Raw genomic sequence first — 72,089 nt, 5'->3', positions numbered from 1 at the left:
CCTCAAGAAAAATCAGATTAGCTGCATTTTATAAGCTTTTTTCTCTGCATCCTCTAGCCCTTCCTCTTTCCCATCTGTTGCTCTTTATTCATGCCTAAACCCAAAATTCCTTGCAAACCCCAGCCTTCAGCAGGGGCTCCAGAGTTATAAAAACAGCTTGTGGCATGAAACACATAGAAATAAAAGTTACCTCCATGCACATGTGAATCTTCCCTTAAAAATTGTTTACATTCTGGATAAACATATATTGCTGGACCAAAAAAAAAAAAAAAAAAAAAAAAGAAAGAAGACTTTCTTTTAGCCACAATTTATAAATATTTCAAGTACGAAGGCTGATTTATTAGTGGGATGAGCACTCACTCTATGAAGTCGTTATCTGTTGCAATAGAGGTTCTTGTACAAAGAGCAAACCCTGTCACTGTGTGAGAAGTGATCCAAGGGGGACTCTGGGCATTCCTCACACCTGATGAGAAGTTGCCAAGTTGCCACCTGGCCAGTGTCAGAGGAGGGAGGGGCAGAGTCTGGAGCCCAGCCAAGAGCTCCCACTCTGCCATGGGGGGATTGTTGGGGTGCTCCTGTGCAGGGCCAGGACCTGGACTTGATTGTCCTCGTGGGTCCCTTCCAACTCAAGATGTGCTATGATTCCATGCTTCTGTGCTTTTCCATGCTCCATTTTAGTCCAAAGGGTACCTGGTTCCAGGAACAGTGAGGTCAGTCACTGTTCCTGTAGGTATGGCATCATCAATGAGGTCACTGCATGAGGTCAGCTTGCTTTTCTAAGAGGGTTTACTGGTGTAGAGATGGCCTGTGCCATCCTGCTTTCCTTCGGGAGCAGAGGATGGGCCTTGACCTTGTACAACTGCAAAATGATGAATTGCCAAGCCTGCTTTTGCTGGATTAGCCTTCATTTTAGATACACAAATAAAGTCATTTAACTTGCAAGATGTTATATGAAAAATACGGCGATAGATCAACTGTCTTTACCTTCAAAGTTATGAAACCCATTATTACAAAGATCAGTCACATACCTCCTTGCTGACATAATGATAAATGTTTTCTCCGAGTGTTATTCTATCTTCTAATTTCAGAAAAATTAATATACCTTTCTTTTGCTTTTTTTTTCTTTTTTTTTTTTTTGCTAACTCAGGCCTTGCTACCGAGCCATTTTAATTTGCAATCATTCTTCCAGTGCACCTGCAATGATGGAACTGATAAACATTTTCTCATATGATAATTTTTAATGACTACCACAGTTGCAGCCTAATTTTAACATTAGAAAAAATACCAGAGGTGGCAGAAAACAGAGAGATGAAACTCAGTCTCCATCACACAAGCAGAAGAAATAGCATGGGAAAGATGAATTTCATACATATATTGTGTTGAGCAACCTGGTCTAGTGGGAGGTGTCCCTGCCCATGGCAGGGGTTGGAATGAGATGGTTTTTAAGGTCCCTTCCAACCCAAACCACTCTGTGGTTCTGTGATTCTGTGATTATTTACTCTTAATGCATCTTTTTCTGACAAGTTTCCGGTCATACAGTTAAAACGCTGTCATATTAGAAACCGTGAGGAATCCCTCAATTCCCCTTGTCCTCTCCCAGTGCCTGGAAGCTGAAACATAAGAGCAGAGCTTCTGCACACTGCTAATATCTTGCTGAATCAGGCAGTTTGGTGCAAAGCCAATTCCTGTGACTCCTGTGGTCTCGCATGAGAAATTACCTCTGTTGAAGAAGCGTTGACCATTTAATATACAGTGCTCATGACTCACCATATATTCAGAGAGCACTTTGAGGTATTTCGATACTGTCTCTGTATTTTTACAACCTGAACATATTCCCTGGAGATTTATTCAGCTTTACATTCTTTTTTTTTTTTTTTTTTTTCCCCTCAGACACATTTCCAGGAGTTTTATGGGGGAGCAAAGAGGGAGCCTAACCAGTGCAGGCAGCTCGCTTAATTTAGCACAGTCCTGTCCTTTCCAGTTCACCCACCTGCAAAATGGGAATAATAATAAGCACTTAAGGGAGAATATTCACATGTCTGGCTTGAGATCTCTAATGTTCGTCTCTCCAGAGGCTCAGCAGAGGGAAATAGCTTCTAATTCACATGCTTTGAATGGGCTTCTAATGGAGCTTGCTTCTCTTCTGGCAGTAAGGTAGACCAAGTTCTCAGCTCTAGCACCCCTACATCAGGCACTCCAGTGACAAGCCAAAATCCAGACACTCTGAGCATCCTCTTTCATGCCTCATTCTGCAAGCACTTCCATGCTCAGCTTCCAGCTGTGGAGCCATATCTGACTAACTCAGTGATTTTCTACATCTGCAAAGTGGAGGGGGTTGCAGGATGAAGGCCACGCATCGCCCCACTGATCAGCAAGGGTGAACAAATGAGTATTTCAACAGCTCTTTATGTGTATTAAGCTCAGTAAAAGCACTATTAATTATCAATATGGCCAGTCATTATTATTTATTAGTGGTTAGAGCAAACTACCGAGACTCACATCTCATGTTTCAGTCCCAAGGCTGCAACTGTGTGATATTGAGCAAGTCCCTTCGCTTCTCTTGTCCTCATTTTTCCTGTCATTAGGACACTTGCATCATCCTTAAGTGTGATGTGAACCTCAATTAGGCTTGAAAAGAGCTTTGAGAACTTTCTGGTGAAAAGTGAAATATTAATGTCAAGCATGGCTGTACAGCAGAGGAGACAGAGGGAGAGTCTCATGCCTATTCAAAGAGCTCGGAGTGGTGCCATGGAGCACTCCAATGGCTTGTGGATTCTACCCAGCAACAGCGAGCAGGGCAGGGAAGCACACCGAGCCAGTTCTCCTCAAAGTGAGAGCCAAGAAGCACCACCAGGGAGTTCAGAGTTGGAAAACCCATCCCTCTATTGCTTTTCCTCTGGATGCACAGGCAAACTGCCTGATGGTAGGCACAAATAGATATTTAGGCATCCAAACACCCGCTTCTGGGCCCAAAAATGCAATTTGGGAGTGTGCTTCTCATAGCAGGACTGGCACAGAAATCAATCTTTATTTCTGAAAATCTCCTCTTCAGTGTTTAGCCTTTGTGTTGATTATATGAATCAGATCCCTGTTACGAATGAGCCTCATGTCCCAGGAACTAATGTGCTTTTGCTCAAGAACCAAGACTTTCTGCATTTCACCATCATTCTGTTCGTTACCAATTCTGCTTTCCTGGCAATGACAAGAAATGTCCATTTCTCTGGAATATTTCTGGATGGTAAAATTATGGTGTCAGTTGTGGGCAGTTGGTGCTGCACTAGCTCACCAAGGCTGTATTGCCACATTTAATCACACTGTTAGGAAGCCTGGACACCTCCCTTCACACCTCCGGTTTCCACCAAATCCTTTGGCCATTGTTAATTTTTTCAATTCACTTTTATGCTTAAGACAGTGGCTGCCAGTTTCTGGCTGCTTGGAAATAAGAGAGCAAGACAAAATGAAAAAGTGATAGTGACATAAACACTACTGAGAGGCCTTAGTGTGCATTTTAAGGACTGCTGTAAATCAGAGTGAGGAACAGAGACAGATTAGCAATGCCAAAGCAGAGAGGTGAATGTGCATGCTGGGATCTACATATTCCTGTAAAATACATCTACATTTAATTTATACCCAATGCTAGGGACACTGTAATGTTGAGGGGGGAAAAGGATGTGTTGACAGCAAGGTCAAGCTCTTGCACAGTTCCTCAAGCTCTACAGGAGTCATTGATGGAGTTAGTGCAGGTTCCTACAGTGATTCAGTCATATTTTCTTATTTACATCTCCCACTCTCTTTACACCTCCCTGGTAGAAGCAGAGCAATAAGTTATTCTAGGTGATCATATGCAATAAATTCTTCACTTCAAATGTCTTCTAACTTCTGTCACCAGGTGTTTGCTGATACTCTCCATCCCATTGTAAAATCCAGCTGTCTCCCCCAAATTGAAAAGCCAAACCCAAATACCTGAAATGAGATGAGTTACATATCCACACATACATGTGGGGTTTGAGGTAATGTAGCAGCCCCAGCTAAAGCAAATTCTCTCTGAATTTGACCCCCCCACCAAAAAATTACATTCGTGAAAGTTACATTAGTGCCATGTCAGGTTGGACATCTGCCACCTCCTAAAACAGGGAACCCCAAAGTTAAATGTACCTTTGGAAGCAATGCTTGGCTGCTCTGAGTTACCATCTGTAGTTTTTTACATTACTGTTTATTCTGTTAAATTTATGCCTTAGTGTGCAAAAATGTCCACAAACTATGAAAGCAAATGAGCAATGTGACAGCTCTCAGCGCTGTAAAGACAAGAATTTTGACATTATCAGATTTTTCAGACCTGGAAATCTCAAGGCTTAACCTTATGTAAACTCTTGGGCTTTAAGTTTAAAATCTCTCCTTAGTACTGGAAATCTTGTAATACTTTTTCCCTCTGACTGCACTTCCAGAATACTGGAATTACCTCTCATGTTAGATTAAAACAATACCTATGTTTGAGAGCTCTTTGTTCAGAATAGATGATTCTCTCTCTTGTAGAACATATAACTACCAGTATCAAAGGCTTCTGTAGGAGTTTTTAGGCCTATAGCTACTACAGGCTGCAAAAAATCATGCAAAAACCTTTGGTGCTCAGTTCCATGTGCTCCAAATCTCAAATGCAGCCTATAAATGAACAAAGAAAAATGATTGGGAAATATACAGGGATGCAAAGGAAACCATAGTTGATGATTTACTTGCAGGTGATTATTTTTTATGCAAAGTGATGCAACGTAGAAGGGTGCAAACTTCAGTGTGGTTAACTGATTTATTGAATGAGTTCTACAAAGCTCCTCAAACTTCTCTGGTGGGCTGCAATTTCAGGATTTTCTTCACTTGTCCAGGATTAAAGGCCAGGTTGGATGGGGCGTGGAGCAACCTGGTCTAGTGGAAGCTGTCCCTGTCCATGGCAGGGGGTTGGAAAAAGATGACCTTTAATTTCCCTTCCAACCCAAACCAGACTATGACTCAGTGATTTGCAGTGGTTCATACCAAGCAGTGAGACCACTGGAAATGTCTGATGTGTTTCCCACAGCGATGGAGATCAAACACAGAGATGGTTCACAGCCAGTGTTCCTGACCCATGCCAGGCCAACTGCTCTCATCTTGCACAGATGGGCTGGAGACTTGCAGGTCTGATGTGTGGACAGGACATCTGTGCCTTCCTGGAAGCTCCCAGCTCCCTGGACATCAGGCAGTCCTGGGATATAACCTCTGGCTTGGCTTCATTTTGCCACGCAGGAATAAAATCCTGTGCTAGCACAGTCATCCCTGTCATAGAATCATCAGTGAAGCTGGTGTGGCAGATCCTGGCTGCAGCTAAGGCTGCTCTAAACTCAGCTGGTGTATGGTTTTCATAGGGAAAAATGATGTAAAAGGAAAGCTTTTTGGAAGAGAAGATGCAGAAGTGCCTAGAAAAGCTGCTGGAGCACCATTGCTTTTTTTACTTCTGGTTCAAAAAAGCAATGTCAGTCTGACCCATATGCTGGAATCTGTGCAGAACCCCAAAAGACTTACACACTCTCTGGAAGGCAAGTGCCCATATGGTGTCTTCATTCATTCATTGCAGTGCTGGTAGGCAGCAGAAATACCTCAGGGAGAAGTTGGGGATGAAAAGATATTTTTAATAAACCAGACTGCAGTGATCTATAATAGGAAATAATCATTGAGCCTTTTCCACAAATATCTAAATTTCTGTCTCATACTTTCCCTTCCAGTGCTGGCAGAGAAAAAACAGAAATAAGGGTTTCTTATACTGTAAAGCACTTCAAAAATTTCCCAGTTAGGAGCTTTCTACTGTATCAAGGTTACTGTTAATATTATTAATAATGATTTTCATTTAAACTACTGCAAAGCCATTAATGTGATGAGTATTATTATCTTTATAGCAAAAAGTATTTATTAAAAGCATGTACAGTGAAAATTGGTAATAAGATGAAGCAATGCAAAGTAGAATGCAATGAATCCCTTGGGAGGAATAATAAAGATTTCTAGCTCTTTTTATTTCTCCCAACAACTTCACAGTATGAAAAAAAGCAAGATAACAAAGCAGGCTCGAAGTCACTTATCAGCATTTGCAAGTTCTCTGAGTGTTTATCCTCAGTGAGAGCTGGAGGGATCCATTTCTAGAAAATTATTATTGTCTGCCCTTTGAGCAAGAAACTGTCTTGCTGTTTTTGTTTAATTAAACTACTGCTGTCAATTACTGTCTGCAAATAACTTAAAAGTATTGCCCAGTGAACCTGGGGAGCACTGGGAGTCACCAGGGCCTTGTGAGCTCCCTCAGCACTCTCTGCACATCTATTGAAGGTGGGAGGCGAGAAAATTCCACATTTCTGTCCATTTCCCACTTCCTTCAAGGAAATAAAAATAACCCCTCAGTTGTTGTGGCCCCATTGATTGAAACATCAGCATTTCCATCCCAAGTTGAAGCATTTGCTTTAACCCCAAAGGCTTCATGTTTGCTGAGCTTTTCCTCTTGTCCTGGCGAGAGCTCCCTGCCGGGGGGCTGCCTGCTCCGCTCCCCTGGCTCCGCTCCTCCTGCCAAACTGGGCACTCCTCTTCATCTCCCTCCTGGCACATCCCTGTATTTCCAATTTCACAATCAGATTTTATCCCTGCTCCTTTTCTCTTCTTATTTTTCGGGAGAAAGAGCAGTTGGCTTTATGCTGAGCTATTGACCCAGGCTGTCGGGCCGGCGGCTCCGTGAAGGTGGAGCGGTCCCAAAGCTCAGGAAAAACAAAGAGCCATCCTTTGCCCGTACTCTGTGTTCCCTGCAGCTCTGCTGGAGACTTCCTCAGGCAACAAGAATTCTCACCACCAGGCTGCAGCTGAGTCTGGCAAGTGTTGCTGTGTGAAAAAATGACAATCTATTTTTTTTTCTTTTCTGCTGGTCACCAGCTGAGCAAAGGCTCCTGGTGTTTTCTGCTGCTGGAGAGCTGAAAAGGCAACCTCTGATAAACTTTCTGGGCCAACAACCTCTTATTCTCACTGCCACGGTGCACTGTAGCTGAGGACCACATCTTGGCTATTAGTTATTAGGTTATTAAGTCCTCCTCCTTATTCAAAGTCTCCCTTTTTTCATCCCAGTGTTAGCCCAAACAAGTGTGAGGACAACTGTTTATGACATATATTGTCTTAATTGAATTAGGTGAAATTCTGACCAAAGTAAGGGGATTCTCAGGAAGATGCAACCAGAGAAGTTCCACCACTAAGTCTGGGGTCTAATTTTTCTTTAGGGAACTCTTATCAGTGGAGTTGAAGGCATTGTGCTCTTTCCAATGGCCACCCACAAAAAAAGGTTGTTCCCCATCAGTTTTGGGACAATTGACTGTGGGGTAAGATTTTCCATAATGTATGTGGGCTGTACATTCAGTATGGAGTGTACCTGGACTCCAAATTTTACTTTCAGGGTGTACAGTTACAGTAGAGTGTAATGTTAACTAGGTTTGGTTTTCTCCTGTCTGGTTGGCCCAGCACAGTTCACTGGTTTTGTTTGTGGATAGATTGGACCACTGTTCAAGTATTTACAATCCCTGCCATGGGCAGGGACACCTTCCACTAGCCCAGGTTACTCCAAGCACCATCCAACCTGGCCTTGAACACTTCCAGGGATGGGGCAGCCACAGCTTCTCCGGGCAAATACCCACTCTAACCTTGCCCTTCCTCACTCCATGGGAATATTTTCAGCCTTTTTAATTGACCTTACTCCCGTTGCCTACACATTACAGAGAGACAGCAGTGCACTCTGGCTTGCAAAGGATGATTCCTATCTTGAATACCTCTGTTCGTGCCTCTCCTGCACCAAACTCCTGCACCAAACTCCTTATTCTTGGTCGAATAAGGTCCCACTTATTCGACCAAGACTTTCCTACCGGGAGGGTGGAGGACTCTCAGTAGGTTCTTCTCTGAACTCCAGTTTTTCTGTGGTGAAGAAAACTTACTTACTCCTGGCATAAAGTCCTTGTATCCCACCCCCAGCTGCTCAGACTGCTTCTCATACCAGCAAGAACTTGGCTCATCACAGCAATCATGAGGCAGATTGGTCTGAAGGGAATGGTGATGCCTGTCTCACAGTGCTGGGAATTTTTCTTCCTTTTTCCACTGTAAAGCATTCTTCCTTCCCCAGCCTGCCCTAAAGAATCTAATTAGTGGCCTAATTACCACCCCCATACTATGCCCTAGCTGACCTTTTCTGGCTGGTGTTCTCAGTCTGCCTTCCCTTGTCAATATAATTTTGGGTTTTAGGTCTTCAAGGTCTGTGCTACTTCCTCTGTTCATCACAACATCACTGCACTCTACTCAATGGTTATTTTTTTGTTCCTACTCCAGCAAAATTGAACTGTGAAAGCACTGTAAATTTTGAACCTCAGGAGACTCTTCATTAAGCAACAAATAACTCTCTGCACCTACTTGATATTACCCTCCTGTTAGCTGTTTGTCACGACATGCCTTCCTCCCTGCTCAGCCCGCTGTGTCAGTTCCACTCAGCTGACAGAGCTGCTGCTTGCCAAATAACTGCACATTATGGTCTGCTTTCTGGTCCTCTGACTTTAATATAAAGGCAACAGCATCCTTTTTATCCTCAGTGAATTTGGTTCAGAGGCCTGTGCTGTCTCACCGCTGTTATCAGATGTCAGCCAGCAGCATTTCACAGGAGCACATCCCGATGCCATCCTGCAGGAACCTCTTATGGCTTCAACACCACTGCTGTTGCTGATGGCATTTCCACACAAAGAGGTGCTGTCCAAAATAATGAGCTACATTTAGTGCCTCAGTGTTCTTCTCCTGACACTACCTCACCGGGACATCTGCCAACTGAGGTCCCTCCACAGCCCAGGTCCTGGGAACACTTTGAGCTCCCACTCCTTTGCAAATCCAACCTTGCCCTTGGGTTAAGTGGTATCACAGCTCTCTGATAGGTGCACTGTTAATTTTCAAGCCACAGTGCATCTAAAAACCAGCCACCACCCTGGGAAGGGTGTCATAAAACAAATACTCCTTTCCTGTTGAAATGCATTATTAAAGCCTCTACCCCATAAATCCCAAGTAGATAACACTCTCCATGGCACCTTGTAAAATAAGCAATTTTCTGCTACCGAGGAAGCAAATTCTTTTTCTCAATCCTATCTAAACTCCACCAGCACAGTGACAGACACAACACTGCATCTGAGTTTGCTTTTGACAGCCTCATACATTTCTAACTCTGTCAGCAAGAATAAAGGTTTGAAGCTTTTCACTTTAAAGACCTCTGGAGCAAAATGGAGTTTCTGGGACTGATTTCACCCTTTGTGTCTACCAGACTTTGTGTCATAATGTTTCCCACCATTTCCACCACTGCTTTATTGCAAGGTAGAATTTAAGTGCCGAGATCAAATCTGGACCAAGTTACCTTTTGAACAAAGGGAGTGGAGCCAGGAATAGAAAGATAGACATCATAGTTTGCCAAAAATGTGTTTTTCCACCCCCAGAACATGTCAGGATGAAGCTTACCATGTATCATACCCTGTGGGTGCTGCTGGGGCAGGAACAGGGAACACTTGCCTGCTGTATCCAACAGTCCTTGCTAGGACAGACGTGGAGCAGCACTTGGACCAGTCCAGTTTTGCAACAGCAGTGTTTGAGGTGATATATCAATTTTGTCTACATTTTCTAGTTTCCTAATGAATCTGTCAATGTTTCATTTCAATAAGATGCAATCTTCATTTTTTTCTTTGGGTTTGTTTGGGGTTTTTTTAACTATAGCACTACGTTACTGTTACTTGATGATTATTACATCAGCAAATGTTAACATTTTATTCCAGTCTGGAATGAGAAAAAATTAAGAAATTCCAGCATTCACCTACAAAATGAAACTGCAATTTTCTAAATAGCTCTAATCAGCTACAAGAACAATGTGCTATTTTCATCCCTGATGAGCCCATGCAGGTATACAAATTCATTTCTCAGAATCAGAGGTCCATGGGATCATTCATTGCAGAAAACTATGGAATGTCTCTCTCTTGTGCTCATTTCTAGAGCAATCAGGAGAGTTAACTTAGTAGTTCATTGTTATTTTTCTGTTCTTTGGTGCACAGAGTGTATCTCCTGTGTACTGAGAAGCTGCCAGCAAAGTGTTCAGTATCAACAGACCTTACCAAGGTCCATATGTGACCACAGATTTTAAATACACATATTTCCTTTTCCTTTTAAAGCTGAAGTGAAATTCAAGAAATCTTTATCTACATTGTCATATATTCAGAGACCAGCCTGAAGCCAAAAGAAATTTGTTTCATGTTATGGGTGAAAAAATGGCTTGTTCTCCAGCTCAGCAAAGACAGACTACTCAGCATAAATCCCTCGTGCTAAGGCCCCTGCTCCTCATTATCAATAGAGAATTCCCAATAAGAAGAAAAAGTATTTTCCTTTTCCTCCTCATCCTCACAGTTCATCTCAGGATTGACCACTCTCCAGTGTTGCTTTTCCTCTGATAAAACTTATACCAAGCTGCTTTCATCATGTCTGAGGAAGAAACCCAGGACCCATGTCCATGAGAAAGGACCCACAGTGTCACTCAATCCTGCCATGAAAACTAATTAAAATTCCTTTATAGGGAAACCAACTTTGGGTTTATTTTTATTTTTTTTCCAGTCTGCTATTATAAATAATAGCAAGGAAAAACAAAGTTTTAAATTTGTGCAAATGCCTTGACAAAGTTGTGCTTCATCCTTGTGTAAATATTGCTCCTGAAATGCTGCCAAGGAATGGCCTGGAGTGTCTGCAGCCAAAAAAACCCAGACCTGCTCCTATCTGAGCCCATGAGACCTACATATAGCTCATGTTTGTGGCTGGTATTCCAGCTCTTCAAAATTTGCCTCTGAGCCTCTCCTGACTGGGAATCCAAACTGCTGTCCCCTGACTTTGTGTGGCATTTCAGGAGTAGTCACGGTAAGTTTTGCAAGGAAAAATGCTTTTATTAGACAAAGTGGAAAAGCTGGAGAGAAAGGCCAAGCTTTCAAACAAGCAGTTCCTTTCCAAACATCCAGACTTGCATGCCTGGATGCTTATCTGTTCTTTTAGAGTAATCCAATGAAGATAAACTTTCTCCCCATGAAAGCCATTACTTCTCTTAAACCCTAGACCACCATGGCTAAAATACTGTGGCTAACTACAAAGATGATGAGGGAGATAAGGAGAAGGGAATCTGTTTAACTAAAAAGGGATAAATTTATACAGAATGAATAGAAAATAAATAGCCCTCTTGCATAATCTGGCTGTATTCCTCATTTCAGCTTCTCCAGTGGTTGGAGCATGCATTCAAGTGGGGAAGGGAAAAATCCAGTTGGAGATGGTATTTTTAGGATGCGTCTCATCTCTAAAGTTTCCATTGAATCTCTAGCTCCCATATGTCATTTGATAGGAAACACTAGCTGTTAGGCACAAGGCTTTTCCCAATGCCTCTGGAAACGGGAGGGTTCAATTAACTTTCACGAAAAGTGATGTGGGAATAAACAGGAATTACATGCTTTTCAAAAGCACAGGCTGAAGCTTGAAAGCCTGCAGGCATTTTACGATCCTGACACTTCATAACCCATGAGCTTGCAGATGTGGAGAAAAAATTACAGATGAACTTGAATTTAAAAATCCCATAGGACAATCTCCTTGTTTTTCATGAGGTATCCAGACTAGACTTTTCACTCCAAGGTAGTGCTTACATTCATAAATCCATATGTAGGAGGAACTGCTGAAGACCTACCTACTGTTTTCCTGAGTAGGAGAATCACCTCCTCTTGTGCCAGGATAAGGGGGAATGGCTGCAAACTGCCAGAGGGCAGGGTTAGATTGGATATTGGGAAGAAATTCTTCTCTGTGGGGGTGAGAAGGCCCTGGCACAGGTTGCCCAGAGAAGCTGTGGCTGCCCCATCCCTGGAAGTGTTCAAGGCCAGGTTGGATGGGGCTTGGAGCAACCTGGGCTAGTGGAAGGTGTCCCTGCCCGTGGCAGGAGGGTAGACTAGATTGTCTTCAAGGTTCCCTAAACCATTCCATGATTCCATGGTAAGTAGGCTAAGGAGAAACCTCCAAAAAAAAAAGCTTAAAAACCTTCTAAATCCCACTCCTGAGTCTGTACTGCAAATGTGACTGGGACCATTGTCCAGCTCATCAGTGCTTTTTAGTACTGCAAATACATGTAAGTGGTTCATTACTCTTACAGATATCTGCAGATGATTTTGTGATCATAAAATCTGGAACAGGGCAAGTTCCTGAACATTCCTTCTAGTGCCAGGGAAGGTAAATGCTGGGAAGCACTATCTGCCAAGGAATTTTTAGTTGCTCTGCTTTAGCCAGCACTTTTAGTATCTCTGTTACAGCCATCAATAGATATTTGAATGAGCAGAGCTGGCATTGCACCATCTTCCTGCATAGAAAACACTCTGATGTGGTTTTTTTTTCCAAGTCCCTGTTGTTGTCCACGTACAGGAAAAAAATCTAGTTATGGTTCAGTGTAACACTGAATGTTAAACTCTTGAGTTATGTACAAATTCCAGTAGTCAGAAGTACAACAGGCAGAGAAAGAGAAAGGGAGAGATCTATTTATAATGGAAATCCACAAAAGAAGTAAAATTAAAAGAAAAAATCTTATTTTAAGAGACAACATATGGTAGTTAAAATATACAACTATTTCTTTGGCTTCATATGCAACCTGGTCTCACTGATGAGTCCTGTGATATCCCAGAGAATAACTTCCCAAAGGCCAAGAATACAAAAGATTGTGTTGCTTTTGTCCTTTAAACGGTTTTCCATAGTAGCTGCTATTTTCTGTAGAAGCAGGAGAGCAAATAGAGGTCTCCATCCCACGATCGTTTCCATGATTCACGAGTATAATTTGCTCATGTCAAGTGTAGTTCAGGGAAATAAAAGAACTGAAATTGTCAGGTTAAGTAAGTTAACTTTTCTCAGGTTAAAGTAAACTGAAGAGAATGTCTTCCTGTGAATTAAAAAGTTCATGTCCATGTACAATTGATGAAGTATATATATAAATATGAAAACCAGTGTGATATCTGAGGCATCTGTCTAATCTAAGCATTCCCTGTCCCATCAGTGGCTTCTTTATTTGGATTTTCCTCTCACCATATGCTGTTGACTCCTCCTCCATCACTGACCAGTAAAGATCACCACTCGTGATGGACTGAGGTGACAAGAAACACAAAAGTTTCACACTGAGCAGTGGATTCTGGCACTTGGAGACAACCCAGCCTGTGAAAGATGTGGCCCCTCTGACAGAGGGAGGGTTAAGATATTGGGAAGAAGAGTTTCACTGTGAGGGTGGGGAGGCCCTGGCAGAGGTTGCCCAGAGAAGCTGTGACTGCCCCATCCCTGGAAGTGTCCAAGGTCAGGTTGGACGAGGCTTGGAGCAACCTGGGACAGTGGGAGGTGTCCCTGCCCATGGCAGGGGGTGGAACAAGGTGTCTTCCAACCCAAACCATTCTGTGATTCTATTCTATGATTATGCATTATTTTAGGGCCCTTTAAAAACTTCCTCTGTGGTTGTACCTTACTCTGCAAAACCCCCAACACTGGGATGACAGTTCTCTTCACCCAAATGGTTCCATGTACCACAGTGTGTTCCACAAAGCTCTTTGCCAATGAAGGCATTTAGTAAAAAAAAAAAAAAAGTACTGTTTTAGTAATAAGCTGAGCTGACAAGCTTTAAGTGTGGGCAAGGCCTTAGCTCCAAGTTATCAGCAGACGTCACTATGGTCAATCAATTGAAGTAGTTAAATTATTCTGGGTTTTAAGGTCAGGAAGCAGTGAAACAGTGAAATTGTTGCAGGAAAGAGTATTTTACATAATTCAGCTCTCAGCCCTGAACCAAAAACACTGAGAATAGCCTGGAGGAGATCAATGCCTTTCATCCAGTTCCAAGAGAGTCTGGAAATGCTCACAATTAAATTTGTTAACCATCCTTTAACCTTTTCCCCCTTTTCTTTCCATCTACTCTGGTCTCTCCACATATGCCTCCTTCCTGTTTATTGGCTTAGTTGCTTTTAATAAAAGAAGGGGAGATCACTGTGATGATTTCCCCCATCCTCACTCTATTAAGGATGGGTTTGCTACAGGCAGGAGCACAAAACTGTTCTGCCACTACTGCTCCTCTTGTCGACTCAGGGATCTGGTAGGTGGCTCCTCAACACCTATGAAATCTTCTCATCATGCTTATTGCCTGTACCTGCTGTGTGTGCACAGGATCCCAGCTTTGCCTCCTCTTCCCCAGTGCAGCCTGGATAACCAGCCCTCAAACAGGGCTTTTATTGCCTCAGGAAAATTAAAAAACACAACCCCCTCAAAACTGTGGCTCCCCTGCTGTCACTCTGGCTGAGCACCTTTGCGTTTCCAGCATCCAGACAACACCTTGTTTAACTTGCCCACTTCCACTTCCAGGAGTGGTTTTCCTCTCTCTTGCTTTGCAGCATCACAGCAATGGGGAGTTGTACACTTTCACAACCTAGAAGACCCTCTCCCTGCAGGACTGCTCAACTAAAAGGGAAATCAACAGTAGCATCAAAAAAAAAAGTACCTGGGTGTGGGAACATTTCTCTGCAAAATAAAGGGGTATCTGCCACATCTGTGGGTCACAGCTAACCTGGGAGAGGGAAAAATTACCCTTTCAGAGTGAATTCTAAATGAAAAAAATAAAAAGGAAATTTTGAACATGAGCAATACATTCTTGACACTTGCATGGGATTTGCTGTCTCCAAATATTTAATTTTAATAAAAAAGTGCTTAATCCTCTTAATGAACTCATTACGTGCTGAGCCCTTTGGTTTGCAATTAGAAAACCAGAAGAAAATGAAGTGTAAAAGTTGGTCTTGTCCTTTCATGTGAATGGAGAGGGTAATTCTGATTTTCTCTGTGGAGTAAATGTGTTCTGCCAGACTAACAAAAGTAAAAATTCATTAAAAAGTGGCACATTTGAGTGCTGAGCTGTACCTGGATGCACAAGAGTCACGTCACTTTTGAGAGAGAGATGTCATCTCCCACACAGCCCCTGCTCTCAGATAACCACCTTTTTAAGCATGTTGATGTTGTTGCTTTTCTTAATACCTTTCTAATTCTGCTCTTAATGTTTTTTTCACACTCATGCTTAGCCAGGGATATTGCCCTGAAGAATTATCCACTGGGAAAGGATGGGTAAAGCCAAACCAGTGACAGGAGGGGGGTTTGGTTTTCTTGTAGGATCAAGTAAACGATAATAATAATGCCACACAGCATGTAATTATCACTGCTCCCTCTTTGCACTCATCGTCTCTGTGGGATGGATTCCTTCGGGAAGGAAAGGGGAGGGGAAGGGGAAGGGGAAGGGGAAGGGGAAGGGGAAGGGGAGGGGGAAGGGAAAGGGGAAGGGGAGGGAGAAGGGGAAGGGGAAGGGGAAGGGGAAGGGGAAGGGGAAGGGGAAGGGGAAGGGGAAGGGGAAGGGGAAGGGGAAGGGGAAGGGGAAGGGGAAGGGGAAGGGGACGGAAGGGTGACACCTACTCTGACACTGCCAGTTTTCCCCATCAGCAGGAAGTTCACTACATCTGACAAGACAGGAAAAATCAGCAGGCAGCAGGTTCAGAGAGCTGTGGGGCTGGGCTTGGAAGGAGATGGGAAAATTCAGCCCTATTTTGTTACCTCTCCCCGTGGTACCAGTCCAGTGCGAGCAGCTCTCAGACCCCTGGGGTAAATGCTTGGCCGTGCAGTGAGAAGCACCAGGAGCCGAGAGTGCCTCCATCCATCCTGCCAGAGTGACATTCCCAGGAGGGGCTCAGCCCTCGAATAGGGAGCCGGTGGTTTGCTGTGTGCTGGAGCAAGGAAATGCTTTCACAGAGGGTCACTGCCATCGCGGCTGATTTCAGATGCAGAAGGAAAGCAGCCTCTGTCTTCCCCAAACAGACTTCAGGGGGTCACTCCTGGGTCAGCACGGGCTCGTCTACAGTGGAGCAAAGTGCACCCTCTGAAAGCCTACCTATAATTAAAGACCTGCAGCTTCCTACATATGTATTCTGAAAACATCTGTAAGCATAATTACAGCAACCACTTAAACAGCTTAATATGAGGCAGGCATTCTCTTTCACTGGGAGATTGCTTTTAATGGCTCTGTGTACAGCAGAGTTTGCAGATAAGGCCAGAAGTGCACCCAATTATCTCTCTGCTGGCACCTACTGTACTTAAACTTACATTTTCAAGCTTTTTAGTTTGTTTCATGATAACTCTCATTCCCATTAATGCTTAATTCTCCATGCACCACTTTAAAAATTAAGGAACCAGCTCCAAGACTTGGCTCTGGCTCTCCAATTGCCCTCGGAGGATGCTGTAGAGTTAAGCCTCATTTCTTCCTTCTTCACTGTTTTTGACACATGCTGATAACACTCTTTTGTTAGCTGAGAGGTATAGTTAGTATTTGTTTTGCAGGAATTACTCCATTTTGGCCAAAACACGGGCTGTGATGGCTGTAGTGTGGCAAAGGGTGCTCAGAAAGAGACTGAGTGTAATTCCTGGCAGTGCTACAGCTCCCATTTCCACAGTGTCCAGATTTCTCCAAGACTCTCATTAAGGCAAAGTTGTGGAGAATTGTTTGATGTCTGAGACACAGTTCTCACTTGTGGGATTTTTCAACCTGGAAAAAGAAATTAAAAAACCAAATTAAGAATGTCTACAAATCTGAGCTGTTTTCCAGGAAATTTATTTTTAACTGGTTTCATTTTCTCTTTCCTGCTTGCCTGAAGTGTCCCCTCCATCCCAGTTGGGGTGTTTGCATCCTCGTGAGGAAATCACTGCTTCATAGCACTGGTCTGAGGTGTACTGTAAGACCCAAAGATTGGGACCCACCTGGAGATCATTTGGAGAAAGAAGGAACCAAAGATAGATCCTTTCTTAAGACACAAGTCCAGTTTTCACCTCAAATAAAACGCTGGAAGGATTGGATAAACTGGCTGATCCCACAAGGGTGGGAGTGCCTTTGCTGGGAAAGGCACTGCTAAGACTTGAAAGTAAAAAGCAGAACTGTGAAGGTTCACATGCACAAAATCTGTGACTTGGTTGTTTTTTTTAGCATGGCCTGCAGACAGAAAGAGAAAAGCAGCTGCCTAAATAAGGAACTGGCTTACGAAGAAAACATTTTATGAACAAAGTGTTGTCTTGTAGGAAGAGGTCAAATGTGGGTTGGGGAAGAAGATATAGAGAGACTTAAAAGTCAGAGATCATACAATTAGAGAATATCCTGAGTTGTAAGGGAGCTACAGGGATCATCGAGTCCAACTCCTGGCCCTGCACAGGGGATTTTAGATATTAATGTGATTGAGAGTGGGGAAGGAGAAATCAAGGTATTGGTGGATCCTAAAGGCCAAATATGAATATGCTGAGAGGTTAGAAGAAGAGGACACAGGGCAGGAAGGCTGCTCACAGTTTGTGGGGCTCCTCCACCCCTGTTTGCCTGTGAGGTGGTGAGTGCTGGAGGAAGGAAACGCTGGTACTGCTGCTTTCCAAACAGATGAGCACATCCGAGTCCCCAGCAGTGCAGGAGCTTTGGTTTAGATTTGTGAGGGGGTTTTGTCTCTCATGATAGCAGCATTTCAGAACAAATGATCCCTGGGTGACTGCATACACTTCCTGAGTCCTCTCTTGCATGTCCTTTCCTGTGTCACGGCCGAATTCTCATCATCACATGGACCAATTGCACAATCCAGACCTTATTTTTCAGCCCACAGAAAAGCAGCCCCTGTCCAACTGGCTTGTTCCTGTAAAAAATGTGACCTGTGGAGCTCAGAGATTATGGAAATTCCACTGGCCCACTGACTCACAGACCTCTTTCTCCATCTCTGATGAGCAGACCAAGCCACTGGCTGTGTTTGGAGCAAGGGTTATGCTACAGCCATCATCTGGATTTTGTCCTCAGTGAATCCTTATGGTCACATCCAGGCCATCTGCTGCAGCACAGGGACTATTCCATGGCACCAAAGGTTGCGAGAGTGAAAGCTGGGCTGGGTGGTCCTGGTGCCAGCTCTCCAACCTCTCTTGGTGCTCAGGAGATAGGAACTGCCATGGCATTTACACACCTCAGCCCCTGGCAAAGGAGATGATCTTTCCAGTAGCAGGAAATGAGGAACATTCATCCAAGACTTCAAGTTTAGGTTTCTTTTAGAGCCAATGGGGAGAAAAGGATGGCAGAAATGGCCCCAGGGGATTTTCTCTCTATGTACTCTTTGGAGAGCTTAGAGTGAGCTTTAATGCAGATAAATAAATTTTATCTGCTTGAAGTTAACCAAGACATATATTCCTCTCACAGTGTGTGCTTTGAGTGTGACCTGTTGTGTTTGCATTGGCCCCACCCATGAAGCCTGAAAATATATTTTAAAAGTTAACTTTTTCCCTGAAGTCTTAAATGCCAGAATTTCATCCTAGTAGTCACACTGATCACACTTCTACACAGCCTTACAAAAAAAGTAAATAAAAATGTATTTTGATTCACCGAAAGATCTGGACTATCAGAAATGACACTGAGCTATGTCTGATGCTGAGCCATATTTCAGTGTGTTCTTCTGAATAACAGAATAGGAATAGACTATTTTTAAACTATTAAAAATGGGAGGCATTTTCACCCAATTAATTTTTGCTTGTAAGACCAGTGAAAGCTAGAAAGCACATACATTTATCTGAGTAACTGTAGTTGCATTTTGTGTGGATTCTGTTTGGAAGAAGAACACAAGCCTTAGCAAGTATTTTTACAGAATACAATAAATACTGTGTAAATAAGACATGCCTAATGTCTTGCTGTATTCCTGCAGGATCTGAATTCTGTTGTGATTCAAACTAAGGGAAAACAGAATTTTGCCAAAAAGCTGAAGGGTTTCTTCCTCTCCTACTATAATTGGAGGCAGAAGCTATATTAAAAGCAGCTTTTCTTTTTCCTAATTCATTAAACATGAATTTTCTCTGAAAACATTTCTCTATGTCAACTGGCCCATAATAAAATGGGATATTCTACAGCCATGAGTCCAGTTCCAGGAAAGAAGTTTTAACAGTTTCAACACAGGTCTGGACTTCAGATGGTCTGGGTCTGCTTCTGTGCCTGTTTCTGTCAAACTGTGTGACCTCAGGTAAGGCAATCTCTGAAACTCAGGTATCCTCTGTGACAAATGAAGATAATTCTCTCCTATTCCACAGGGAAGATATGAGCTTTAACCAGGCAGGGTGAGTAGATATCAGCTGGAAGAACAGCCAAGAAATACCAATGACTTTCCAAGGATCTAAAGAGAACATCCTTTGCAGATGTTTTTTCTTCCATGAATCACATTTTTAAAGGTCTATTCCCTACTGTTGAAAGTCAGCTTGGTTTTACTTGCATGATTTCATTCAGCTATAAGTGAAGAAAGATTTAACATCCATCAGTCTTTCCCTGTTAACTTTAATCTGGGAACTGCAGCCATCCAGAGGGTGTGTTACCTACGTTCTGATATAGTAGGAGCAGTGCTGTTTTTCTAGGAAGAGGGTGTCCTCATTAGACAAGATAATATTGGAGAACTACTTTAAAGATATTTGAGTCTAAGGCTCTTGCCCTTTGGTCCATCCTCACTGGTGTCACCTAATAGAACTCTCACCCTTTGGGTCAAGCAAGGTGATGGGTGAACAGAGGCCAGTAAAATTAGAGCAGCACCAGGACACTGGTACTAACCTTAAAAGAAGAATTATTACTCACTCACTAAGTAGAAAAACTGGTGGGGAAGGCAATGGTATGTCAAAGGAATGAGGAGATGGGATTGGCTGACATTTCTGCAGCCAACCTGGCAGGGAGGGAGGGAGGAAAAGCTTAATACTTAAAATCAGAGAATCATTCAGCTAAAAAAGACCTCTAAAATCATCAAGTCAAATCACACTTTTAGCTCATCTGAGCACTGGTGGCAATTTGCTAAAAAAGAGACTCCAAGGCAAAGGTAAGATACCTGTGTCTGATGGAGTGTTTATGGAAAAGGGGAATCAGCTGTAATGAGATTGAGCAGCTCACTGAAAGGAAGACTCTGGTGCTGTGAACAGTCATGGGAGACACTGCTGTGGCTGGCAGGAGGCCATGAGCAAAGGATGAGAAGGATGAGAGGAAGAGGAACTAGGCACTGCAAACACATGGGAAAAGTCAAACAGGACTGTGGCATAACAGCACAGGAAGCACATGGACCGGTTGGGAGAGTCCAGAGGATGCCACCAAATTGATCAGAGAGATGAAACACCTCTGCTGTGAGGAAAGGCTGAGAGAGTTGGGATGGTTCAGCCTGGGAAAGACACAGCTTTGGGGTGACCTAATTGCAGCCCTGCAGTAGCTGAAGGGAGCCCACAGGGAAGAAAAAGACTTTTTAAAAGGGTCTGGAGTGAGAGGACAGGGCAGAATGGCTTCACACTGATAGACAGTAGGTTTAGATTGGATATTAGGAAGGAATTCTTCCCTGTGAGGATGGTGAGTCCCTGGCACAGGTTGCCCAGAGAAGCTGTGGCTGCCCCATCCCTGAAAGTGTCCAAGGCCAGTTTGGGTGGGGCTTGGAGCAACCTGGGCTAGTGGAAGGTGTCCCTGCCCATGGCAGGGGGTGGGACTGATCTTTAAGGATGGTCTTTAAGGTCCCTTCCAAGCCAAACCATTCTGTGATATTGGGAGCAGATAAATTCAGATTTGAGTCAGTTTTGCTTAGGAATGGGTTGACCCTCAGATGAGCTTTGCTAGAATGTTGGTAGAACATCTGATAGGGATGTCTTTAAAAAAAGGAAGCAGGAGAATGAGAACAAATTGGGAACAATTGCTTGAGGACTCTGATCTGTCCAGAGTAACTGTAGCTGCAAGAGATTTGTTTGTTATTGTGAAAGAGCTTATTACAAAATTACCCTTCCTGTTACAAAACTATCCAATGTGAAATTACTCCAAAGTTATTTTAGATAACTTTGACTACACGTGCAAACTACTCAGGAGGATATTTCATTAAAAAAAAAAATTCAGTATGGACTGCGTCTTAATTAGAAATATTATTAGAAAGGAAATCAAAACACAGCATGTGATATTGCAGTGAACCATTGCATTATGTTACCCCAGTCAATGATTCCAGTTGGGAAGTGATTAATACAGCTCAAAAAGTTGGAGATGAGCTCCATCAGTGCTGGCTGGTCAGAGGGTGAGCTCTGACACCAGCTGACACTGGATAGGACATAACTAATTTCCCCAGTAGCCAGATAATATAATAAAGATTTGAGCTTGGCAACCTCTTTTCCTTTGGCAGAGTTACAGTCATTCCTCTTACTGACTGCTCCGGAGAGATTTGATCCGTGACCACACGTTTCACATTAAGTATTGGAAGTTATTGGATTACAGCTCTGCAGTGGGAAAGGTCACACACAGAGTGGACTCCAAGCAGCTCAGGCTTTGTTGTGTGTCCACATGAGGATGGATAATCAGATAATCACTGTGTGTGCTGGCTTTCTGCTGATTTCTATTCTAGCAGTTCAAAGATATCTGTGCAGTTCAGTGCAATGTTCTAGTGCTCTTGAGAAGGCACTTAAATAGCCCTTTCTCTAAAGTTAACCTAATATTTCCATTGCAATTTTCCTTTGGGTCTGAAATGTTCTGTGGCTGCAGAGGTTTTCTTGGAAAGCCAAAGGGGAAAGTAAATTTAATTTGACTGTTTCTCAGTTACTGACCTTTCATATTCTGTGGCATTGGGATTTTCCAATAGTCTAGAATCTTAATTAGTTTCTCGTCTCATACTTCTCTCTTTTCTTTCTCAGTCCTTCCACAACCTCTTTGGTTGTTACCTGGGAACTGGAGTTGAGTTAAAAAAAAAAAAATCAAATGGGATGAGTTCTTCAGATGGGATAAATCATGGTGTCATTGATGACTTTATTCTAGTCCAGTACTGAAATAAAACAGAAAATACTGAAAACTCAGCTGAAAAACTGCAAGTACTGCGATTTTTCCATATACTTCCTTTGAAATTCATTGATGGGCAGGGATGGCCTGTACACTTGTTTCCCATAATTATTGTTACTATAGAAGTAGATCAAAAGGACATGGTTTTTTATTTGTATCTTTGTGTGCATAATCACTTGTCATATATTCCAATTTCTGTTGTAGCTGGGATTTAAGCTCTACAGAGGGTAAAATTCATTAATTTTTTACTTAACTGTGTCTTTTATCTTTCTGGCTTTCAGAAGCTCTTTGCTCCTTTCTGAAATAGTTTCTTCCCATGAAGCAGAGGTTTTTTTTACCACCTCAGAAATTAAACTCCAGTTCCAACTACAGACAGTTTTATTTCATATGCTAAATTGTCACAATCAAAGGCAGAATCTCTGCTGAACAGGTTTGGAAACATCTGGCTCTTTGCTTTTGACTTTTGAGTCTAATTATCTCAGTGCAGCTTGTGATTGCTAAGTATGAAATTCATCTGCCCGGCCACAGCGGTCTTGGAGGGTTTGGTTTTGCTTTTCTCCCTCTTTGTAACCATTTTCCCCACAGCTTTAAATCATGCTGAAGTGGAAACAGTGAAAATATGTACCCACTGAGCAGTCCACATGTGCTGGCACTTTGAAACATCACCACAGGATTTTTTTGCTGTGTAGTACAAGAACCGGACGCTTTGTGCAGAAACCAGGGACTGTGGAGGGCTTGGGAATTGCAAACGGAGATGGAAAAGTTGCTCTCATGGGGAGACTCCACCATCAAGACAGTCCATTCAGGCAAGGCATAGGTGTTAGCCCAGGGATGTGAACCTCCTGGTGCTGCAGAAAATGGGGGATGAGTGTTCCTGCTGGAAAGGGCTGTCCCATGCTGGATGGACTGGGTGGTCCATCATCTGCTGCATCCAGAGAGGTCAGGGCAGCTTGTCAAGGCCTGTGTTGGGTGGAGCATCCCTGATGGTTCATCATCTGCTGCATCTACCTCCTACATCCATGGAGGTCAGAGAGACCAGGTCTGATTCCCTGCTCGCTGTCTTTGAGTCTGTCACCCAAGCCCAGACGTGTGAAGGTCACAGGTCTGACAAGAGAGATCTCAGTCTCTCTTGATTCACACCCTGTCCATTAAAGTGGACCAAGGAGCTCCATGACAAGAAGTATTTTAAAAGCCTGTGACACTGAGGCAGCACAGTCAGAACTACGGACAAACAGTGAAACACAAAAGGAGGTAGAAACAAGTTTCTTAGTTAAACTGGGAGAGAGGATGTCATGATCTCCAGTTTCCTCTGCTGTTATCTTTGTATGGGGAGTGTTGCTTCACTTTGACTGTCTATTTTGAAGACAAATGCTCTGCTTGGCAGCACTGCCCCCAGAAAATTCAGAGAGAGTGGATTTAAAATGTGTCAGCTTTAGAGAGACCAGACTTTTCTTTTTTTTTTTTTTTCCCAAAAGGAGTAGAACTGCTGAAGGAACCAAGACTATTCCTTTGTGATGTACAGAGTCCCACCCCACCACAGCATGAAGCTCACAGCCCCGCCTCTCCTTCCCTCAGCTTTCTCTCTGCCAGGTACTGTCTGACACATATGCCCACACTGGGGAAGGAAAAAAAGGGAAACAACAGCAACGAGTCACAGCAAACCAGCCAATCTTTCCATCCCGCTTGGAAAAGCCCAGGAAAAGACTGATGTTATGCCTGATTTCAAACAGGAATGCAGATGTGAAGGTGAGGACCAGGTGAGAGGGAATTTTCAGATGATAGAAAGGAAATCCTGCAGGAGGAAAGGATTTGCTCCCTGTAGACAATCCAAATAATGTGGTAGATGGAGGGTTAGTCCGGACAGTGGTTTCCCAACTTCATCAAGATTTTCCAGAGATAAGTGCATTTCTTGGGCAGAGGCACATGCCAGACACACTCGTTATTCTAGCCAATAGACATTTTTCTGCACTTCTTGATTTATATATCCCAAAATGTATCCTGGAAACCAGAAAAGGCTTCCTGCCGTCGAAGTGAAAAACAATGAATTCCAATAAAGAAAGAAGTCAGTTGAAAAGCCAGTTTCTTTGTAAATGACAGATGGTTCTTGGTTGTAAAGGGCAAGGGGAGTCATCCATTAACACAACTTGTACTGAATTCTATGCTTTAATTATGTAGATGCTGTCAGACACCAGAGCATAGATGCACTTTGCAGGAGAAACGACTACATCTCCACTATTTTACTAATGTTCACCATTGCTCTTTAAGACATTAAAAAGCCTGAGTCAGAAGCACTTTGTAGGAGTGCAGACATAAGCATAATGAAAGGACACAGTCCTGGTGGGGTACAGTATATTAAGGCATCAGTTTGTCCATGGAATCTGCATTTGTGCTGTCCTGGTGATACATGACACTGGAGCACATATACATAAATATTTTTAATCCCACGTGCATTTTTAGGAAGTCCCTCACAGCGTTATTTGATGCCATCCACCTTCTGAGTCACTCTGGAGAGACTTCAGTGTTTTTTCCAAGCCCAGAGTATTCTGGGGACCCATCAGGAGCCACTAAGTCAAAGTCAGGTTGCTTTGCCACACCTCCAGGCATTGAGATGTGCAGTTCCCAGGCGATGCTCCCAACATGAGAGCAGGAATCAAAGCTCCCCCATCCCTTTCTCTCCCCAACACTCTCCCCCAGCCTCCATATGCATCCTCCCATTTGTATGGCACATCATTTCAGGCTGGAATATGCTTCCCTCGGGCTTACACCAAAGCCTGACATCACACACAACATCCATGGCCCTCCTGCTGGTCCTGCCCTTGAGCTACTGCCAGAGAGTTCTCCCCCAGCAGCTCCACAGGAAAGGGAGAAGCTTCCAGGGGAGTTTAATCATCAGGATTCTGTGCTGGCTCCACATTTGCTCTCCCATGACACCTTCCCAAGCTGAAAGGAGGCTTAAGAATAACGAGCAGGAGATCTATGGTATTGCAAAACACTTTTTGTCCATCCCTAATGGTGTTTGTTTAATGAGGTTTTTGCCATGAAATCATTTCCCAAGTCAGGTGTCTTAAGTTACAGGTTTGGGTAGAGGCCTCTAACAGAAGGACTCGAATCAACAGATCACTTCACTTCTCACTGTATAATAATACAAACACCAATTTAGGCCATGAGGAAGCCCTTGAAATCCTATGTGAACTACTTGTTTAAGATCTTATTGCCTGTTCCCTTCATAATTTCAGCTTCTTACAATGCTAATTTCATAAAATCATCACTGTTGTTGTCACAGGGGCTCTACTTAACAAACAAAGCAATGCTATGTCACTGTTTGCCCATTCCCACTGCCCCCAATTTTCCAAAAGAAGTCCAGGAAGGCAGTTCAAGTGGGCACTGGTCTATCAGAACTGCAGGATGAGTGTAAGGGAAAATCAGCACAGTGGCTCATGTGTTGCAGCCAAAGCCAGTGACTTAACCAATTCAGCTACTCGGGGATCACAGAGAAACTCAGGAGATTAAAGACCAAGGATATAATAATTTTCCGTAAAAATCATCTGGGAATAACCAGAAGAATCATCTGGGTGGAAGGGTAGGACAAGATCAAATGGGTACATATATAGATATATAGATATATATGTATATATATATATGCCTTGAATACATTTAAGTGCGGAATTGGAAGGTCTCTAATCACCACCCTGAATTTTAGAAACCCTCCATCAAACACAGTGCTGGAAGAAGGAACCTAAACTGTCCTAAGATGGATCTTGGCAGCTTTCTGGGTGGGATTTGGTAGCAGAACAGAAGGAACCCTCAAATTAGAAATTAAAGGTTTTGAAAAATGGTTTTCCCCACAAGGAGATGAAAGGATATTTGTTGAGTAGTTACCAATGAATTTTGATTAACCATAATTAGGCTATTAAATAATTTTCTTCTTCTGAGAACTGGTTGCTTGAAAGACACTGCTACTGGCCTTGTCCCCTGCCTTTGGCATGTTGGAATTTTAGTGGCTTTAAGGCTTTTTCTACTCATAATTTTGATTTTTTTCACAGGGTCTTAAAAAGCTCATGAAAAGTGCAGCTTCCAGCTCCTCCACATTCTGCTGTAGGTGAAATTTCTTGCAGCCACTGAAAGACAAATGTTTTAATTAGATCCATTTTATGATGCATTTTATTTAAAAGAGTTTTTAGCTTTTATTTGGCATCCATGAGTTTTACTGTTACACTGATCTTGCAAGAAATAAGCAGAGTTTGCAGGACCTCAGAATTTTAATTATCCGTTGTTCTATAGCCAAGACTAACCCAAGAGATTAAAAATCCAGGGGCAAAAAATACAAAGAAAATGAAGAAACATTACATCATAGAAATAAAATAAAATAAAATAAAATAAAATAAAATAAAATAAATAAAATAAAATAAAATAAATAAAATAAAATAAAATAAAATAAAATAAAATAAAATAAAATAAAATAAAATAAAATAACAGCTACTTTGGTCATTATTTGCCCTTTTTCCTTTGGAGCTATTAGTCTCTGCAGAGCTGTACCATTGTGCTAATAAATTTCTGGGATAGGACTTGGCAAATGTGACAGGAATTCCAGGCTTCAGATAATGAAAAATGCTGAAAGATCATTTGCCTACCAAAAATAAAACAAAAAATTCTTTAAAAAAACTTTTAAAAAAGGTGCTTAAAATAATTTGTTTTTAAAAAACCACAGAGAAGTCAGACCAGCCCTCAACGTGGTTAGAGCTGAAGTTTATTTATAGAATTTCCATAAGACTTTGTATGGATTGCTAAAATTTCATTGCTCCTCTCAGCTTCCAGCCTTCTTAACAATCTCAAGTTATTAAACTTTCAGAAAGAACTTATTTTTACAGCTTGAACTCTTCAAGCTTGACAAAGATGAAATCATAATGTAAATTGCAAACTGCAGATATAAACCCCACAGACATCACTAAACCATCATATTTTTATAAGATAAAATACAATTAGAACGTTTATTTTTTTCTAGGATCTTAAATCATCTATGGATTTATTGCCTATTATAAAAATAAATTAAATCATTTTACTCTGGGGCAGAAGATGGTCGGTGTTAGAAGATCAACATTTGATAGTAGAAGCAGATCCTGCCATTGAAAAAATCTGTTGAAAGTCTGTTTTTAAAACCAGTAAGGAAAGAACTGACCTCGAGGTGCATTGAAGGAATAAGGAAAATATGAAAATTATTAAAGTTTTAATGTGCATAATTGGGAATTTTGCATTCTGCTCTAAGCTGTATTTAATCCATTTACACTGAAAGGCTCCTTCGTGTGCTCTTCTTGCCAACTGCAATCTGTTAATGCAACTCATACAGCTACTTTAATGCTTTTATTTCTGGGCCATATGAAACTCAGTGATCTGAGCCCTTTAGGATTTATATGTGTCTTCCTAGGAGTCTTCAGAGATGTGCATTTTTGGGTGAAGTATAAAATAGTTGTCATTTCCACTTCTAATAAAACGATTTTTGCTTTCGGAGTATGTTTCAATTTTCACAACAGAGGCTTATTTTGGCTCTTGAGTTTTGAATGCAACATGCCAGAAATCCTGTGTTTTCATAATACCAATTAAAAAAAACATACATTTTAAACATTTTTCAGCAACCGAGTGTGAAATGTTGAAGGAATCTGTTAACATATTGATTGCTTTGAGCAGTGCTTTAAATTAGCTTTCTGTTCCTCTCCATATGGTTTTCCATTAAATTTAAATAAATTAAAGTTCAATTATCTGGAAGAGAGGTACAGAGTCCTCCTCGAGTTGCGGGATGAATTACCACTCAACCTTCCCTGTCAGGAATTCATCAGAACTCCTGCCTTTGGGTATTGTGGACCTAACACTTTCTGGTTTAGACAAGATTTCAGCACAGGTGCCAAGCACACTTTCAGAAATAGCCCTGTGATTGGAAATCACTTTTTCTCTGCACTGTTATGTGAATCATGAAAAAAAACAACCCAGAAGTTCATCAGCTGGAGAGGCTCCATGTTGGCACACACCACAGATTTCAGTCTGCAGAGATGCAGCAGACATAAACAGGAGGATATGCCACAGATGGTGTCTCTCATTCTGAAAAAACAATAAAATAAAATTGAGTTGGATGCTCAGCATGCAGAGGAGGGGGAAGAAGGGAGAACAGCACCCCACTATTCACAGGATTGGGTCAAAACCACCCTATTCCTGCCCAGTGCAGGTTTGGGGTATATCACAGAATCAAAGAATGGTTTAGGTTGGAAAGGATTTTAAAGCTCATCTCATTCCACCCCCTGCCATGGGCAGGGACACCTTCCACTAGCCCAGGTTGCTCCAAGCCACATACAACCTGGCCTTGGACACTTCCAGGAATGGGGCAGCTTCTCTGGGTGACCCGTTCCACGGTTTTACCACTCTCATTGTAAAAAACTTCTTGCCTATATCTGATTTAGATCAATATTTAGGTTAAAAAGAATAAGTACAGTAATTCATACTTAAAAGTAAAGTATACGCAGAGAAGATGTTTTGCAAGTGCTTCAGAATGTCTGGAGGACACAGAGAGAGCCTTGGATGTCCTCTTTCATAACTTGGTCTATCACCTATTTGCCCCATGTCCTTGCCTGTTCTCCAGCTCCAGCCCAGAGCACAGACACCCTGGAACCAGGATTCCTCAAGGGAATCCTGAGGAGCTGTTTGGTGTCATGAGGAAAGATGGAAACACTGTTAGAGATCCGCTTCCCTCATTCACATTTTCTCCCTTCCTTATGCAGGAAGGCATAAAACATCCACCTTCTGCCAGTAGTAGAGATGATCCCAGAAGGCAAAAGCCTCCTCATTACAGTCTCTGCCTCAAAAGCCTCATTTGCCTTAGATAAAAATGTTCTGCAGCTGTGCAGAACATTATCAGAGGCAAGAGTAACTTCATGGAAGCGTGAGCTGTGAGAAACGCTGCCTGGAGGAGGTGTGGAGCAAGCCCTGCTTGCACCCATCATGGTGGAGACCCCCGAGGGCAGGGTGGTGGGGCAGGTGGGACACATGGACTCCAGCTGGGATCAGCTGGGCTGTGATTCCTGTGGTGTGTAATTGGAAGGGGCGAGCTGGAAGGGCTTGGCTGTCCTCTGAAATGATCAGAAAGCCATAAAAACAGCAGTAAAACAGGGCTGGTGGTAATTTTCACTTAGTGGTTATCTGCACAGTATAGCTCTGTAGTTATACATAAGAAAAGAAGAAAATGGAAATTGGGAATACGCACCTGTGTGTGAATGTGTCGTGTTGGAAGGGAGGCACATTCTCCCCAAATGTACAGAGATATTGTAGATACAGACACATCTATATTGCTCAGATCTGAACATATCACTTCATTTTTTAAAAATCACAGTGTATCAAGCCTTTGTTTGAACTCCCAGTGACGTTTTCGGGGTACCCAGAGGTGCAGGTTGCTCACCGCCACGCTGCTGTGAAATATCCATTTTCCTCTTCCCTCAGCCCTAAAAGTCCGTGCCCTACTATAAAACTTACCTCACCTCCATCTCCTAGAGCCTCACCTCCAGTGGCCCCAGACTGGTTGTTCCTCTCACTGAACGTGCTATTCATCCCCACCAGCAACTAAACAGTTTTACTACGTGAAAATACATTAAATGACTGAATTATTTGTTTTCAAACAACTTGCTGTGCAATTGCTGGTTTGACAGGATCCCTTGGTGCCTTGCAATTTGCTCTGCACTCGTGGCAGCTCCAAGGGAGCCCTCAGCAGACGGGGGTCAGTGAACAAACCACCCTTTTTAGTGAGCCTTGGCATATTCCCCCCCAGGCAAACCACAGAGGCTGTTGTCTATTGTGTCAGGGCTCTGTAGTTGTGTAAGAGGGAAATTATTCATAGCAATGGCTCTATGCAGTTGATACTCTCCTTTTTTTTTTTTTAAATTCCCAGAGTATGCATTTATTTGAAGAGATAAGACAATTAGAGAGGTTGAAACTGGCTTTTATAGGCCTATTAAATTTCCCAATAGCGCCATAAAAATTAATAAAATCAACTGCTGCTATTCTACCAAAAAATTAACAGACCAAGCATTAAGGGCTGGTTGGTTGGGTTTTTTTTCAAAGGTCCTCTTGCTGCTGCTGTTTCTGTACCAACAGAAACCTGTTCCCGGGAATAGGTCTAAATCTCAGGAATAGAGCTGAAGCCCAGATGGCCTTGGCTCCCTGTAAAGCCCAGCTGCAAGGATAGGCATGGGATGTGGGGCAGGAGGAGACACCAAAGCCATCAGAATGACCAAAATCTGAGTGCTGCAGTGGGTATAAGATGATCAATCAGTTCATAAGTCAAGACAAATGACATTCAGCTTGGACAGCTCATGGCATCACAACTTCTGTGTCAAATCTGCCTCTGTGGGCACCTTCACCCTCCAGTGGAAGGTGTCCCTGTCCATGGCAGGGGCTTGGAAACAGATGATCTTTAGGGTCCCTTCCAACCAAAATCATTCTGGGATTCTGTGATTCTGCCCATCAAGCTCCACAGATTTAAGTTGTGAAGGTGATTTATCCATCTGGGATCCACAAGGTCTTAATGTCGAAGAGCCTCTCTTCAGCTGGGTTCACTGCTGTACCCAAAAATCTATATTCTCTGTTTCTCCTGAGCCACACAGCTCTATCTAAATTGGGTGGATGGCTGTGTGAAGACAGATGCTGCTCTTCTTGTGGACTCCTGAAAATGAAGTTTTCCATTCCTGTAATATGGTGCTTAAAATCTAACTCAGTTGCACAAAAACAGCTCGGAGGTAGAAGCTGCCTAAATCATGCATTGCAAATTCCCTATTACATTAGTGGGGGAAAAATCCTTTCACTTTACCTCTCTCAAGCTGCTTTAATCACTTTAAATCACTTCAAATGACTGTTATCAGTCATTTCTTTTCCCCTGATAAGTGCTTCTTCTCCTGAAACCTTACTACTTTCTACTACTGAGACTTTTTCAACCTGCACTTGGAACAGAACTTACTTCCTCCAGTATCATTTTCATTTTAACCTTTCCTCAATGGCCTAGAAATAATAGATTGCTAAGATTACTTTAATAGATTGGAAATATAAACCTCATAGAGATAACAACCAGACAGTGTTACAACTCAATGGTAGGGAAAAGAATAGCAAATCTTAAAAGTTACTGAACTAAGACTTATGTTTTAAGGCTGCTGAAATGCTGGGTGCTGTTACAGCTCTGTAAATAAGTAACATTACCTGGAGTTATGGTTCCATGTGCTGTTCAAAATCCTCTGCTCTGGAATTGCTTTCTTCAATGGTAAATTGGAAAGCATTGATTACTCATGGGGGAAAACAAGTAATTTTCAGTATTTCCCCACGGTCTTTTCAATGTTTAAGGCACCTGGGTGCTCCCTCTATAACCTTCTGGGTGTTGGAGGAGCTTTCAGCTGAAATCTTCAGGCTAATTTTGTGCCTTCATCATTTGGAGTGGTGAATGTAAAACACTGCAACTTGGTTAAAAACCCTTGCAGCTTTGGAAACGACCAGAAACTCTTTGTGAAATTGTGGAAGTAATGGGAGTTTTCTTACCTTTGTAGTGTCCAAAGGACTGTTTCTTATGGGACATTTTCTAGGGAATTGCTGGTTTTAATTCACAACACTTTGAGTGACCAGGTCCCTGCCCATGCTGTCTGTGGTAGGATCTTAGCAAGCTGATTGATTTTCAGGGAATCACAGAATGGTTTGGGTCGGAGGGGAACTTAAAGATCATCTTGTTCCACCCCCTGCCATGGGCAGGGACTCCTTCCACTAGACCAGGTTGCTCCAAACCCCGTCCAACCTGGCTTTGAATGTTCCCAAGGAGACAGGACAGCCACAGCTCCTCTGGGCAACCCAGTGGATTTCTAATGGGCTATTTGTGGTGCAAAATACCTTCTAAAAATACTTGGCAATTTCAGGGCTTGGGGCTGAAACCACGTGCTGTTCAAAGATTCCCTCTGAGTCGTGATTTTCACTGTTGCAACCAACAGCTACAAAGGCCCACTAACAGCCTCCCATACTTAGAATCTCTGTATTTATCTCCATACCATTTATTTTTAGCCCGCTTTTCTCAGATGCTTGCAGGGAGATACTGTATTGTACTCACTGTGCTTTCCTTATTTATCAGTCCTGGAAGAGTGGAAAATATCACTTCATTCAGTTTATGTACTCCTCCCACATAAATGCTTTAGCATGGATATACTAAAGTTTCTTTCAGTTTCCACGTGATATCTAAGACAAACTATTTCCAAATTTTCTCGTCTCCACCAGCAGTTTTCAAATGTTACTTTCCAGCTCGGGGAAACAGCATCGGTCTAAAGAGAATTTAAAAAGAAACATGCTTTATTTTAAGTATATTTACTTCAAATTTTTCAAGAATCTACAAATCTAAGGTCGTTAACGACTATTTCTTCCAAACTTCCTTCCTGATGCAAGATTAAAAACAATATTGCACTAATTAACCTCACAGGAACTACCTGGGAAGCACAGACTAGTTGTGCACAGCTTTTTAAACAATCTTTTTAAAACAGCCATGCCAGAATTGTTGTTTGTGAGGGCGTGTTCCCACTTTCCTGTCTCTCTTCTCCGTGGATGTCAAGTGCAAAAAAGGTTCTCAGTGGCATATTTGTTCATTTTGCACCCAAAAAGAACCTCATGTGAGATTTTTTCGTGGTCCTAGAAGAGACAGCAACCAGTGTGGGATGACTCAGAGCTGGGGCTTCCCAATCCCATCGGGACCCCCGTGCCATGGGTGCTTCCCTACATTGCTGAGCAGCTGCAGAGCTCACCCACGCAGGTGGGGTTGCGGCAGCTCCCCAGCAAATATTTGGGATGATTCAAATCAGCTCCAAAAACAAACTGCTGTATCGTGGGTTGACCCCGACAGAAATAAACTGTGAGTGGATGTATTATGCACACACCACGTGGCATTAACTCAGCACAGATGTGACAGCGGGAGGGGAGTTCTGCGGTGTGTTTTCTGGACATCCTCGAGTTAATTAAAATGTCACTGAGACATTTATAGTGAATCACTTTTTTTTTTGAAGTGAATCGCTTTTTTTTGAAGTGAGTTCCGATTTGTTGGGTTCAAATCCTTTCCAGGAGAATGCTTAGCTGTTACCTGTGCCACTCCATCCTCTGTTTGGGATCAGCTGCTGACCAGAGCTCACCAGACCAGTGGGCTGCTGTGGTGGAACCAGACATGGGCCCAACAACCAGTCTTTGTGCCAACTCATCTTCGAGGCTGAAGGAGAGCTGCCAATGCTTCTGCATGGTGAAAATGCTTCCCAGCTGTAAATCCCACAATCCCAGCTACCTGCACAGACAGATCTGATGACACCTGCTTGACAAATCCAACACGCTGGGTATCTCATGCTTGACAACTTTAGAAATGCATTTGCAGCTTGTGATAATGGAAGGCTGTCAGTCAAAACTCTCCTACGTCTTTCACTCACATCAAATACTTGACTTTATCATAAATAATAGGGAATTAATTGCCTCTCTGATGTGATCTACTTCAAATTTGCCCCAGAAATGTCACTGTGCCCTGGCATGCCTCTAGTCCTCATAACATTTATTTTAAACTTGTCCTTAGTGCACAAAATCTACAAGCAGTGTAAATAGACTCTCCAGTAAGTAAATTCTAGTTCAAGTAAGAAGAAATTATGTCTTGGGGCAGGATCCACCCACTCGCTGAGCTGCTCTTGAAACATCATTCTCATCAAGTTCTGGCACACAATGCAAATCCCTGTACGGTAGTTGCAGGATATCAGGCAGTGAGGCTACACAAACATTGGCAAGATTCCTCTTTTTCCTTCCACTGTGTTTACCTCAGACATAAAATTCAATGCCTCTTAGCCTGCAGTGGAATATTGGAAACATGTAAAAGGTAACAGAGCCTCCCATTGCGCCCTTCTCAGCTAGAGGAGAGAGATGGAAGAGTTTCCACTCTCATCACTGCTCTCCTACTTCTCCCTCAGCTCCAGGGATCAATATCCTGCTGCAGAGGTTGTTTTAAGGAGTCACAGGGTCCAGCCACAGATGAATGTGTGTTATCCAACAAGTCCAACAGCAGCTGAACGTGCATCACTCAGTGACAGTATGTGAACCTCACGGGGGATGAACTGTGCTGCCTCTGATCACACCATGCATCCAGACAGTGGAGGTGGAGATCATGAGGCCAAAATTCAGCCTGTCTCTTGTTGGAGCTGTGAACTTGTGGACTTGTTGGGAAACCTGCCATTAATTCCCACCTTGGGCCTGCTGGCCCCTTTTGAAAAGTGCTGCTCTGTTGCTCGGCTTGGGCTGACTCCACAAGCACACTGATGCCCAGAGGAATTCTGCAATGCCGTGGGTGATCGCTGCACAACATTCCATCACCATGCTGTCATTTTTGGGGGCTGGAACTAGATAATCTTTAAGGGCCCCTTCCAACCCAAGCCTTTCTATGATTCTGTGTTTTACCCAGAAGTAATATTTTCTCATTGAGAAAAGAGCCGTGGCTGCCTGGTTTGCATTTGAGAGGGCTGGCAGAAATGGAGCTGTTGATCTTCCTTCCCTAAATACATTGTTCGTGTGATTTAAATGAAATATGTGAGCTGCATTTGAAATATTTCTCCACTTCTGCAGTGTGTCAAAGCTTGCCATCGTACATCAGTGAATATTAAATCACCACATTCTCATTTATATGTAAACTCCAAGATGCTGATGGAGTCAAGTACTGTTATGTGTTTGTATTTGAAGATCTAATTTTACACTGTGTATTATTTTATAGTTATCAGGCTGGATTCTGTAGTCTTGATTCTATTGCCATTAATAGAATACTGTGGAAGAATAATGGATTTTGCAGTTGTTTGATGGGTGGAATGAGAATGTCCTGCCCAAACCAAAGCTGCATATGGTCTCCAACCATTTGTAAACATTTGCCTTGTTTACTTCCAATAACAATGCAATCATATTTTTATAAAGGAAATTTTTTCAGAACAAAAACCAACGAGCATTTTTGCTCAAATGTTGGTTTTGAAATCAGCTGAGCTTTGTTTCCAAACAAGCAAATCTGTAGGTAATTTGACTTAAAATTAGCAAGCAATAAACCTGTTTTTTTGATCAGAAGTACTTTTGTGTGGGCCATCCAGACGAGCAGTGCATTTGTCCTCAAGTCTGCTCTTGTATAGGCAGTAAACACCCATCCTACTCGCAGGGGTGAGCCAAATCAGCTGAAGACTTGTTCACACTGGTACTTAAAATGCAACCTTTTCCCGTCTTTTGGTGGTTCAAGAAGCCTGGGAAGTTTTATTTCTCTGTCCAGGGGCAGAAAGCAGAGCTCTCCCATGTGCCACAACACAGGGCATTGCTGGGGGGAACCTACACAGCTCTATTTGCTTGTGGTTAAACACTAAATATGAGGCACCTCCCTGACCAAGACACTTTGTACCCATCAGAAGCAGCACAGAGAGGATGAAAGCCTTCGGCTGAAGCCTGGAGTCTGGCTGAGGTGCAGACAGATTCATCTCTTTTCCCCATTGTGTCAAAAGCACTGATTTTTTCCATATTTTATACCACAGAGCTACGGATTTTCTGCTACCATTTATTTCTGTCAGTGTCTTTGTGCTGGAATTAGTGCCTGATACAGGGGGTGGGAACTGATCCACAGAGAGGAAAGCTGTTTGGTATCTTCACAGACCAAACCCCAAAAGCTCTTGGTGTTTTGGTTTAAGGCTCTACAAAACTGTTTGTAGGTCCATTTGGCAAAGAATGTGTGACTGCAGAATTAACAGCTCTTGAAATTAATTTGTGAGAGGGGCAGAGATGCAGCTTTGCCATCAGCCCCTCAGTTCTGGATGCCATAACATGAAGGACCAGGCCAGGAGCTGCTGGTGATTTATGTCACTGGGGCTGCCTCAAGCAATAAATCCAGGTGTCTCCCAGCACCTGCGTGGGTGAGGAGTCAGGGACTGAGGAGCTTCTTTCCCTGTATAAAAGGGAACCTACATGGATTTAAAGGTGGAAGGGCTTTTGTGATACTTTCCACATTCCAGTGGTGGATTTTCATATAATCTCATTTTTCAGCTGAGATGGAAAGCCTTCCTCTTCAGATAAATCCACTCCAGTTAAGTAAAGCTGGAAGCCTTTCTCTTCTGCCTGATTTTAATACCTCTAATTTATCAGTTGTAGACCTGTAACTAAGTCACGCTGTAGTTTCTCTATGGTCTAGACAAAATTCAAATGTTGAGAGTTTGAGGAATGTTGTCTTTAAAAAGAACAGAATTTAGGTCCTGCCTTAAAATATTTGGGTTTGGGATGTATAAAAAAATGACATAAATCATAATTCTTTGTAATTTTGTAAGACAACACGCCCTTGGCTTGTCTGGCATGGGAGACTCACACCTCTTTCTGGGTTGCTTTGCTTTGGGGCAGCTGGAGGATGTGAGCCACTGCCATGCAAAGTGAGTGTGAAAAACATGCACAACCCTTTTGTCATCTCTGTGAGTCATTCCAGCCTTCTTTTCTTTCCCTTCCTGCATCCCAGAAAAATGGGAGAAGGCTGGGTTCCAACCAGACAAGCACCAGCCAGCACAGGAGCAGGATGGCAAGCCCAGTGTGCCCATGGGCATGTGTGCAGCAGGTTAGGGAACGGGACCTGCTGAAATCAAGCACAGGGAAGAGGAAAAAGATCTAGGGAGCTCAGGGCAAGGGGCTGGGATTCCCTGTCCAGAAGTGGCTAGCAAAAAAAAAATGTAATTGTAAGCTGAAACCCTCTTGGTTTTGGTGCTGTTTATAGCAGCCTTAGTTATGGATGTTTGTTTTAAGATGCTGTTCCTGTGTCAGGGAACGATTAATCCATTCCAGTTGCTGTGGATAAGGAGCTGTTTTCAGAGCCAGTGATGCTGTGCAATCCCCACAGGCTCTCTGGGGTTGCTGGAGGAGCATCCCCAGCACCAGCCAAGCCAGTTCTCATATCCTGGACCTTTACTCCAGCTGTGAGGAGCCTCAAGCACTGCAATGCACTTCCATAGGGTGCAACACATGAAGAAAGTTGCTTTGATGTTCCTATTCTGGTGAATTAAACATCACAAAGGCACCACTAATGTTTGTCTTTTTTTATAGAATCATAGAATCATGGAGTAGTTTGGGTTAGAAGGGACCTGAAAGACCAACTTCCTCCCATTAGGCACCAACACCTTCCATTTGACCAGGTCTCTCAGAGCCTCATGGGTTTTTTTCCTTGACGGCTTCTTAGAATCTCCAGGTGTAGAAATGTCCTACCTCAGCCTCCCCAGCCTTGAATACTCCTTCTACACTACCTGGTTGAGAGCAGTTTCCCTCCTGCCAGAGCATTACTGGAGACCCTGTGTGATCCTGAAAAGGACTGTGCTCTCTGCTATTCTTGTAAATTTTGAGAATGCAACTCTAAAACTCTCTGTAAAGCTTTAATAACAGAAAAATGATGTTTCTTAAATAGACTGTCCCAGAGGAAAGCAGAGCTGACAAGTTATTTTCCTTGTCTAGTGGTCTAGGACTGCTTGTCATAACCAGCTGTGCACAGCAGATCCTGCACCAACACTTACAGATTAGCTTGCATTAGGACTTCAGGTTTTATCTTCTGCCTTGTTGCACTGGATGACTTTTGGGTTTTGTTGTTGCAGAAATAGTTCATCACCTTGATCTCAGCCATGTCAATGGCTGCCAAATGCAGTGGTGCAGGTTCTGTCATGCCCACCCTCCCTCAGAGAAAAATGTCCCCATGGCAGAGGGCACTCCCATCTTTAACACTTCCAGCTGGCATCACCAACAGGAGACAGACCTTTTCCCAGGTTTTTTGAGGGAGCCTGGTGTGGCCCAGTTCCATGTCATGTGTGATGGACCTGGAGCAACACAGCTGAAAAACTCACCTCCTCATGCAGCAGCTAAATTAAAAGCCAAACAAAAGAAAGACACGTTACTTCTGTGTCTGTGAGCACTACTTATTTCAGTGAGTATAATTATGTCCAAAAAAGAAATTATAAAAGAGATTTTTGTTTACACTCAACCCATCTGTACTCAGAGCAAAATTTACCTGCTACCTGAAAAGTCTGAGGTGTTGAAGAGAGAGAAGTGCTTGTTGTCACTTGCTGGGCATGTTAAAGAAGTGTTTTATCTGAAACTTATAAACAAAACAATAAGAAAACCTAAAAAAGGCATGTTTCTCTGGAACCAGTGTGTGAGCCTCAGCCCAGACACACCTGGCATCTGCAAGGCTGAGCTAGAAGATAAAAACGACCCATTTTGGGGCATTTAATGCCATCAACTTCCAAAGTCACCCAAAACCAGTTGGGCTTTTCCCTACTGGTCCCGCACGTGCCTTTCAATACTTTGGAAAACTGCTGATTTCAAACAGAAGAACTTTTAATTCGAGAATATCCCTAGTGGTCTCCTCACAGGGGCAAAGCTAAGAGAGACTGACAGCTTTCTGCTGCATGGCACAGGTGGAGGATGGGTGTAGGAGATGATCTTGGAAATTAAATCAGCTTCACAGATCAGAGACTGCTGTGCAGCTCAACTGAGCCAGGTAGGAATCCATGTAGCCCACATTTTTTTCCTCCTTTCATCTGCAAGATAAGGCTTTCTCCTCTGTATTAAAACCATTTCAAATTCAACTACTTTTCTCACCTTTCCATGTGTCCCACCTTCCTCAGGAAAGAAGTGCACTGTTAAACATCATTGGTAGAAAGAGACAGGGAGCAGTTTGCAGGGGCTTAAACACTCTCTCTTGCTCTGTTTCTATCAGATTAAATATTTTTTCTCTTTCAATTCTCTTTCTGCATCTCAAATCCTGGGGTCAGTTTTGGGCCCCTAACTGTCCTGGGGTCAGTTTTGGGCCCCTAACTGTAAGACGGATGTTTAGGGGCTGGAGCATGTCCGGGGAAGGGAACAGAGCTGGGGAAGGGTCTGGAGCACCAGGAGCAGCTGAGGGAGCTGGGGGGGCTCAGCCTGGAGAAAAGGAGGCTCAGGGGGAACCTTCTCACTCCCTGCAACTCCCTGACAGGAGAGGGGAGCTGGTAGAGGGTCAGGCTCTGCTGCCAGGGAACAAGGGACAGGATGAGAGGAAACGGCCTCAAGTTGTGCCAGGGGAGGTTTAGTTTGGATATTAGAGAAAATTTCTTGGAAAAGGCATTGGGACAGGCATTGGAACAGGCTGTTCAGGGCCGTGGTGGAGTCCCTGTCCCCGGAGGGATTTAAAAGACGTGTGGATGTGACACTCTGGGACATGGTTTAGCAGTGGCCTTGGCAATGCTGGATTAACAGTTGAACTCAACGATCCCAGAGGTCTTTCCTGACTTAAACAACTCTGTGATTCTACACAGACTTTTCAAAGATCTCACCACACTGAATGATGTGCTGAATGGCTCTGGAAAACAACTCTCTTGCTCCTGCACTCCTCAGTGGTTTCTGTGCTAAATAGTGCTGTTTGCTGCTCTGTAACAATTCTTTGTGCAGCACATCATGTCTAACTGTACCCTCCCTTTGGCAGTGTCAGGCCACATAATCCCTCACCTTAATTCTCCTCACTCATCACAAAGCCCAGCTGCTGGATCACACCCAACTTTTGCTACATTTCTCTCTTTTTCAGCCTTTCTGATGCCCCCAGCTCAGTCAAAGGGCATTATTTTTAGGTGTGGCCATTACACACTTAAAAACTCTAATTTCTGCTGTTTGGTATTATGCTTTTGAATCTGCCTCCCAATACCAGATTCCCTCATCTGAACCCCACCTCTCTTCTACATCATGATTCCACAGCCTGAAACTCTCCTCTAAAGGCTGATTACTCTTCTGGTTTATTTCGTTGACGTCTGAAAGACTTTCACCCCTTGTAAATTAGATTGACTCAGGTCCTTGTTCTGCAGTAACCCCAGGTAAAAAAACAAACAAACAAACAAACAAACAAACAAAAAAAAAAAAAAAAAGAAAGAAGGATTCAATACTTTGTGCAGACTGTGAGTGAATGAGTGAGTAACATAATTCTGAAGCAAATCCACCTCCTCTCCCTTGGCTTTGGAATAGCTTTATGTGCATACGGATGACTTGACACAGGAGGTACATCTGTTCACTGAAGTGTGTGACTGCTTTCTGTGCAGCTTCAAACACAAATCACATTTTACCCTCATATAACTCAAATCACCCTGCAAAGCAGCAGACCCGTATGATTCTATGACTCTACATCTGCTGGTTTGCCACTGATCCTAATTTATTCTCCAAGCTTTCTGCAGACAGGAGGGCTGAGAGCTGTGCTCACTCCCAGCTGCAGCACCAAGCAGGGCTCCACACTTCTGAGTTCAGCAGCAGCACTTAAACTTACCCACACAGGACTTCCAAACCTTCCCCTCTCTGTTCATTACCTATTCTTCTGCAGAAGGAACTATCTGACTACAAATTGAATTTAAAAAAATTAAGTCACTTTCAGGTTACTTGTAGAAAGAAACAAAACTGAGAAATTGTGAGTTACTTGAGGGAACATGTCAAATAGAAAGTATTTTCCTGTTTTCTCAGCTCTCTGACATCACTGGGAAGTGGGATCTTGCATCCTTAATTGGCCATAACTTTTTCTTCTTGTAGAAAATGGGGTGTTTAATGTAATGCTCATTTTTTTCCTGAAAATCTTCTTTGGGATGTAGCAATGAATGTTAATGTATGCAAGCCCATTACTGAGTATGGTAATGAAGAAGTCGTGGCCAATGGTTAAGCTTAAATTAAGCACGCTTCAGAAAACAAACACAACTCCTCCAGAATTCCTATTCAACATTTGTAATGGAATAAAACTCCTAATAAAATGTTTTCCCTGAGAAGTAATAAATTCTGAAAACATGACTGTATTTACTTAGACCTTTTGTAATGAAAACGCTTTTCTCAGACAGGAAAACTCTTTATGAGAAAACTCAGTAAATACAATTATGTAACTGTTTTCTTGAGGCTTTTACAAACCTGTGCTGCTGCAAATGCTCAGCAGGCCAGTGCATACAGCCCCACTCCCACATACACATGTGTGGAACTCAGAGAATATGTTTCTCAAGCATGGAAAACACACATGCACTTTTCTCCTTTCTATCTCATTTATATAATAAAAATTACTCCAAGCCCTCAGAAGAGATCTGAAAAGAACTGATTCATTTTTCACTAAAGCAAGTTTGTGCATGCTATAAATCTTCTGAAGTGAAACGTAACAAATTTCCACTTGCTACCTCTTGAGAAATGCTTTTTATTAAAAGTACTAAAAATAAAAATGCCATTTTTGCTCTATTTATTTATTTGATGGAGGAAATCAATAGATTCAAACTTACGATTTAATATAGGGAAAATGCATCAAGTATCACTACAATTGATTTTTTTTTTTTAAGTAGATGCTGACCACCTAAGTGCCCTTGTTGCCTCCAGAATTAATATCCAACATGCATCTCACACACACCCCTGAACTGATGTGAGATGTTTTACCAATGTGTGTTGGTGTCACACCTTCAGTGCAGTGCTCAGCACTAAATTTCAGTGAGTTTTCACAGCTTGACTCCTACAACGGCACTTCCACCTCCTCTGCTGCTGCCTCTCATCCCACGGGGTGTTCCAGAAAGCTCAGAGGGCACAAAACTATCCCAGTGTGCCTTCACAAGGATGCTCAGGCACCTCTGCCGAGCCTTGAAGTTTAGCTCAGGGTAATGCAAACCTTTAGGTGTTTTGGGGATACTTCATTTGGAAACAGAAAAGTTGGGATAATGAGATCTCTCCCAGCGCTCCCCAGCCCTGGATTCACCGCTGTGCTCTGGCCAGTGATGTGAAGCAGCACACACAGCTGACAGCTTTGCTCTAAGCCAAGCTTAGGGCTGCTTTGCATTACCAGCACTGAGCAAAACAGCTGGAGAGCACCACTGACTTTGATCCCAAACTATAGAAGAAATCCTGATTATTGAGCTGCCGTGATCCCAGACAATCAGATACTGCTTTAAATGCAGAAGAAAGCACCTCTCAAGGAGGTTTTGCCCTTCCTCCGCCAAGGCAGAGGAATCAAAGCTCAGCAGTGGCATTTACGCAGCAAACACAAGGAGCAGCCCCCTTGGTGCACCACTGTCCCCTCAGCTCAAAGGCTTCCCAGGATTTGTCACCACATCCCTGAGCTCCGTGTCACGACAAGCAGGAGATCAAAGCACGGGCAATATGGGAAGGCATCGCCCCAGCTCAGAGATATCCAGGCCAGCAGGACTCACAAGGTGGCAGAGAGTGGGTTTTGGAGGAGCCCCCCAGAGGCTGTGACAGCCAAGGAGTGATGCTGGAGCCCTTCTACACTCATTAGTGGAGTGAAAACAAAGCTCACCCACCCCTCTGAGTGCTCCAGGTGCAGCTGCTGTCAGATGGTTTCACAGAATCACAGAATATTCTGAGTTGCAAGGGACCCACAAGTATCATCAAGTCCAACCTTTAAGAGAATTACCCAGACAGAGATCAAACCCATGACCTGGGTGCTATCAGCAATCAATTCAATCTCCAAAGCACATTCTAAAGGAGGATAAAAAAAGCAGCAAATATGTTATTTGACATCTCTGTAGGGTGTACTATTTATATTTCTTCTCACCACATCATAAAAACATGAGGGGAAAAGATTATTTGGGTTTTGTGGCATTTAGATAGGTAAGTTTTAAAATATTACACAAACATTATATCATTTTGTTTGGGTTTGCTAGTGCAAAACTGAAGCCAAATGAAGATAGTTCAAAAGCAAATACTTTCTGGGACAGTGATGAATTGGAATGGTGATACACTGTGCAACTCCTGTCAAAACTCTGGCTCACAACATGACATCCATGTTTTATACCTCTGCTTGCGTATCTGAGATTTAATTAGTTTCCTAACAATATTCAAAGAGGAAGTTTCAGCTCCTGAGGCAATTTGGAATAAGTTTGACAAATAGTATCTACATTACTTAAGGATGATGCTTTTACCATGAAACTAAAATACCTTTATTTCTCTCCCAAACACCCAATTATCCAGGTGATGACAGTGCCAAACTAGAAAATTATCTCTAAATACGTTGGAAAAGCAATCAATTAAAGTAGTGTAATGAAAATATTTTATAAAGTATGCTCTACATCATCTGCATTTGCAAAGACAAGAGACTAGTTTCATTTCTCCTAAGTCTGTAATTTCTCACGTTTCATTAAGCTTTAATCAGAAGACTTAAGTCTTATTCTACCCCAAATTAGTTTTGAGCAGAATATGCAGCACTAGTACTGCTAATTTATAACAGCTTATACACCCCTAGGTCTGCTAAAGAATGGACTGAAGGAATCATTGTATTGTTTTCTCACCTAGTCCAAAAAGAGCAAAGGCCTGAACAGAGCCTCAGGCTGGAATCACCCAAGTGCAAAGCAGACAGGGTGAATCTCAGCATCAAACTGCAGAGTTGTTCTTTCTCTAACATTTGATCATGTAGAACATCCCAAAAGCCTTCACTGATTTTGAAAGATTATCATAAATCATATTTTTAAATTTTAATATTTTTAATTAATACTCTGAGGAAGAGAGGGAATTTAATGGGCACTGTACCAGCACAAGGGAGAAAACAAGCATACTGCTGAAATATGAAATATATGAGCCAGTGAAGCACGAAAACAACACAAAATTGTCCCAGATGAGAAGAAATGAAGGAAAGAAAGAACTTTCTCCATCAGCCATGGCAAGGCTTTTAGGAGATCCTTAGGGAAAGACATGTCGAGAGACAGAGGGAACCAGAGAAACCTGGTCTGAGTCTCATATCCATGTAAATGGGGACTGTCTCCTCTCCTGAAGTGTTTCTATGGACGTTGAATTGCAGAAGAGAAACTAAGGTGTTGTGGGTAGAGGTTCATGGGGTCCCCCTTCGATTCTAGTGAAGTGCTTGGACATGGTGACATCTCTGGGATGAAGGTCACTGATCAGCAGCACAAGGAGTGATTCCTGTGATCATCTCTTTCTGCTGCATCCAGACAGCATGACTTCTACTGGCATTTTCTGCTGGTGGGGGATGCACCCACCTTCAGAAAGACCATCCTGGTTTGTGGCTTGCAGCACCTCCAGCATTACTCCCTCAAAATCCCTGGGTGCCACAGAGCTGGAATTCAAGGTGAGGCCTTGGCCAGCAGGGGAATGTACTTCAGCAGAAGAGAGAAGCAACTCTTCAGGTTCAAAATCTACACTTGAATCAGGTCATTAATCCCAAAGTGCAAATCAGAAGAGAGGGGAGGGGGAGAAGACATGAGGAATTCGGAGAGTCCAGGACAAAAATAGCATTATTAAACACTTCACTTCTTTTTTGGATGTTTTCCCAATGACTTTTAAATCTCCCTAGATTTATAGAGAAATTTTAAAAAGTTTATACTCTTTATGTATAGTCTCTTAGAAGACAACCTTGCATAGTGCTGCTGCAGGGGAGGACTGAAGCTGCAGCTCTCCCACTCCCGTGTCCGGGACATCAGCACCCATCTTGTCTGCAGCCCCCCAAAACAGCAGCACAAGTGATGCTCCAGTTAGTCCTGCAAAATAAAGGAAAGAGAGAAATCCCACTCAGAAATTATCCTGAGGGGAGTGGGTGGGGTGAGGATTATGATTGCTTTGAACAGAAGTTAAAATGACATGAAAGATTACGCAGTTCTTTTGTTCTGCAGTAGGAAAAATGCACGTACAGCACTTTTCCCCAAAGTTTGACAGGCACAGCAGCTCTACAGTGTGTATGAGGAATATATGCAATTTTTCTTCCATTAAGAAAACTTCACCCATTAAACGTTCATCACCTGACAACCTAAAATTCAGTGCCTGATTTTTATAGTCCCACTTTATCTCTGTGCTTGTCACAGGTAAATTAACTTCTATTTGTATTTTTAGTCATATGCAGCTAGACCTGCTTGTTCTTGTGTTATAAAATAAAGTTATTTGTGTGAAAAACACATGTAAAACTGAGTAGGAAAGGAATAAATTGATTGGAATATGTGTTGATAGCTGGGCAAAGTAAAAGCACAACTTTTGCCAAAGAAGATTTGCTGGGAAGATTAATTATTATTGGAATCACTTTCAGATTCTGCAAGACAGGTTTTCTTGGACATTCTGGCAAAGCCCCTTTAATCTGGATTCCATAACCTGAAAGAGATGGAAGGGTTGGCTGAAACAGGATAGGATGATAACAGGAATGGGAGCCAGCACCCAAATCAGATTTGTGCATAATCAGCTTGGGTGATTGGAGCCTGTGAAATCTTTTAAAGGCTCGTGTGATCCTGAATGGTGGACATGAAAGTGTAAGTGCATGTGTCCACAAAATATAGAGGTTATTTAAATAGCTATGTTGTAAATACAGTCAGGCTGGCAGGCTTGGATTGCAGAACACTGGTAATGGACCAGAGGGTCTTTTATTTATAGATCTGCTCCAGTTCAAATCCAACTCAAGCCATCAGCAGCTCAAAGCCGGGTGTTTCCCTGTGGCCTGCATGAGCTCGGCGCAAAGATTCGGGAACTCCCAGCCCATGGAGTCCCACCAGGGACAGGGGCTTGCAGGGAGGGAGTGTGGGATTTTGCAGACAGAAAGCCTGGATGAGGCAAACCCAGTCATGTCCCTGGGAGAGGGGATGGTTCTGCCTGTCCTCCCCAGGTGCTTTGCCCTCAGCGTGCCCAAATCCACCCACAGCTGCCCCTGCAGACAGCGAGACACACCGAGGGTACCTCACATCTTCGAGGTTTTAACTCAAGGTGCTGTTTGCACAGTTAAATAAACACAGCCCTGAGGATGTGGTTTAACACAGGAATGGGTCAGCAGCAGCTCTGTCCTCTCTGGCCTGTCTGGCCTTGCCACAGGCTGGCATGCAAAGCTGGGGCTGTGCTGGTGCAAGGAGGCCTCCTTGTGAAGACCACAATCCTCCAGAGGTCACAGTTCTTCAAAATCACTGTTTCAGCAAGCTGAGAGCAAAGACAAAAAAGGAAGCTAAATCTGTACTTGGCAAAAAAAACTCCCAGGGAAAAAAAAAAAAAAAAAAGAGTTTATATCTCTATAACCAGAAGCCAAATGATTGCAAGATGAGGCTGAGCAACACAGACAGGCCCAAGCAAGTGCCACTCTCTGAGAGGAGCAACATGAAGTGATGGATGGATGTTAAATATTGGCTGCCCAGGGCAGTCATGGAATCACCTTCCTTGGAAGTGTCCAAAAGCCATGTAGATGTGGCACTTGGGGATGTGGTTAGTGGTGGGCTTGGCAGTTCTGGAGGAACAGTTGGGCTTGAAGATCTCAGAGGTCTTTTCCAACCTAAACAATTCTATGACATGAGTTTAGGCGCTGAGGTCAATGCTGGTGGGGGAGCTTACCTTCCAAATACTTCAGAATTTACCTAACTTAACTTAAAATCTTACCTTCCAAGCATTCAGGAGGAGAGACAGAAGAACTGGGATCTAAGGTCAGAGGTCTCAGCCAGCGGACATGATGAGAGGGAATGTGGGAGGGCTGAGCAGACAATCCCTTTCCAAACACCAGCTCTGGGAGTTGGGGCAACAAGAGGCAACTGAACTTGTCCAGAGCAAGTCTGGGGCAGAAAAGGACTGTACTGAGGTGGTACCACCTGCTCAGCCATCAAATATTTAATATGGTGAGGAGGACTTGGATTCAGAATGGAGAAAAGTGTGTGTCAGTGGGGAGGAGGAAGGAAGATGCAGAGTGGGTTCTTTTACACCCCCTTGCAGATCCAGGGCTGGCACCCAGCTGTGGTGATATCCCACAATCTGCAGATACCCCTGCAGGTCATGGAAGCACCTCCGATGGACCGAGGAGGGCTACAGTAAAAACACTATTGCATATTGCAAAGTGAGTAAATAATCATCTTTACACTCAGCCCTCATTTATTTTGAAGGCACCAGGTCTTCCTTAACCACGATGGAAGGATGAGGAGGGGAAGGGGGACAGCAGGGGCAGAGAAAGGTGGTCAGACAGCCAGACAGCTACGGTTCACTCAGAACAAATCCCTGCTTTGGACACAGCTGACCAGACTGTCTAGTCACTGTATATATAGGATGGAGCAGAAGTTTGTAATTACATTCCATTTCTGTGGTTTACATATAGCCCTGCTTTATAAGCCAGCACACATCAAGGCCGAGCATTTTAGTGGGCTTTTTCCAGGGAGTGGGGTTCTTATCTCCTCTTAGGAAACGAAAACATGGGCAAATTTGCTTTTCCAGGTTGAAGAAACCACAGAAATGTGAAGGACATTTTTATAAATAACATCATGCACCAAATTCCACCGTTCCTTTTTACTTTTACTTATGGCTGGGCTGCATAAAGTGTTTCTTATTGGAACAAATATGTCTTTATTTTTTATAAAAAGAAACCCAAAGCAGATTTACAGCAATTCTTCCTATCAATAAACAAACTAGTTGGAGCTCCTGACTCCCAGTTTTGTCACAACCAGGCATGATGGTCACCTCGTTTGTGGCCAGATGGTTTGAATTAGTGCTGATCTATTAGAGGAGCTGAGCTGAGCCCCCACCCCAGCCCTGCATGATGTCCATGAGTGTCACCTCCTGTTCCTGCTCCCAGGGCATGAAAGTTACAGCAGAAAAACAGAATGGTTCATTAATAAAGGCTTTCTCAGTCCATTCCAATTGCAACTCAAATGTTCCTATTTTCAAAGGATACAGGACATTTCCTAGCAAGGCTGGAAAACCAAACTAATAGTAATCCTTCGAAGTGGAAAAGACTTGCAGCTTGAATCAACAAAAAAAGGCAAGAATATTGCCTTCATTCCAGTAATGCCATCAACCCCAGTTGCATCCATCTTTCAGTAGAGGGATGTAGCTTTCATATTATAAATGAGAAAAAATGCAAATTACAAACAGGAGCCAAAAGTGGATATAAGCATTTCAGCCTTAAACACACCACAGGCTGGAGTTGCAGACCCAGTTGCATAATGCATCATCAATTCTTTGCATGGCTTTTAAGCACCATTTTTCAAACAAAGCACATGAAACCTGTGATGTGTTACAGAGCAAGAGCTCCTGCACGTTACAGCATTTCCAGGAAAACAGTTAAATTAATTTCAGCAAGGAAATGAATGGTAACTTCCAGCTGACTCCAAACAGGAATTACAGTGAGAAAAGAGTTCTTTCTTAAATGAAATGGGCTGAGAACTTTTTTTGTAAAATGTGAAGTGAAATACAAGTAAAAACAGAGAAAATTGGTTACCAGACTCGGGAAGATAGATATGCCCAGACAGCTTAGCCTGGCTCTTCAGCCACAAGCAGCAATTTAAGCAGAAAGCTTGGGCTGCCTGGTTTGAGACCCCTCAGAACGTGTGAGCTGATATTGTTTGAACACATAGACTAACCCTAAACCAGCATTTGTCAGCCCATTGACAGTTTATTGACCCTGAGGGTTTATTGCTCTTCCTTAAAACACAGTTCCATTTCCTAGTTCAGGAAGAGACCAGGACAGCAGAATTCAGGCAGACCCAACCAAACCCCCCAGGAGTCGGCAAGGCTTTTAATTCATCCCAGAGGCTACAGAGAGAAGGATTTATCCTGTTGAAAACCAGAGTCAGTGTTGAGCAACGGGCTGGCTGAGGCTACAGTGCTTTGCATCACATGTTGCAGACAAAAATAAAATTCCCCAGCAAACAAAATCTGTGTTTACATGTCACTGGGACTCTTCTTCAGATACAAGAAAGCTGGGAAGCCAACAAATGAGCAGGTAATTAAATTTTCTAGACCAGAAACCTGACTATTAAACACTTAAAATAGTTGCAAGTGAGGTTTCCCATTCTTTAGCTTCCTTCAAGCTCCTCTGAGAAAAAAAAAATTCCCCTTTGAAGGTTTTGGAAAGAAAGGAGGTGGGGGTAGGTTTAAAAATGTGGTAAGTTCTCAAGATCTAAGGGACTGTAGCACAGGAATAGAAAAGCACAAATGGAGCACGAGGGTACACTGTACACATCATCAGATGAATGTGGAAATAAAAAATAGCTGGTGAAATGCATGAAATTTGCCAAAGGATTCAGGCTAGGAAAGAGCCATATGGATGGATCCAGACATGATGGAGCTTCACTGCAGATGCCTTCATGCTACAGAAAAAGGCTACAACTTAATACTTCCTTAAAAACGATGCTCCCTGCAATTCTGCTTCTTTGACAATCCCACCTCAAAACAGGCCAAGCACAGTTTGCTTCTCCCAAAAAAGAAAGCCTGGAGACAACTCTGTGCACTGCTCGTCATCACTTCTCCAGGCAGGAACTTGGGTATTCCAGATTCCAGCAGAAAACACTGATGACAGACGTTCTCACTGGAACAGTCTGGGACAAAATGGAGCTGAGACAGTTTAAATACTTTTTTAAATAACACCTAATAATATCTTCCCTCCTTCAGAGAAGCTTTTCAAAGCACGAAATGTTATCACCTTGAATTTTGTATAACAAAAACTTCCTAATTCAGGCAGAATTATATCACAGGGTAGAAAAGCTCTGATTTTACATGAAACACTGTGAAAGGTACACCAGAGTCGTATTCTAACAGGTGCACAGGAGTTTTCAAGCCTCTGGCAGGAGGAAGTGGGTTTTGCATACATGGTGGCCATGGAGAAGTCAAATCTGCAGAGACTGGAGGAGTTGTGGCTCAGCCCTTTGAGAGACAAATGCTCAGAAGAAACTGAAGCAATTAGAATTCATCCTTTCTGGAAGGGGAGCCAGCAGGTGCAACCTGCAGTGACAGAGCCTGAAAATAGATTGGAAGGAGCTGTCAGTAGCAGCCATGGGGATGGAGATGACGTGGCTTTTCAGAGAACTCTCAGAATATGCAGAACTCCTGGAAAGAAGCTGAGGACATGCTATGAATTGCTCAGTGCTGCAGGGAGACTTTGTGCACAGCAAAGACACTCCAGGGCTGTGAAAAACCTGCAGATGGGCTCAGTTCTGCTCACCCTGATGCCTGAGCAAGGCAAAGCCCAAACATTCAGGCTGGTAAATCCCCAAAATCCACATCCTAATTCTCCCCCAGTGTACTCCATCCCTCAGGTTGAAGTTGGCATGGTGGTCCTGTCTTAACAGTGAAACACAGCAGAGCTTTAAGCCTATAGAATCATAGAATGATTTGGGTTGGAAGAGATATGAAAGTCCATCTCATTCCAACTCCCAGCCATGGGCAGGGACACCTTCCACTAGCCCAGGTTGCTCCAAGCCCTGTCCAACCTGGCCTTGGACACTTCCAGGGATGGGGCAGCCACAGCTTCTCTGGGCAACCTGTGCCAGGGCCTCCCCACCCTCACAGGGAAGAAAAGCTTCAGCACTCCTAGACTAGGGAATCACCAAAACCTAGATCTGAATGTGTCCATATGGACCTTAAAGCTACAGGTCACCACAGGTCTTTTGGGCATAAGCCTGAGGCAAGAGGCTGTTTCCAGTCTAGGAGAGGAGGGAAACGATGAACAAAGCAGTGAATCCCTGAGCAATCTGACAGCTGGGGAGAGAAGGGCTTGGGCACACATGGCCATGGATAGCCAGGGAGACTGGGGAGGACAAGGAAGGAAAAGGGAGAGGAAGCAAGCATGAGTGTGAGCCAGAGAGAACTGAGGTATGTGGATTGTCAAAGTGACTGAGAACAGGGAGATGGACCACAATGTGCCAGAGAGACCATAAAAAGCAGCTGAAGACATAAAAGCACAAGAAGAGCCAGGACAGGTCCTGCTGCTTTTTCAATTAGGTATTTTCCTGCACAAGCACCTCAAAGGTGCTCCAGATGAGGCAAGGGAAGGGAAAGATAACACTTCACATAACTGAACCACAGATCTTGCTGAGTTGGAAGGGACCCACAAGAATCATCTAGTCCAACTTCTGGCCCTGCACAGGACCATCCCCAAGATGAAGTCTCGAAGCTGAAGTCTCACAACTGCAGCTTTCCTTCACTTTCTACAGCAATTTGTGATAAATCACTTCTGATAGTGCTGGTTCTGCTCTCAGGCCACTCCAATATTGTGGAGCTATTCCTGGATTGTGTGGGGAATGAGGAGATTTCAGCGTGTAAAAATCCACAATCATTTTTCATTGGAATTACCCCCAAGCTGCCAGCAAACAGGAACACTGCCTTGGAAAGGCTGGTTGTGAGAATTGTTTTAACATGATGTTGGGTGTTTTATGTGTGGTGCCAACTCCTTTTGCAATAAATCAGAGTTCCCCAGCACGTGCCTCTCGGGAGGTATAAAATCACCTGAGAAAAAATGTTCTGGCCACGTGCCTCCACTATAATTCTTTCCAAGGGTACATCACCCACCACGTGTAAGACATGCAGGAAGAGATGTTGACCCCAGAGAGGGGCCTCTGCAGAAATGGCCAACAACAACTCTTCCACAGTGCTCGTAAATGGGATGAGCCAAACCTGTTAAATAGCATGGAAAGACTCCCAGCATTTTTAATGGGTTTCATGCTAGTCCACTGGATGCAAAGGCTCTCTTTGTTCCTGAAAGAGTTGTCTGTCCTAAAGCAGCACACTGGGAGAATGCAGAAGGAGCAGCCCAGGGAAATTAAACTTAATTAACCATTTCATTTTACTACTGGTATTTACATAGTTCATTGATTATCTGGCTGCACAGACTCTCTCAATTACTTGAGAGTATAAAATTATCCCAGTCTGGGATGTTCCTGGTCAAGAGCAAGCCTGTGACAGCTGTAGTGCTGGAATGAAGTGGGCAAACAGGCCACTCCAGCAAGACCATCACTTCACAGCTTATAGGATCAGCCAGTGGATATAGGAGGGGCTAGTCCTGAATATTACTCTCACTGTTGTAAATCATATCTTTTAATTGCTCACTGGGATTATTCACATCGAAATTTATGGAGATAAAAATACCCTTCCACTTCTCTTGCCTCACTGCATCTTTTGCTTCTGACCACATCATCTACAAGGTCAGCTCTTGTGAAATATTACTCAGCTGAATGATGTTATCTTCTGTGGTCAAATGGGTGATTTAAAACCGAAAGAGTTGTGATTTAGCAAGAGCTGGCCTTTGGTTCTTGTGGGAACATGTTGTCTTGAGTCATAACTCTCCTTTTGTCGAGGAGAAAAATTATTTTTAAAACTGTGCATTGTTAAAACCAGATCCAGTGTCACATTAGCTTATGTCATCTAAAAGTCTGGGTTTAGCAGCATGGTTTTTATGGTAGTCAGACTATCTTGTTAGGAAAGTTTTCTAAGAGTTTAGTTTTCCTTTCCGATGTTTTTTTGCTGGCTAAGAAAAGAAACATCCATTGAGTCCCAGACTATTTAACCCTGAAGAATTATAAATGCCATTTTAAAAGGTTTAACAGTTGATTTTTTTCTTTATTCCCTTCTGAATTTTATGCTATGGGCTGCAAAAGTATTTAGAAGAGAAAGAAATTCTTCCTTATAATGCTCGCCATTGCAACTGAAGAAACAAAATTAATACCCAAAATTTCCTTTCTGTCTACGACCATACTAAATAGAAGTGTAAAATGTTAATTAGTGGGGAAAAAAACAACCTTCTATTAGAAAGATTTAATTGAGACTAAAAAGCAGCATCAAGTCCCTGCACAGAAAATAGGCAGAAATGATTCGTTGGTATGGGGTTTTTTTTGAATACTGTGCCCTGCAGCACTCACAGGACACGTCAGGGAATTTGTCATTCCTCTGACTCCTCCACCTCCATCTCCTGATTCTCACAACTGCAGCACTCAGCACACACAGGACATGCACACCATGGCTGACAACACACCAGAGGTCCATGCCAGGCCATTCCAGCACACCTGAGCACCCTTTGTGGGGCAACATAGCACAAAATGGCCAATTTGTCCTCCTTGCTCACTGCAGCAAGGTGTGAAATCCTAAAGAGGGAAGGCAGCTTTCACGTTTGCCTTTGGTATTTGGTGGTGAGCCAGAAGAGCAGCAGTGCTGTAAAATCCCTTCTTGGGAAGCCTGACATGACTCATGGAGTCACAGAATGGTTGGATTGGAAGGGACCTTAAAGATCATCTTGTTCCACCCCCTGCCCTGGGCAGGGACACCTTCCACTATCCCAGGTTGTTCCAAGCCCCGTCCAACCTGGCCTTGGACACTTCCAGGGATCCAGGGGCAGCCACAGCTTCTCTGAGCAACCTGTGCCAGGGCCTCACTACCCTCACAGGGAAGGATTCCTTCCCAATATCCCATCCAACTGTGCCCTCTGGCAGTTTGAATCTATTTCCTCTTGTCCTGTCACTCCAGGTCTTTGTCCCAAAGTGCCTGAAGCAACATGAGACTCATGAAAAGTGATAAAAATTGGCCATGAAGCTCAGAATGACCCATCCAAAGTACAGCAGTGCCTCAACTTCATGAGATGTTCTCCTAGCCTCACGTGGATCCTGCCCCTCGTGGATTTCTTCCATCCATCTAAGCTAATTTTCTTAACCTTCACAATTCGTCGTCTGTGGGAAGACATCAAAGCCCATAAAGGGAATTTTTTTGTGGATTTGTGAAAGATAAGGACTTTCAGAGTGGCCAGCCACCACATGGTTGTGGTGAGGAGTTCCGGGAAATCAGGAAAAGTGGGAGAGCAGCACAGAAAAGTTGTTTCTCCTTTCTTCACTCCCATGTTGGTCTCTGAAAGGCAGCCCAAGGAAAGAGCCTGGCAGAATTTTCAGGCCAAGTGTGAGCATGTGAGACCCATGCTCTAACCATAAAACAAATTCCAAGTATTAAAGCAAATGGAAGTGACATTCTGTAAGATTTAAAGCTCCAATACAGAAGTGGGTATGAAAAGCTATTGTGGGTGTTTCAAGGGGTGGTTGCAGAAATTGTTATGGAAAAATCTTACATGTGATTGGAATTACCCAGGGAATGGATTTCTACTTAAAAAATAAAATTAATCATGGGTGTGGTGGAAACAAATGCTTTGCTGCAATAACTGTGACCAAGATTCAGAATTTGCTGCCCTTTCACAACTGCAGTTGCATGAAGCTGCCACAAAATACCTTTTCCTTTTTTTAGGGAGGTTATGAGCGAAGAGCAGGCTTGACTTTTCCCAGCAGCTTCCATGGAAGGTGGCTCTGGGGAAGGTTATGGAGAGTTTATTCTTCGATTACAGTGGCTCTGTGCTGCACTAGCACTTCAGTGGAGTTATTCAGAGCTACACTTGTAACACAATCACACCCATTTAGAGGGGATAAATGCACATTTTGAAGTTATTTTAGGTAACAAGAAACAGGCTGGACGGCCAGAAATAACTCCTGGCCTGTAATTATGAGCTTATAGCTGCTGCATACAATGTAAAGAAAACCTCAGGATGACAGGAATGGAAAACATGCCTTTTAACCAAGGCAGAGACACTCATATATTTCTTGGAGCGTGTGCCCTCTCAGGCACAGCCCTGGCATGTCATATATGCATTTGCACTGCTGCTCCAGCATGGGGCAATGTGCTTTTCTGATCAGATATAAAGATTGGATCTGTTATATGCTCCCTGCCAGACTGCCAGGGATGCCTGATCACGGTATTTCTTGGTTCACAGTCCACAAAAGCTGAAGTAGAGGGATGATGCTGGCAAATGTAGGTTGGTTAGAGGGATGAGCACCTCTCCTTTGAGGAAAGGCTGAGAGAATCGAGTTTGTTCAGTATGGAAAACAGAAAGCTTTGGGATGACCAAATTGTGGCCTTCCAGTACCTGAAGGGAGCCTGCAAGAAAGATGGAGAGAGACTGTTTACAAGGGAATGTAGTGACAGGACAAGGGGGAATGGATTCAAACTGACAGAGTAGGTATAGGTTGGATATGGGGAAGGAATTCTTCCCTGTGAGGGTGGTGAGGCCCTGGCACAGGCTGCTCAGAGAAGCTGTGGCTGCCCCATCCCTGGAAGTGTCCAAGGCCAGGTTGGACAGGGCTTGGAGCAACCTGGGCTAGTGGAAGGTGTCCCTGCTCATGGCAGGGGATCAGACTGGATGATCTTTAAGGTCCCTTCCAACCCAGGCCATTCCATGATTCTATGATCCAAGAAAGCCCAAACATAAAAGCAGTAAGGAGTGATCTAGATTAGATTATACAGAACAACACAACAGGGTGTTCAGAAAAATGAGGATTTCAATCTTTCATTTGATCACTCACAAGGCCGCCCAAAGAACCAGAGAACAGTTATAAACACAACAATCAAAAAAAATGTAGAAAAATGTAATAATTTAGGAGCAAAACTGTTTGAGGGACTAGTTTCAAATGGCATTTGATGGTTTCTGTTATACAAATTCTGCTTCAGGGGTAAGGATGGGACATGAAACTTCAGGGAGGTATTCAAGGACAGCATCTGTTGTTGAAGCAGCTGCTATAGTGAATTCACGATAACAGCCTGATTCTCTTCCTCCTGAAATCCCAGGCCAGGCCCACGACTCACTAATGGTTTATTATTTATTGGTTTATGTTTCATTAACTGAAATGGTCTGAACATTGCACAGGGCTGGCAAACACACCAGGCACTGGAAGACAGAAAAACTAACGTTAGCTTCTGATTCTGCCACTGAGCTGGTAATGGATTTTGCATAAATTATTAAAACTTTCTGGCTTGTTTCTCTATTCTAAAAGTATCTTTTTTTTTAATATAAAATGTTTTGATATCTAATAGTAAACACACTACATAAAAAGTAAATAGCTTGTTATTGTATCGTCATATCAGATAGTCTGTCCAATTTACATGCTTCAAATGTTATACAGAGAGGTAATAACAAGCCATACAAAACTCTGAAAAGTTGATCCATAAGTACTATGAAATACCTGAGCATTAAAAGAACAAATTTTCCTGCAATAGCCGAGCTTTGTGCCAGTAGAGGTCAAAAAAATTTAAGCTTTAAATCTTATAAAATGGTAATTGTGCATAAAGAACAAATCAGGCCTTGCACATTGCATGGCCGTGGCTTTAGCACTGAACCATAACTGAGTGCTGAACATATGTGTTCTTCATTATTGGCTGATGTATCGTTAAACATGAGCAGACCCAAATGCACAAGTGCATTACATTACATCTGTACAGGAGAAGTCTTCCCACAGCAAGCATCACTTCCCAAATCCCCAGTAATGGCTGTTCCACAGAGCACTTGCTTGGAGAACTCCTCATGTGTTTTATGGAACATGCATTAAAAGTCTGGGATCAAAATACTGTTGTTTTTTTTACTTGTGATTACAAAACTCAGAGCACTAGTGAGTGCAGCCAGGCAGATCCTAGGGCATTGCAATCCCAGAACCCACTTGGTGCAAATTGGGCATCCCTAAGGAAAAATGCTTGTCCTGACTGGTCAAAAAAGGGTGAACTGATTTTAAATGGTACAATAGTAATTAGGAAGGCTAATAAGGGTTTCCATGTGGGATATCACTAAGCACAGGAAAGTATTATATGGGGTGGAGGAAAAAAAAGGACAGTAGAGCTCTGCAAACTCAGGACAGTATAAAGATCCGTGGTGGTAGTGGGATATAAAGCAAAGTTCAAGAGCTAATATCGCATTAAAAAGTAGGGAACTAAGGCAGAGAAAGAAGTTTTATTCCTTCCCTTGAATATTTAGATTTTGCTGCTATTAATGCTTATGGTCAACCCAGTCAATGTTGTCCAGAGAGGTGGTAGATGCCCCATCCTTTGAAGTGTTCAAGGCCAGGTTGGAAAGGTCTCTGAGCAACCTGTTCTAGTGCAAGGTGTCCCTGCCCATGGCTGGGGTTGGAACTGGATGAGCTTTAAGGTCCCTTGCAACCCAAACCATTCTATAATTCTGTTTGGCTCTTTCAAGGTCAGGCCAGACTTGGAATGCAAGTGTAACTTGAGCCACCAGAACATCTGCTATGGAGGCATTTTCAGACCATCCTGGAACAAGACAGACCCAAATTATGCAGGAAAACTGATTCTCACAGAATCTTCAGGCAAAAACTGCAAATAAGCTTAGATAAGCATGATAGCTACAGCTCAGATAAGAGAGCCAGGTCCTCACTGCATCACCTGGCATCATTCCACTGAAGTAAATGGAGTTCTGCTGATCTGGCTCTGTGTCTGGGAAGGGTTGCCAACAGCCAAGCTGATGTGACATATCAGTGTTAGAAAGGATGTTGGGAAAAAAATCTGTTAGTATGAAAAAAATGTGGTTTGGGGAATTCTAAACCTTGTAAAATTCATAAGGTAATTCAAAGGGAATCACTGCCCACGTGTCTGTGACACAGGGGAGGTAAGTGACCTCCCAGATCCTCTCCTATCCAAAGTCCTCAGCCAGGATATGTCACCCTCCTGCTCTCCCAGCCCACCCTGCCTTGCAACCACTCTCACCCTCCAAAAACTCGAGTGGAAGCCAGAGTTTGCACACGTGCAAGAGGCAATGAGCATCTTTCCTCATTTGTAGGACTGTTGCAGCAGAGTGAAATAAATGGCCTGGGCAAACTCGCAAAGAACTGAAGGGTTAGCAAAGGACCCCTCACATTGCAAAGTCTCATCATTTTGCAGTGTGTGTGCATGTGGAAAGAGCTGTTGGCTGCTCCCTGGTTTCTACAGGGCAAAGGTGGGGCTTTCTGCTGTATGTTGCTAAAAATTCCCACTTGGGCAACAAGGTAGATTGAAGAGTGACACAGGTTGCTGAATTTTGTTGCCTCCTCAAGCCTTTATTTAAGTCTGTTACTGTGGGCACTGGGAGATGAAAAGCAGAAAAAAACCAAAACAACTCCTTAAACTCTAGTGTCCTGAAATTTCCCCATGTGCCTCCAGTGTTTTCTGCTGAGTTCAGGTTTCAAATGGGGATGAACCACAGGTAAATTCAAGGTAAAGGGACTAGAGCCCACCTGCACCTGGGCATCAGGGCTCACTCCTGGCAGGAGCTCGTAGAATCATGGAATGGTTTGGGTTGGAAGGGACCTTGAAAACCATCTTATTCCACCCATTACCATGAGCAGGGACACATTCCACTGTCCCAGGCTGCTCCAAGCCCCAGCCAACCTGGCCTTGAACTCTTCCAGGGATGGGGCAGCCAGAACTGTTTGCAGACACTTGGTGAATCCTCTACAAATCTGGAGTCCAAGGCTTGTACATCACCAGCAGAGAAATTTTTGGAAGAATGTTGCCATCAGAATTTTTGATAAATGCAGTAGAGACTCAGCCTGGTTTGAGGCTGAGGAGTTTGATACTGTCCTTGTAAATGAGACCAGAAAGTTTTAGTTTTGGGATGCAGCCCCTTTTCCAGCATAGGCTTTGCTGGTGAAAGGGCAAATTTCTTATGCAAAATACTTGGTTATATAATTTTTTTCTTAAATCCTTATCGTTATTAAACCAGAAGCAGTTATTCCAGTGGCTTTCAGGTTGGCTTTGCTTCTAAGCTTGAAGCACTCTGCTGCCTCAAAATCAGATCTGGATTTGGGGAGAAGGAACCAAAAAACATCTGTATTTGTCAAAAATCCCTCCTGTCATTTCACTTTAATCCCAGATAGTTTATCATATTTGAACAGTTCTTTGTATTTGATAGCAAATCTCTTCCCATATGTCTGTGCCCACATTCCTATTGGATCTATACCTCATCCCTTTGACATGATTACTGTTTCTGGTAGTCTGAGTCTGCAGCAAATCAGGGCTGGTCCTGAGCAGCTCATGCTGTTAGCCTGATGAAATCGAGAAAAAATGTAGCTCTTGTTTACTGAGGAAACAAAGCTGCTTCCATAAATAAGCAAAAGGCACAAAAGAGAAGCAAAGATGAAATAGCACGCTGAGGGAGGCATTTCAGTCATTTTAGAAGGATTTCAGTGCAAAAATGCAACAGGAAAAGAGATTCCTTCTCTAAAACGGCAAATCTTATATTTTTAATATTCTCAAAAAACTTTAAATCCCACTAGAGAAAGGAATATTAGAGGCAATCTCAGCTTTTAACTACGGTAAGGAGCCAGTCTCCTTTCTGTGGGCATGGAATTATTCCCGAAGGGAAAAAAGGACACATAAATTTCAGGGGCAAAAACCCATTTCAGAAATTGCTCCCAGTTCTCTGTTGCTGTACAACACTAATGCTCACCCATCCCTGAGTGACACAAAGACACAGGCCCGTGGTGACTCTCGTTGCCAGGTGACATCAGGTTCTCCAGCTGAAATCAGGAGTAAAGAGAGATGGGACAATGAGCTGCCATCTGGGGTGGAAGGTTCCTCTGCCCTGTTACGTGCACCTGAGGCTGCACTTGCTCTGCTGCAACTACTCTTACAGAGCTCTCAGGGAGCATTCAAATGCCTGGTCAGACCTCCCTTTTCTCCTCTGGGGATGATCAAAATTAAAAGAAAAAAAAAAAACACAAAAAATAAAAACAAGATAAAGAAGAAAAAACCAAATGCTAAAAATAGCCCAGAATGGTCCTCAGGAGTTCTGAACTTGGCTGCTGCCTCTGACTTCGGCCTCCTACACAATCCTGGGAGGTTGCTCAGCCTACACATCCCATCTTTCCTTTTCTTTGATTAGCCAAGGTACAATTTCCCTAATTCTGTGATGAGCTCTTTGCAAAAATGATGGAAAATAAAGCTGGTACGTGATGATGGAGGTGCAGGTAACCTTCTCCTGTTTATCTCTGGCTCCCTTTTTTCCTTCCCTTCTCATCAGCACCTTGCACACCTTTCCATCAGAAGCCACGTCCTGACAAGGAGCAGACCGCAGCCACCCATTCCAGTCACAGCCTTGCTGCAGTCTGATCACTGAAACACAGGAATGCTTTCATCTTTGTCCAAGCTGACTGGTGCTAAAAAAAAAAAAAAAAGAAGGGCTGGATTTTCAGTACCAAGAGCAAAGTGTCCAGAGACATTTGCAAGCAAAATCACATCAAGAGAGAAGTACAGAAGAAAATTCTCAGTTTATGTGACTAGAGACCCCAGGCATAGCCATGTTGGTGTATGTCAGGGACTTGATCTCCTATCCAGGTTACAGAAATCAGCTTCTAGGCACCCAGTGGATTTCTGTGATGAAATGCATCACAGCTCCTTAGTTAAGAAAGATTAAATTTCATCGAGAGTATTGTTATAGGTCTCACTTTAATATCATTTGCAAATGTTTCAATGAAACCTTCAGCCTTTTGGCAAATCTTGCTCATAATCCCATATCATTGATTAGTTTAAGAAAGCTCCAAATGGCAAGCTGTCCAACTCCCTTGTTAATGCAGGCATCTCCTCTCATCTGCTGTCTCTTTGGAATAGCAATGAATGCAGCATCCTTAGGCTTGCCAAATGCACTTTAAGCTTATGAAATACTAGCTTTATGTCAAAAATAGGCTTTTTGGAGAAGCAGAACTCCATAATCTGAAAAAAACACCAGAAGAGAATTGCAGCATATCAAGAAAAATTGCAGCTTAGCCCCAAAATTTGGATCTGACTTCCCTTTTTTAAGGTTTTGGAATGAGAATTTTTGTTGAAGCGCAGTATAGCAAGAGAACTGATTGTGAACTTCAAGTTCTGGAAAAAAAACAATCAGTCATGAATCAAGGTCTCAAAACATCCACATTCATTGCTGTCATTTCCCATCCTCCAGAGAGAAAGGCTCCTCAATGACTGGTGGAGGTCTAGACAAGGGGTCTGGACTGTATATGCACTTGGTCCCCATTTCCTGTAGGGTTCCATCATCCCTACTGATACCAGAAAGAGCCCCAAAGGCACAGGGAAGTGAAGGGAATGCCAAGTGATCTGGCAGCTGCTGGGGAAGGCCACAACCCCATTTACTGCCATTATCCAGATGCATCATGGCTGGGCCCATCCCTGCCTGGCTCCCAAGTGACAGAGGGTTTATTACTCTTCCAGGCTCCATCCACGACCATTATTGCAACAAAATAAAATGTAATCACATTTACATAGGATTTTCAACCGTCAGTAAGAAACCATTCAGTCTTCACTCACAGACATGAGCTTCCTCCCAGTCTCCCATCCCGCCCTCCAGCCCACAGCTGACTGGCACATCCTGCCCTTTGTCTACAGCCATTCACAGAAAACTTCAAAGAAATCCTTCTTAAAAGCATCCTCCTGACCATCCTGCCCTGCTGCTCTCCCAGGGGGGCACAGGATAACAGCAATTGAAGGTTTGCTTCCTTTGTGCTGTGTTGCTGATCACCTCGGCACCATTAATCACCAGCTTGGGTACCACGGGGCCCTGGATCAGCACAGCACACACTGAGGATTTGTGGCTTCTGTCAGTGGTACAAATATTACAGAAGGAATTACAGAAGCTCCAGGGGAATCACAAGCCTTTCCTCAGATGCTGAAAGCATTTATAAGCTTCTCCCCTCAGAGCAGTGTTATGAATGGCTGTGCATAGTTAGGCTAATGGCTGGGAAAAATCCAATACCTGCTAAATGCCTGAGTTAAGGATGGCAGAAGAAGTCTTGTCTACAAACCTTTTGCTGTGAGGCATGACTTGAATTGCATTGCTTTTACTCTTTCATTTCCCTGCTTGTGTAGATCTTTCTCATCATCAGGAGCAAACCAAAAGTATTTGTTTAAACCCTAACGCTTAACAAACACTGAACTGCAACAAATCAGATTTGAGGCACTTTAGCAAGTTTAACCCTTTTTTTTATGTCCTGTGGGATAACAAATGCTTCACTTTTACCTTCCTTTTACCTGTCCCTCCTCTCCAGCTCCCTGCAAGGTGCTGCAGTGGGTGATCACTGCCCTGTGTCCTATCTCTCCCCATCAGAGAGGCTGAGGTTGCACGTAGAGGTAGCTCTCCCTCATGGTTTGTTTTCTCAAGTGCTGAATGTTCTCTTTCATAAACAGCCTTGTCATTTTGCTGACCTTTTTATGCACTACACTAATAGATCTTGTGTTCACCAACCCCCTCAGAAGATCAAGCAATAAACTCTTATTTTCTCAGGAAATGGTATCACTTGCGTATCTTAATGAAAATGCTGTGGTTTGTTGTTTTACACTGCACTGTGAGTACCCAGATCAAAGAATTAACACGAGATTCAAGATTAGATCTAGCTTTGTAAGCAAGAGATGTAGTCTTTGTCTTTGATATGCAAACAAAGAATCGTTAAATAAATTTGATAGCATCAAGCTAGTAAGAGGCTTCAAATACAAACCTAGCCACCACTTGGTAGCTGAAGACAAGGATTTTGATAAAGCAACACTAAAAAGATAAATAAATCCCAACTTAAAACTTTGGAATTAATTCAAACACAGATCAGAAAGTCTCAGCAGTTATGTGTGTCAGTGTTTTCTCTCCAGACATGTTACTTCAGGAAAATGAAAGTGAAGTTAATGAGATTATTTTTCATATCAGCAACAAGTTTTAATGATAGTTGCAGAACTATCATTATTTGTGGATGGATGGTGCTCAGCTCCACTGGCTTCATCTTAAACAGAGGAAAAGGGTTGAGACAAGCATTTGAGGTGGCCTAGAGAGAGTGTATCAGCTCTCCTTTTTGTAACCTGTTAGTCATTTAGGAGATATCTGTAGAACACCACGAGCTCAGCTGATTTAGATACTTAGAAAATAGGATTTGTTGTAGGAAAAATAAAATTATGACTACTGCTCAGTAGCTGCACTGTGTAAGGAGAAAAAGTTTCTCTATCAGTGAGTGAATAAAACCTGCTTTGAGCTCCAAGTTATTTCTGCTTTTCCATTTTGGAATGTTACCATTGGCCATGGATGAAAGTGAGATTGTTGAAGTACTCATACAAGTGACTAACTGCAGCCTGCTGGTGCTAGAGATGCTTTCTCCCGGATGCCTCCCATCCAAAGCACCCTCATGGCACAGCTGGAGCAGGTCAGTGACCCACAGAGCTGCTCCCCAAGTGCAAAGTCATCTTATACCCACCAGTAGAGCTTGCACCCCAAAAGTGGGAACCCCCAGACAGCACAATGAGCTTCTGGAAGAGCTCCAGAAAGAGTCATCCACCTGGGAAGCTGTCAAGTCAAAAGCCTTCTCCCAGTCCTGATGTTACCAATGAATTTGCAACCCCTCCAGGCAGAGCAGCTCCCAAAACAGCTGGCAGGTCTCCAGATTTAGGACCCACTCATTCCAGAGACAGAGGTGAGCTTCTCCCCAGGCTGGTACCTGGCCCAGGGATGTGTGTCAGACTGTTGTTGCATTTATTTAGCATCTCAGGGGCTTTGCCCAGGCAGCTGCAGGTACAAGGCTTAGCAAATTAAAGAGCAATAGGGGCACATCACACCCACTCAAAGGAGGATTTTTTCAGGGCAGTTACAACAAATCAGAAGAGTTTTAGATTAAGTCCCAGGAATAAAAGAGTGTTCAGACTACTGCAGCTACACAAGCTGGCATGCAGTTGAGGCTGTAATCTATGGGGTTTTTTTTCATTTTTAAAGACACAAATGAGCTTTTGTTGTTTCAAAAGGGAGATATGGAGAAGAGGGGAAACTGTCACCATGATATGGTAACCCATTCTGCTCCGAGATTTTTATGCACAAAAGCCACCAGAGCTCAGAGGGCGATTTACAAGAAGTCTGTACCTGCTTCTGTGGCCAGACCCTGCACAAAAAGGCGAGTTCATCCCAGGCCAGTGGGACAGAATGCACAGTTATTCCCCCAGTTCAGGGCAGTGAGAGGCTGGGGTGTTACAGACTTGAAGGACAAACAGAAGCAAAGTGCTGTGACAGAAAAGAAAGCACAGTCTAACCCCCCTCCAAACCCAAGCACTGCAGGAACCATCGAGTGCTGTTTTCCCTGGGCAGACTGAGGTAGCAGTATTTCTATTTAACACAGCCCTTTATAGCATGCAGGACTTAGGAGCCTCAATTGCTCCTTCTGCACAGCTGGAGAAAAAAACACACATTGGCTCAGGGATACGTGTTGTGAGTGGCCCATGAGCAGCAGTCAAAACCCTGGGCTTTGCCACCACTTTGTGTTTAATGAGCTTTAGAAAATATCAGTGGCAGAGCCAAGGCAGATAATTCATCAAACTCAACTGCAGCCAAATATACGTTCACACACTTAGTGCAATACATTATGGGAAAGGCTACACGCTCCTTTTAATGTCCATATCATCACCAGTCCAGAATTAATGTTCATGCCAACAACATTAATTACCCTCACTTTGATTTCTCACAGGGATATGGCTCCAGCAGCACTGAAGCCCTGCAGTCCTTTCTTGCAGCACCACTTTTCTTGAGCCCAGGAAAAACTGTGATAATCAATATTGATTGATCGCTGCGCTCAGTCCCACTGCAGCTTCTAAATCAGCAAAAGCACTTCATCAGATAATGCGTCTGTTTAAATTTACCAAAGAATAGGCAGTTACACATTGGCTTCGGGGTCTAGACATGCAAGAGTGCACTGACGGCTCCTGGAATAGATGGGAATAATTAAATGCCTAAAAACACAATGCAGACAGGAGTGCTGACACAGGTTTGACATTGCTGGCTGAACAAAAAGCTGAGGAGCATGGATTAAACTCCCTTCAAACTGCTGGACTTCTGCCTGCCCTGCCGTCCATGGCCATGAGCCAACTCCCAGATGTGGCTGCAGCAGCAGGGTTGGGCTTCTGGAAGCAGAGGCAGCGTGTTAATTTTCACGGGGGTGATGTGGATTTAAAGCCTCTTCCTGCTTGAGACATGGCACAAAGCTCTGATTTCCCACCTCCCACAAAAGGTCTCTAGACAAAAAAGCCACAGGGATGCTCTAAGCCCACGTGCCTGGATAAACATTTCAGGGGGAACAAGTGGAAGCACACCAGGTCTCTCCATCCCGCCAGGGTTTCAGCCACCCCAGAATATCTGTTCATCAGTGCTACAGCTTAGCAATAGAAACTTGGGTACAAAGCAGAGTTTCATCACAGAAATTAAGGCAACCACAGTTGAGGGGGACAGGAATTAAGGATAGCAGGACCCATGAACATTTCCTTGTGGGCACCTGATCTCAAGTGTCAGTGACACCTCAAAAAGAAAAAAACAAACCTAAGTTCCCCAATCATGTAGAAATCTGTATATGCATTTCATTTAGACTGAAATATTTATTTCTATTGATTTCCCTTGAAAACCAGCCCCAGAAACCTACCCAACTTTTGAAAATTGTGAGAAAACTTGTTCTCTATAGACATAAAGACCTTCAGGCTGTGTTTGCCAGGCTATTTTGAGAAAAAGCTATTTTCCAGTCACACTATCCCAAATTCTGCCATTATGTATAATCAGGATGGTGGTCAAGTGTGCTGAAAAGAGGAGTTCAAATTTATAGCACCCATGTGCAACATGGGCTCATGAAAAAGTACTAAATCATTTCTCAGAAAAATAAATAGAGTTCCTAAGAGCCACACAAGGCCGTGTTTAAACTGTATTTTATTAGTAAAAATCTAAAGTGGGCTAAAAAATAATAAAAAAAAATACAGCCTGCCTATTTTCCCTTGGCAGTTGCCTCTATATTTGATTGCAACTTGGGAAGGATAAATAGCACTTACTTCATCAGGGAACATCATTTTCTCTGGTAGCCAGGGAAGCTGCCTATTCTCAGCTGGTCTGCACCCATATATCTTCAGTGAAATCTGTGGAGCCCTCCAGTCCACAGTCCTGGGATCTGCACTTTCAAGGGCATAAACTTGACACCATATAAATATTATAAGCTTTTCTTACACTTTGCAGCTCAGAATTGATTCATTCTAGAGCACAGTTTCAGGGCTGAGTGTGACATAACTCATCTCCAACTGGCATTTTCTCTGTGAATAACACACCAAACATCCCTACACCCACTGATGAAGCCTCTAAGAAAATTATAACAACTGTTTTATTTGCTCATGCCATCACAATCCTACTTGTGATTTACCCTCAGACTTTGTCCACTCCAATAAAATAGCTTTACCAATTCTTTTCCCTCTTCTCTCTCCACTGACTTAGTTTTATTTCACCAGCTATTGCTTGAAAGAAAAGTTGGTGCAGTCTGAAGCATACTATTACCTGTCTCGGCTTAAACATCAGCACTAGTCAGCCTATGCATAATCTGAATGCAGGCTTGACAAGAATATAGTTTTGGATCCTCCAAAACAAAGGTCACCTGCTACAAGTCTCTAAAAGAACAGGTAAATCCTTTGATATTTCTGAATAACTGGTTCTATAGTTAAAATGTGAAACTTGAAATTTATTGTTTGTCAACTGATCAGCCTGGTTGGCTTAAAACAAACAATAAATGACTATTTACAACATAAAGCAGAATTCAGCTTACCCTACGAAAAGGGAAGTTCCATAAACACCAGCAAGATGTCAGTGGAATGACACAATATTGCCAGGGAATTTGAGCTTTTCCTGTAATAATTATCAAATCACATGTATGGATTCCAACAGCCTTCTTCAACTTACCCCTACACAGAGAGTCTGCTACTCCTCACTGGTTTTCCACATTTTTCAACGCTTAACTGACATTAGAGTTAAGCTTTTCAAAAGCAGGATCACCTATTTGGGGAATGCACTTGCACCTCAGAGCTCAGGTGGTATCCTTAAGGATGCCTTGTGCTGGAAGGCATTCTTGGCTAAGTGTTGAAATTTCTCCACCAAGTGTCCCTATTTCACACTAAACCAGATCTTAATAACTCAGTTTTTAACATATCGAGTTATTTTCAAGTGATGGTCACCAAAACACTTTAAGTTTCCTCCATTCACCGTATTCCTAAAGGATCAATCTGTGTGGACACAACCCCTAGAGTTGTTTTCTTCCAATTCTTGTCTAATTTTTGGAGCTAATTTCTTCCAAATCCCCATGAATCCCTTACTCCAATGTTGTCTAGCACATGTGGAAATATGGATTTAGTGCAGGCTGTGCAAGTCTTCTTCACATGCCACTCACAGACTATTTTACTGCACTTAGTAGTTCATCTCACTGTGACAGAGCTTCTTTCACAGAGGAGTAGGAACCACTAGACACCAAAGCAGAATCTGTTCTAGCAACTTCATAGAAATGTTACACTTATCTTTTGTATCACTTTTGTCACCAAGCAAGAGTTCTGTCACAAGAGATTCTGGCCCTGAGTGTTCTCCAAGAGGCAATGGAATAACTGTGATCCCTCCACTCAGATCTCACAAGAGGGACCCTCTAAGAAGTTGTCTGCATCTTCTCTTGCCATTCCTTTTCAGTCCTACCCCTCCCCTTTTCTCTGAAATAGCTTCCTTTTAATTCAAAATTTCTCCCTGGTCTTTCAGAGACTGTTTCTGGCATCTACTCTTGTCATCTGGATCAGCATGGAAGGAAACCCTCCCTCCACGGGGAGTCCTTGGCCCACAGGAGACACCTCCCTTCCTGCTCCCCATGGGGCTGGACACACTCCAGGAGAGGACCCAGTGGCACCAAGCACCACAAGGCACTCATTCCACAATTTGTCCTTTCATGTATCTTTTCCTTGTTTTTATCAAGGAAGAACAGAGAGAGTTTCTGCTGAAATGAGAGTTCCTCCTCCATCTTTGGAGATGATGGAAACTCTAAACATACTGTCAAACAGCAAAGGCCAGCCTGCTTTTAAAAGTGTAGTTTTTAATGCCTTAAATGAGGTGTGAATTGTAGAAGTTCATATACAGGTGCATGTCCAAGTCCCTATTCTATAGCTGTGTACTTTATAAAGGTCATAGCCTGCAGAATATTTTTTTTTCAGAGTTTGGCTTTGCTTCCTCCTAAGGGATCAATAAAGTAACTCAGATTTCCTTTCTATTTTAACTGTGTTGTTGGGAGTATCTTATCCTAGGCAATGAACTGCTGGCACTACGTTTTTTTATTGCCTATAACCTTTAAAAGAACAGATAATTCATATACCACCTAGAAAACAAGCGGTAATAAAACGCAACACCAGAAGAACAGCACAAAATAAAACTTCCAGCAGAGCCTCCTCTTTCAAGAGTCTTCATGAAACTTTCTTTTTTTCTCTCCACACCACTAAGTTCAGAATGAGCACACACTATCTCAGATCATGACTGGCTTTGGGATCACCACCACAGGAATTCAGTGACACCAGCTCAGTGCATAGAATCAGGGATAGTTTGGGAAAGTCAAAACAGCCTCATTGAAGGTGACTGGTTTGATGACAGAGCAGCCTTGCAATGCAGGTCTCACGCCCCTGATGGCAACAGAGAGGCTGCTGCAGGAATGCCTTGGTGGCAATAGTTTTCTTCCCTTCCTAGCTTGATTTTGAGCGCAGACATCAGGCAGCCAGGGGAAAAAAAAAAAAAAAAGAAGAGAGAAAGGAGTGTCACAAAGCAAACCTACTACTGAAGCAGAAATTCACTTTAATCCCATTCCCAAAGATGACTCATGTTCTTCAGCGGAACTTGAAAGTCAAGGTTCTACCCTTTAAAGTCTTCGTCTTCTCACAGCATTAGTCTCAGTGATTTTCCATGTAAACAGGGAAGTTTTAATTACATAATGGGTGCTTCTGCTGTTTTCACAAGAATTCCTTTATTCAGATTAAAGGAAGCTGTTCTTATTCAAAGGTCAGATTATTGAATAAGGTGAGTTATTGTTCAGAACAAGTGAAGAAACACGGCAGTATGTGTTAATTCAGTGCCATAATCCACAGCTCCAGGTAATGCTTAAAATACTCCCTTAAGCCTGGCTAGATTTAGAAAACATGGGCAAGCATGGTGCTTGATTTATAGATACCTGTGCAAACCTGCAGCAGAAGCTCTGCTTATGCCAGCTCTGAGGCACTGACATCCCATTAGCACCAACAGCCACACTGCTAACCTTCCCATTGCTAGGAAAAGTGAAAAACATGTACCCCCAGGACTGATTTGCTGCCTTATTGAGAGCTGAGGATAAATCACGATGGGAATTGTGGTGGAGTCTTCCCTGGAAAAGCTCTCACCATATGTCTATGCTCTGTGAAGAGTCTGGTGAGTTATGTTAGGGCTTTAAGATGTAGGGACTTTTTCCTTTCCTTTACCCTTTTCTTAATTCTGGAGGGTTTTTTGCTAGAATGAAAGGAAATATAATAGTTTATATTCTAATATAAGCATCTGCAATTTTCTGAGCAGCTCTGTTTTGTTGTTCCTTGCTGGGGCTATTGCAGTACAAGAGAGAGAGAGAAAGTTCCAAATAGTCTGTAGCTACTTGTTTCTTTTAGGTTTTTATTTTGTTTCTCCCATGTATGTATTTTTTCTTCAAAAGTGAAAGAACTATTATATGCTTTTCCCATGCTGTTTACCTGTACTATATAACAATTGAATTCATGTTCTAATCTTGATCAGATACAAACTTCCCAGAATTATATTTACCCCATAATACTTATCTCAGGGAAAGAAATCCTGTGGGACATGTTGTGCAGAGCTGCTGAACCACCTTCTGCAGATGTATTTTAGTTTAAGTTAATTAATATTTGCTCATATCTGTTATTTTGCTTCTTCATGTATCAGCTGAGTACCCACGACATGGCACCAGGTGGTGCTTATTGGGGTCTTTAAAAAGCCATTGATAAACCCACCTACGAAAATGTTTTGCAAATTAAAGCAGGCACAAGGTGTAAGTTAATGAGCTGTGATGGCCTAAAGAGTAACAGAGTAAGAAATGCATCTTCTCCTGAAGTCTGGTGGAGCTGCCTCAGCTTGTTGAGGTGATATGTGGACACTGTGAGCCATTCCAAGAGGAAAATGGCACTAAGGCAGGCTACCTCTGAAGAAAATCAGGGGAGCAAGTAGAAAATGAAAAAAACCCTGAAATTTATTGTAGAATTCAAGGTAACCTTCCTTATTACACAAATATTTAGTGCATGTTATTGGCTGTTTTGTTGTACAAGAAAACAAATGTGTGTTGGCATTGCTGTAGGCAGCTTAATGAAACTCCTCAGGGCCTGGCAGCTTTAATAGCAGAAAGAAGAGGGTGTCATACCTTAAAATGAAATCTAATCTAGCCTGACATGGTGGATTGTTTACCTCTGACCTCCCCACAGCCAAAATCCTTTTAAAGACGTGAAGAGGCTTTGGCTCATTAAGATGAGCAGCAGCAGACCAGCTTAAGCTGTTTTGCTTGAGAAAGTTGATAAATGACTGTTGTCATGAAAGGTGGAGAAGAGAGAATTTGGGCAGCAGTGCTGGGTTACTAGGGAAGGTGAGTCTTACTTTCCAAAAAAGGGGGAGTCTCCCTTGTTTTACACTCAAAGTGAGCTGAGATTATATCTGGCTGTTCTTGTCAGGTATTAAGTCCTTCTTTCTCTCTGCAAGTCTTTGGAAAAGCTCAGACTGGCTTTAGACCCCTCAGTTTTGGGTGCTGAGGATGGTCCTACATGGCCTTGCACTGCAGGGTGTCCAGGCGAATGGAATGGGAATGATCACACAGCCACAGTAATCCACTGGGAACATTGGAATGGTCTCTGGTCAGTTTAGTCAAGGAAAGCCTGCAAGGAGACATATTGGTAAATATGTAAAGGCAAATAGTAAAGAGGAAGGGAATAAATACTCATGACTAGAGGAGAAAGCAATAAACATAAAGGATGAAACACAAGTCAAACAAAGTTGTCCAGTGAAAAGGACAGTTAATCACTAGAAGGAGTTTATGTCTGAACAGCAGGTGAGTGAGCATCAGCTGAGATGTGAGGCTGTTCCTGCTGGTGCACAGGAGTGACCAAGGCTCACGGAATAGTTTGGGTAGGAAGGGACCTCTGGAGATCATCTAGTCTGACACCCCTGCAGTGAGCAGAGACAATGCCTGCTGGCATTAATGCAAATCCCCAGCAAGGAAAGGAATGCTCTGATTGTCATCAATTTTGGGGGGCTGATGCCACCTCAAACCTTCACATTGCCCTTGAAGTTCCCTCTTCATGGAGTGTCCCTGCAGAGGATAAGCTCAACAGCCTCTCCAGGTCCCTTCTGGCTCCATTTGCCGTACCCCCTTATCCATGATTTATCAGCTGTGTTCCCGGAGTGGCTGGCAGGGGAAGCGTGTTCCCTGCTATCTGCCTGCCCTGCCAGCTGCTCCTGGTGGGTGAGGGATGCCCATGGAATGTCTCACAGCTCGCCTGGAGCTGCTGCTGGCACCATCCCAGGTGCAGTGAGCCTCGCATGCTGGCAGGGCCAGCTTTTGGCTGGCAGAGTGAAATAACTTCTGTCATCTCTTCCACAAAAGAACCAACTCTCCTCCTGCGTGCAGAGAAGCGGAGAATCCTGGTGAGACTGTGGGAAGGTTCACTCCTCTGTTAAAGAATGGATGTTTAATTATCCTGTGTGCAGTATAGGGCGATGCTGGGGCTTGTCCCCAGTCCTCTGATGAAGAGAATCCCACCAGCTCCTCCCTGGCACTGCTCACCTGTGTCATCTGAGCAGTGGGGTGAAGTCCATTCCTGCAAGGAAAAAGAGCATCCAAAATAAACAGAGATCCCTTTGGCTTTGCTAGCAGAGCCCTTCTGCCAGCCCCTTGTAATATCCCTGAGCAAGGACCAAGTGGAAGATGTCCTTGCCCACAGCAGAGGGGTTGGAATGGGATGATACTTAAGATCCCCTCCAACCTAAACCATTCCAAGATTCCATGAACTTGATCACATCTCTTAGCTGGTGCTCTGTGGTCTTCCCAGCCATGTGTGAGCCCCTCCATCCCCTGCCTACAGTCACTGCCCCCCTCAGCCAGGAGCTCTCTGCTGGTTAAAACCCTTACCCTGGAAACCTGGAGATGCTCAGGAAGTCTGATACACCATATTGCAAACCCTGACTGAAACAGTTGTGTTTCAGATAACAAAGTTAAAAAATGTCAGGATTTAATGCTTTTCATTGTGGGCAGCTGCTAATTACAGGGTCAGGTGTTAGGTTTTTTCCTACCAATGCTATGTTTAATTCATGTAATTTAAAACAAGTTGTTACAGTGACAAGCATTAGACTGTTTCAGAATTAGCTGCTACCTGGGCAGCCTGTAACAAAGTATAAGGCACTTACTTGTAGAACTTATTTTAGGCATTGAGAGAAGACTCTAAATGCTCACTTCTTTTTGCCTCAGGAAAAATAAGGCCATAATAAAAATTTGCCACCTTTTTTAGTGCAATGGCTCACTTTGGAAAACTTCAAAACTCTGGATTTACTCCAAACTCTTTGCTGGAATAGGTTGTGACTTGTTGTTTTAATCATAAGAAAAATCTGAAAAGTCTCCCAGGTGTAAAATTGTACAGTCAAAACTGTAGGAATTTCATGCCTTTGTAAGTGCCCTGAGTGCATCAGAATGCCAAATAATGCTGATTTGGACTGTGTATGCAGATCGTTTTA

The sequence above is a fragment of the Pseudopipra pipra genome, chromosome 8 (genome assembly GCF_036250125.1).
Source record: "Pseudopipra pipra isolate bDixPip1 chromosome 8, bDixPip1.hap1, whole genome shotgun sequence".
Taxonomy (NCBI): domain Eukaryota; kingdom Metazoa; phylum Chordata; class Aves; order Passeriformes; family Pipridae; genus Pseudopipra; species Pseudopipra pipra.
The sequence above is the reverse complement of the archived record's forward strand: the minus strand, read 5'-3'. Positions refer to the sequence as shown.